Source organism: Talpa europaea (genome assembly GCF_964194135.1).
Source record: "Talpa europaea genome assembly, chromosome: 16".
Lineage (NCBI taxonomy): Eukaryota > Metazoa > Chordata > Mammalia > Eulipotyphla > Talpidae > Talpa > Talpa europaea.
The window spans coordinates 20,118,701-20,187,222 of NC_140084.1; the positions used below are offsets into that span (position 1 = coordinate 20,118,701).

Sequence of the window (68,522 nt, forward strand, 5' to 3'; positions counted from 1 at the left end):
TGCAGGGTCTAGCTGTGTAAACATTGAAAACAGACCTGTGAACCCTCCAGTCCAGGGAGAGCAGGCTGCCCCTCACCTCCCAGATCACAATAGAATTCCCTGATTTTTAGGGAGATAGATAACTAGGCCAAAAAGGCCTCATTCTTGGATCTTCTGTCTCTTAAGTTCTTCCAGTTCAACGTGATCAGCCTACCACTTCGGCATATCCCAGGACAGCCTGGCTTTGGCCCCAAGTTACTCACCACAGGACCCTTGAATCCTATGCCAAAATGAATGGAGAGCTTCTGAGAGGGGCCTGAGGTCCTTCCTTGTCCTCATTGGCGCCTTACCTGGTGGTCCAAGCAGGTTTGTGAATAAATGGATGAACGAATGAATGAATGAATGAATGAATGAATGAATGAATGAATGAGCCTAGTCTGAGGCCAGCATGATGGCCAGGTGTGCAGGTTCTAGGTCAGACTCCAGGGATGGGATCTGACTTTCCCTTTTTCTTAACCATGTGGCTGCGGTCAAGTCACTCAGCAGCTCTGCACCTCTGATTCGGACCCAGATCGTGTTTCCCAGAAGCAGATCCTGAGATGAGACTCAAGGGCAAGTGATTTGTCAGGGAGGAGGCAGAGTCTGGTGAGGGGGTAAGCGGGTGATTTCAGCCCAAGTCCCAGGCTCAGCCTGGCTGCAGGGAGCTTAGGGAAGTAGATCTGAATTGTCTGTGGGGGAGAGCCCCAAAGCTGCGTTTTCTGCTTTCAGCTCCCCAATCCTGGTCAGGGACGCCCCAGGATCAAGAACATGTCCAAGTACTTTGTACTCCAGCCTCTTTCCTCCAGAGACTCACAGGTGCTAGAGAGTAGAACGGAGAACCCCTAAATAGGGAAAAGGAGGTAGGAGGGGAGATCTGGGTGGAGACCTCATCATCTGCTGTAGCTTCCTCTTCTAGAAAACAGATGCTGAGAGCAAATAAGCTGATATTACAAGGATCATTGAGTATGGAGCCTGGCCCTAAGTCAGCAGAGCTGTTGACTGGTAGTTATCACCCTGTGCAAGCATCCTCTCTCCTCTCTGTAGTCTCTTGATAAATATTTGTTTAATGAATGAACCAACTTTCCTACTAGTTAAACCGGTGCATGGCGACGCCCCAGCTGGTTTTCAGAGGTTCCTTTGTGTCCAGGTGGCAGGAGCCCCACTGAGGGAGGAAGCAGGCTTCTGTGGGTGCAACCACAGCTTCTCCCCCCCGCCCCCGCCACCCTGGAAGCAGGCCCTGGGGACCCATCTCCTCCTCTGGAGGGCCTGCTGGTGCCTGGGTATAGCTACCATTTTCGGGGTGTCGCCTCCCTTCAGTTTCACTCCGGTCAAAACACTCAGGAGCCCTTATTAGACCATCAACTCAGCAAAATGTTTAGCACCTGCAGCGTGCCAGGCACTCTTCTGGGTACTGGAGAAAAAGCAGGAAGGATACAGACACAGGCCCTGCCTACTGTCATGGAGCTCATGGCTCATGGCAGGTGGAGGGGCTTCTAAGGATGAACCTGAACAAATCCATAAAGTCAGTGAATAGAACAGAAGTTATATTCTTATTTTTTAAGCTTTTTACTGAAAATTTCAGATGCATGGGAAGCTGTACAGATTGCACAGAGGAGCCCCCCGGTACCCTCATAAATTTATCCTATGTAACTCTAGGGCCACGTGAACGCCAGGACACAGTTGGGGCTGCATGTGAGTGTGTGGGTTCCTGTCATCTGATCTCACATGTAGATTCGTGGTAGCGCCAGTTCCATCGGGACCCAGAACTGCTCCATCAGCAACTGGCTGGTTGCCTCCACCCAGCTCTGCCAGCCACTGCTCTGTTCTCTGTCTTGGTGCCTTTGTCAGGTCAAGATGACTTTAGAAATGGGGTCATACCACATGGGGCCTTGGAGATTTGCAGTCTTCACCAATTTCCCCAGTCTGCATGCCCCAAGCCATCTGCCCCATCATGGGTCATGGCTGATCCCTCAGTTGGGGTGCCTCTGCCGGTCTCCTGGCTGTAAAGTGACTGTTTTTCCCTTGGTGATGAGTCTGTATTCCTTGGGGACATACCTGAAGACTGTAAATACCTTTTCTTATCCAACATTGAACTGATATTTCTCTTTTAAACAAAAATTTTTTTATTGAAGCAAAATTTACCCACAGAAGCATACACGTAGTGCCAGCTTTGACAGGTAGACAGGACATAGTGGCAGGATGCTGTCACTGGGGTGCACAGGAAAACACCCATGGGAGGAACATGGAAGTCCAGGCCTGAAGGGGGCAGGCAGGCCCTGTGAATCTGGGGGTGGGGGGGAGCATGTCTGGCTAGGGACCTGTGGAGTTCAAAGGCTGGAGGCTGAACTGAGCTCAGGTGGTTTTGCAAACAGTCAGGAGGTGGGGTTGCCAGGGCAGGAGGAGTGGGGTGGCAGATGGGGCCAGATAATGCAGGGCTGATCTTGCTATCGCGCTCCCCACCCTAGGGTGAGATGCTGGCTTCCTGGAGGTGATCCCAGGAAAGAGTAGGAGAAAGTGGGGAAGTGAAATGGGGAAGGGGTGCTGTCACTGTGCTTACCCCTGGGAGCTGGGTCCCGACTTGGGAGCTCCCTGGGAAACAGGGAGGAGCAGGTCTCAGAGCTTGCACCCCCCTCTCTCCCCGCCCACACTGGGTGTTAGGGAAGTTGATCCATGACTGTGGGGTGGGTGCACGAACTCCTTACAACCCCTCCTTGTCCAATGGAGGTACCTCCAAAGACCCCCAGTGGATCCTGAAGTGTGGCTACTACCCAACCCTAGTGAGACCTTGTTGCAAGAGATTAGCAATAACTAGTAACCAAATAGAACAATAGTAACAATAGACTGTAAGAGAAGCTATGTGACTGTGGTCTCTCAAAGCTGATTGTAGGTAATATTTTCAGACCATGGTACATCTTGGAAAGCCAGCCCTCTGTAAGGCTGTGTCTGTGGCCCAGGGTATGGAGCGCAGCCAGCCACCTCCACTCAAAGGTGCGCACACTCCACCTGTGGTGGGGCCTCGAGGGCTTCTGGCAGGGCAGAGACTTGCTCTGATGTCCGTTTTTCAGGAGCAGGAATTGGTGACCTTGTGGATGGATGTCTCGGGGACTCTGCTTTGGGCTGGAATTCCCTTGACTCTGGATGATGAGTCTGGGTGCTTCTGAATTTTTAAAATGAAAGTAGATTTTAAGAGGGAGTTGAATTTCCAACACGAGGACATCTTGGAGAAGGCAAAACTCTAGAGAAGCAAACAGATTTGTGGTTGATGGGGGCGGGGTGGGGGGCGGAGGGTGGCACATAGGGGCTATGTAGCCAGCCAACCTGTTCTGTGTGATAATGTGATGGTGGAGACACAACATTGTGCTTGTGTTAAGACCCATGGGATGTGCACACCAAGAGCGAGCCCTCCTGCAAATACAGAAATCTTCTCGTTCAGCCATATCACCCCTCCTACAAGGCTTCTGTCACTCTCCCATCCAAGAGCTCTCCTTCCTCTTCTGATCATTTTGTTAACTGAGTTATTCATGGGCTGGACCTAAGCAATAGGTTATTCATGGGCAGAATATTCATGGGCTGGACCTAAGCAATAGTTATTCATGGGCTGGACCTAAGCAATTGTTGGTAGCTGTATAAGGTGTGACGACGATTGCCAGGCCTGCCCTGGCCCATGAGAAAATGCCCCCAAAGGATTGAATGTGGTATCTGCCACGGTGTTGGAGGAGGCACCCCTGTCTGCTGTGCCATCTGTTCACCTTTGGGCATTGAGTAAGTCCCAAGATGCACCCATTTAGCACCTGGTGTCATGCTCCTGGGGGCAGAGCCTTGTCCTCCTGATAGAATGAAGTCCCTTGGAAGCCAAATATGTCCGGAGCTGTATGAAGGGCTCAGCCCCCTTCCTCCAGGTGACAAGAGGATGACATGCATTGCAGTGAGCCTGGAAGCAGGCTGTGTGTGTGAGTGTGTATGGGTGTGTGAGTGTGTGTGCATGGCCACAGCTCTGGTACAGACTTGTGGATTGATGCACAGAGCAGGTCTTGTGTTACTATGGTGACACCCACTAAGCAAGTTTTCACCCAAGGCTTTGCCTCTGTGTCCCCGTCACGGAGCTACCAGGGTCATGTCTCACCTCATTCAGGCTCCTGCTCAAATATCATCTCTCCTGACAGCTCTAGCCATGCACTCCAGTCCCTGTCTGGTCTACTGTCTTCTTGGCATTGCTCAGACTATGGGTGCCTGGGACTGGGCTGCCCCAGCAAATTGCTACACCCTGGGCAGTCTTGAAACCACAATAATGTCTTCTCTCACTGTTCTGGAGGCCAGAAGTCAGAAATCAATGTTCAGTGGAGCCAGGCTCCCTTCAGAGGCTCCAGGGGACTGTCCTATATATCTGGTCACCCAGGTGTCCTTGGCTCATAGCTTCACCTCTCCAGCCTCTGCCTCCATCTACACAAGCCTTCTCTGCCATGTCTGTCTCCTTTTCTGTCTCTTATAAAGACACCAGCCATTGGATTTAGGCTCACCCAATTCATCCAGAAGGATCTCATCTTGAGATTCTTAACTTAATGGTGTCTTCAAGGACTCTTTTTGCAAATAAAATTGCATTCAGTTTCTGGGGGTTGGGATGTGTCAGGTGTTTGGAGGGGCCATTACTCAGCCCACTGCGTCCATTGCCTGACTTTGCACATGTGCATTACATAAGATTTGTTTGCCACCTTCACACCCACTAGGAGATAAGATATGAGATTACAGGATACAATCTGTTGTGTTCAGGGCCTTATCATTAGTGCCACATAGCAGGTGCTTTAAAATATTTGCAAGATGAATGACAGTGGCCTCACCTCCCTAAACTCCAATTTCTTCATCTCTAAAATGGTTCTGTCATTGCTTGTGTGCATAGCTATTTTTAAAAAATAGGATTGAGGATTTATGTAAAGAGCCAAAACTTCAAATTAAGAGTCAAACTTCGAACCAAAAAAAAAAGGCAACTGCGATACCCTTCCTGAAAAGAATGCCTTCAAATGCCAGTTTTATAATTTGCAAGTGAGGTTACCAAATAAACTTCAGGTGCCTTGGGATTGCATCAAAACTTCCTGACAGAGTGCATTGTTGGGAGATCATTTAAGAGTAATGAAGTGACACCACTTTCCTACCGAGAGTGAATGGGAGTTGAAGAGTGTGACCTCATTGTTCAAGGTATACATGCAGAGCAGATATTTCAAGAAAGGCTGGATGCTTTTGGCCAAGTCCCGCCCTTGACTCTCTATGCTCTATGACCAAAACATCAGGCTCCCTTTATGCAAACGTCAGAGAGTTTCCAGCAATCTATCTTGTCTGAATTGGTTCTTAAGAATGGACTCTAGATAATTCAGCAGGCTGAAGGTAGGGGAAAAAATCTTGAAGGAAAAAATATCGAAGTTGGTGATGACCATGTAATCCAAATAAAGTGGCAGAACTCGGGAAGGATAGTGAAAACAAGTATCAATCGCAAGCATGCTTTCTGGGAGAAAATGGAGAATACACAAAAACAACAAAACATGACAACATAAAAACATTAAAAAAAGAATTTGGGTAATTAGTTTAATAAGAATATTGAAAGGAGCAAAAGTTAGAAAAATGAACATCACAAACAAAATTCCTTTACATCTGCAAAAGAGAATCAAAGAGATAGTATATGATGGTTCATGGGTGATATGGTGGCGGGAGAACTGTGAGGACTACAGCGATGTAAGAAAAAAAATTTTTTTAAAGATTTATTTATTTATGCATACAAGAGCTGGGGTGCAGGCCAGAGGTGCAGGGGGTGAGAGGATTCACCAGAGACAGAGCGGGGAACAGAACAGGCAGACTGACCGAAAGACACTGCTGAAGGGAGCAGCGGGCGAGACAGGAGAGTTCTGCTTCACCATGTGGGTTGCTCCCTGGCTGGCCGGGGAGCGAACTCATGCTGCAGAGGCTGCAGATTGCTTCATAGTGCAGTGCTCAACCCCTTGCGCCACCAGGGAGGCCCAAGAAAAAAAATTAATTAATAAAAAAGTATATAGAAAAAAGAGATAGTATAAATATTTGTATTTCTGAAATGCTTTCAGATATTTCCTGACAGAATTTTCAGTGGAATGTTTTTTCTGATATCAAAGTTAAAGATGACAGCAAATAGAGTGTTTGCCTCAAAGTGCATGGAAACAGCCTGAACGAGGGCGAGAGAAGTCAGATGAGTGGTGACATCCGTAACAATAAAGACATGGTACATCCCCTATGAAACAGCAGATGAGCTCAGGTTAGAAACAAATGTCAATGATCTGCTTTTTATGAGATATATCCAGTAACTACCTTTGGGCATTTACCAAGTTTTAGGAATATTACTTACCACGACAGACACTGGACAGATGCACAGTGAGGAAGATGGAAGAGTGTCCCCCGCGCACACTGCGTGATCTGGGGGAGAATGAGACACAGCAACGACAAAGGAGACATCAAGAGCAGAGCACATTGCTTTACGCCATGGGGAAGAAATAGTAACTCTGCAAAGTAGAATTAAAACATTTTAACAAGCTAGAGATGGCATTCAACAATTACAAATGTTATAATGAAAAGGTAAATCACGTGCACTAACAACAGGGCTGCGTAATATGGAAAGCAAAAAATGCCGACATAAAAGGAATAAATGGACAGGAAAGTCACTAGACTGGGGAATTTTAGACTCTTCATTATCTTCCTCTGTCAGATCAAGTAGTCAAAAATAAATAATGACTTGAACAATGTATTATAACTAGAAACCTTGAATAAACACAGAACTAACTTGCAAGCAAGAGTTCAGCTCATTGATATGCTTCAGAAGAATGTATTAACTTTTCTAGAGCCATTAAAATACAGAATTTGCACACAAAGCAGGTACTAAGTCTTGATAAATTAAACAAAATTTAGTAGACGCGTGCAAGCTATATTTTCTGATCACAACACAAAAAAAAAAAAACAAAAAACAAAGCTGTTTAAGCCTAAGAGTGCCCATTCAGCTGCTCCCACTCACAAAGCTGGTGCTTTAACTGTTTTCTCTGTGGTCCACTTCATTTTTGTTTTCATCCCAGTCTGTTGTTTCACAACATCCACTTCTCTCCTGGGTGACCTGGACATTCTCAAGCTGATCCCTGAATTCCAGCCTTGACTTCTCTGAACTGGAGCAGGGGTCACAGTGATGGGGTCTAGGAGGCTGGGGTTGACGGGAGAGGCATTTGACCACTACATCACACTCTGCTCAGGGCAGCTCCAGCACCCTCTGCAGAAACAAGGCCTGGTGAACGCCTTGGCAAAGCATGAGGTTCGTTGCCAACGAGGCGTTCTTCCTGGACCGAGTACTATTTTACATTCCCAGCATGCCAGTGGGGAAGGGCCTAGGACATATCTGAGCCTAGTTCCCACCTATCCTTTGTATTAATAATAGGACTTCCTGAGGACCTACTACATCACTAGACACTGTCTACACCAGTGTTATCTCAGGCCTGCACGGCAGGACTGTCATCGGTTCTGCGTATCACCCCTCCACTGCCAAGCCCACTCCCTTCTTGGGATTCTCATTTTGGGGTCTGCACCTGTGGCTTCCCCTCCATTCCTCTCCACTGAAGTTCTCGGCTCCATGCAACTTCCCTCTCCTGGTGACTGCTCTCTCCCCTTCCTCCAGGCTTTGTCCTTGCTGTTGCTGACCTTGGCTAACTGCACAAACACCATCTGGTTTCTCTGCACCCTGCCCCATGCCTTTGTAAACAATCTATTTATCAAACACTCCCAAATCACTGGGTTTGAGTTGACGTCTGTTGTCTGCTGGGCCCCTAACCCACACCGGTAGGTAGCGTCAACCCCATTTTATAGATGAATAAACTGAGGTAGAGGGAGGGGAAGAAAGGTGCCCAAGGTCACACATTTGGAAGGAGCAGGCCTGGGATTCCAATCCACAGTGACTCACCGGAGTCTGGCTTTCTCTGTTGTCCCTGGGACTTTGGTGAAGTTGGTGGGTGGTGCCACTTATTTAGGGAAAGGGAAGAGAGGCAGGAGAAACTGACATTGCCTGTCAGGTTGGAGTTGCCACCTTTGGAGGGACAGCTGAGACTGGGGGCAAATAATTGCTCAAAATGTTGTAGAGCAACCCCGATACAAAACGGGGTGCCTGTCTGTGGGTCCTCACCTGCGCACTTAAAAGGACTTATCAATGCTCTACTGCAGGCACACATGAAAGGTTAATAAAAGGTTTATTTACAAGGGAAGGGGAAATGAGGAAATGTACAGCTCAGGGAGAAAAGTGGGAGACAAAGTTTTAAATGAGTCCTACCCGATCCGCCGATCAGGAATTTCAAAATGGCGCTCTGAGAGCTGGCCGTGAGCCAGGAGCCGTGAAGCCAGGAGGTGAGCATAGCGAGAGCCCCAAGGCCCACGTGCTTGGTTTTTATATTCAACCTGGCTGCCCAACTCCACCCTCAGGTCCCAGCCACCTTCCCTTTGGTGGTGACGGGATTTGTCTTTCCCAATGTCTTGATGGCTTTAGTCTGGAGTGGGGGTGGGGTCCACAAAGCCTGTATGGGATTATCTCAGGACCTCCTTTCCCCCTAACAATTCTCCCCTTTCACTTTTTGCCACCATTTCCATGGTGATGAAGATCAAACATATGGATGCTGGGATACAGTCTCAGATGAAAATTTTCCAGGGTTCCAGTCTAGTGTGGGGGTGGAGTCCACAAAGCCTGTATGGAATTATCTCAGGACATCCTTTCCCCCTAACAAAAAGGGGGTGGCACCATGAAGTGGACACACTCAAATAGCCTGCTCGATAGCCCTGAGGTTGATTCAACCTTCCTCAAAGCCACCTCTATGAAGCGATGGGTCTTGTTACGAAGGCCAGGCCCCCTGAAGCCCAAGCCCTTACCCTTTGAACATGGGCACCCGGATGTTCAGAACCAGCCACACTGCACACTCACCCGCATACTAGAGAGCTATTGGGGCAACACCCCTGAGAAGAGATGTTGATGATGATGATAATGCCGATGCCATCCAGCTCTGCTCCAACTGTTCCTATCAGCACAGTTCATGGAATCTTCTGGATTTCACTGTGAAGGAGGTGCTACATGGTCAAGTCACTTGATAGGATAGTAAACTTAGGCCCTGTGCCCACACTGGCAAGTGCAGGCGCCCTCACTGCAGAGGACAGTGCACAAGAGCATGTAGACTGCACAGCCTGCAGGCAGGGTTTGGGGTGTGGGGTTTGGAGGGGTGAGTTTTAGCCCTCTTCAATCTCAGAGACCCTGGCCCACAGAGCCCAGGTGGCTAGTCCAGAGCTGTGCGGCAGCACTTAGGAGTCTGATTCAGTTCCAGGTCCCGTGCTCCCAGCGCCTCAAGTTGGCCACACTCACCTGGGTGTTGTTAAAAACTCAGCTTCCTGCCTGCCCCAGAGCAGTGACTCAGGGTAGGGAGCGGTCTGAGAATACGCCAGCGTTTGCTCATTCACATCGCCCCTCCCCCTCCCGCCTCCAGGTGATTCTCATGATCTGCAAGTTTGGGAAAGGGCCGGCGTCTGAGGATCCCTGGGCCGCCCGCGGCCCGCAGGGCTCGGGAGTCCCTGGCGAGCTCGCGGGGCGGGGAGGCGCCAGGTGCGTGCGGCGCCGCCCGGTGCGCAGCCCCGCCCTGGAGGCGGGCTCACCTGCGGCGGGCAGGTAGGCGGCTACCTGGTAACCTGGGCCAGGCCCAGGAGATTTGGGCGCGCGCTTCTAGCCACGGCCTCGCCAGCAACTGAGGGCCGCAGGCAGAGGCGGCTGCCGACTGGACGCGAGGCTGGGCGAGGGGCCTCCGTCCGGTCACCATGGTCGAGCGACGCTTCTCCAAGTTCCTGCAAAAATTCTCCTTCTCGCGCGCGGGCCACAAGTACGAGTCTCTGGAGAGGGGCGAGTTGGAAACCTTGGTGAGTCTGGACGATTGGCGCCGGGCTTTGTGAACTGACCCCCATCCCCCATCCCGCCGCCAAAACGTGTGCACTCAATGGGCTGTCCCGGCCAGCCAGCCTCAGCCCCCTGGCTCTGGAAAGAAGCCGCCTTCATAGCAACCGCCAGCTGCTGTTGTCTCTTTGGGCTGAGGTGTCCCCATTAAACCCGAATAAGATAGCCCATTTTGCAGATGTGAAACAGGTCCAGCGAAGATAACTGTGTCTCTTAAGAGGCACACAACTAGCAAAGGACGGAACTGGGAACTTAACCTAGGCTTCTTCGACTCCAGGGAATTAAAATTTCTGGTTCTCCAGACCCAGACTGCTGTATGAACTTTAAAAAGCTCCTTGAAAAGGGCCGGGGTGGGGGTAGGGGGAGAGATGAAAACTATGTAAAAAGAAAAAAGCAAAAACTGTTGCGCAAAGTTTTTTGCAATAACAGTAGCAATAATGGTGAAAAGCAAGCCAAAGTCACCACGCCTCCCAGCTTTACTTTCCACAGCTGCAGTGTGGCTTTTAAAGCCTCCCAAATTTGTGTTTGCAGCCTCCAGGGAACCATCTAGGATAAAAGCAACAGGATTCTGGGACAGGGGATATTTACTGGCAGAAAAACAGTTGTCAAATAAAGCCCTTCTGACTAGGAAAGGCAGGAGGGACAGCAGAGGTGACAGGTGACAGAGAGCCAACCACTGAAACCTCAACTTGCTAGGTAGAACTTGCGTGAAGGAGCAAAGAGCATGGAATTTCTGCTAAAGCCTCTTCCCATTGCATTTGCTTTTACTTTTAAGCTTAATCAGAGGCTCAAAAGTAAAATCCAGAAGTAATCCCCTGGAGATGCTCATGAGAACACAGCCCTGCCATGTGGCCTCAGCAGGGAAACCTCAAACTTACGTTTACTTTAATATCATTTTAATTGACATAACATTGGTTTATAATGTACTGGTTTCAGTTGTGGGGACTTTAATATCAACATCTGTATATAATACTTTATGCTTGTCACAAGTCTAGTTTCCATTAAATTTACTTCTAGATGAAAAAGATCAGCTGAAAAAACTTGACTAAAGGTATTTAATTTTTCTCCCAAAGCCTGACGACAGTCAAAACAGCTTGGTTATATGATTGTTAAATATGTGCATATTTAAATAATAATAGTCTTTTATACCTGGATGTTGATGTGAGATTTCTGGCATTACAGTGGATGGACTGTGCAACTGGCAGTTCTCAAATAATCTCGTTTTCTGAGTGACCTGTGTGTTAAACGGGTCGGGGGATAGAGTTTGATTATTTTGCTGAGATCCAGTTCTCTCACTCAATGTGGTGCGTCGTGGGCATTTGGAGGTGGTTTGCCAACATGGTTGCCCTTCTATATTACATTTCCTATCTTTCGTTCTATCTTTTGATTTTTACAAGTTGGGTGCTTTTCAAATACTTCTGGTGTGTGTGGGTTACAGTCACTTCTGTAGGATATCCAGGTGTGCCAGGTATGGGGATGATGTAACATGAATAGTGAAGTGACCTAGGGTGAATTTAATCTCTGCATCCAGGTGGGCATCACTCCCCCAAGTTTTTCCAAGCAGCCTTCACCGGGCCCAGGTCTTCACTGGTCTGTAAAGTGTGTGGGCTTTTCCGCCTGGTTGTGCACTTTGGAGCTCTCAGTGACACCCCACAGGGGTGTGCGATCATTTGGCAGTGTGGAGTGATGGCGTGACTGGTGACCCAGGCTGCCAGCAGCGAAGGCAAGCTGAGAAACAAAGTGTCCTGTCTCTCTAGGCAACCTTGAGCAAGTCCAGGAAGTGGCCGTCAAGGTGAATGGGAAGTGTGATGAGGGAGGCCCCCCAGGACAGCCTGCCTGCTTCCTGCCAGCGCAGCTCTCAGCCCAGCCTCCTCTGTCTCCTCTTTTCATCTTAAGATTTGAACTCCCGCTCTCCAGAAAATTTTAGCAGAAGCCGTGTTCACTCACAGCACGCGAGACCACGGAGTTGTAATTGTCCTTTGTGAGCGCTAGTGGTTTTCGATATCCTCGGTACCTCAAAAGCTCCCAGCCCCTCTGCGGAGTCGCCCAGTTATAGTACCGGTCATGGCTGGGGCTTCTGAGTCTTTTCACTGGAGCAGACCTTTCTCACTGTGATCACGGGGTAGAGGGGGGCGGTGGCTGGAGTGGGACCCGGCACTGAGGTGCAGCTGTACACCTGGGTGGAGGGAGGAGAGCAGAGTGGGCAGGGGACAGGTGGTTGAGACGACGCTAGGGAGGTCCCTGCGTGAGAAGCGTCTCACAGCTGGAAGACTGGATCTCGCTGTGTTGCCAATATAATAAGACAGGTGTTGGGGAGACCCTTTAATTACTGGGGAAAGGCTGCTCTCTGCTGACCTGGAGTTGGGTAAGGAGAGTGTCGGACCAGAAATTCCTGCCGCCTGGATGACTTGGTGCCAGCTCCAGGCAAGTTGTCTTTGACCGGCAGGCTCCCATCTCTGGGCTGAGACGGCCACGCCTCCACCTCAAACCGCCTTCCCGGTTGGTGACTGATTCACCTTCCTGGGACTGCAGGATGAGCCAGAGTTCCAGCGGACGCGCACCCCTGCACAAGCCACTGCTGTGTGTGGAGCGAGGCTGCATGCCAAGGGTGGGGGAGAGAAGATGCCCCGTCCCGGGGCCAGAGACAGGCCCCGGAGATCCCAGCCAGCTGTTTGGTGACTTGCATGTCCCAGCGGCCAGGGAGAAGGGATGCTGAGGGCTCGTAGGAGGATGGGGGCCGTTGCTGGGTGAAGTGCAGAGCTTATGGAAAGTTCTGGGGGCCAGGTGAAGGATGTGCTGGTGAATGATGAGGCTGCAGAGGTGAGCTGCTCAGAGTCTGTGGCCTCCAGGCAGAAGTGGGGCTTTATCCTGAGAGCGTTGGTCAGAGTACAACACTCCTCCACTGTGCCAGGTGTGCCAGATGCTAGGAGCGCTGCCCTCAGAGTGACATGGGCGGTGCACTGGCGCTTGTAAGAGACCACGCCCAGGATGCAGCGGAAGGTGCAGGAGGGAGTTTTGAGACTTAGGTACACACATACACTTCCTTAACCTGGGCGCGTGCACACACACACACACACATCCTTAACCTGGGGTGCTGTCTCTCATACCCACATTCTTAACAGAGGCTTACACATACATACTTTTCAATGGATGACTTGCACTCACACACACAAAACATTACTATTTCTCAAAATTTAGTAAAATATGATGTCTGGAAAGTAACCCAATGCCCAGTGTTAATTTATCAGTATCAAAATGTGACTTAAATAAGTAGGAGCATAAAACTTGCAGTAAGCATGGCTTGTGTGTCTAACCCCACTCAATAAAATCAAGCCCGGTTTATAATAAAATTATGAAGTGCAAGTGGAGCATCTCAACGTGACTGGCAATGTTCTATTGAAGCTCCACCAGTGATGGTGAATGGTTGTACCTGTGGTCTATTGCTGTATAATCACTTCAAAATTTGGTGGCTTAGAACACTTATTATCTCATGGTTTCTGTGGATCAGGGTCTGGTTGTGGCTCAGGGTCTGGTGATGGACACTCCTGGGGCAAGGCCTATCACAAGGAGACTGAACTGCTGTGCCTGGGCTGTGGTCTCATCAGAAGGCTCGCTGGGCAGGAGGGGGTGGATCCACTCGCAACCTCATTCTCGTGCTGCAGGCCTCTGATGCTGGCTATAGGGGCCTCTGCACCGGGCAGCCTCAGGGCTCCCCAAGGGTGAACAATTCAGAGAGAGTGAGGGAACACTCATAAAGGCCTGGCAGCCACAGGTGTTTGCTAAACGAGTCTTGGGAGAGAGAGCTCCTGGGCTCCTGCTGTGATCTGGCTACTGGAAGCAAGTGTGGCTGTGCTGACGTGGATGGGCTGGCACAAGATGGGGACTGGTTTGGAGGCTGTGCATCACATGGTAGAAGAAATAGTTCCTTAAAAAAGATCATTCAGGGCCTCTGTGGTGGCGCAGGAGGTTGAGCGCTGCACTGTGAAGCTGTCCCGCAGCCTTTGCAGCGTGGGTTCGATCCCGGTCTGCCGGCAAGAATCCCACATGGCACAGCAGACCTCTCCTGTCTCACCCGCTGCTCCCCTCAGCGGTGTATTTCGTCAGTCTGCCTGTTCTGTTCCCCGCTCTGTCTCTGGTGAATCCTCTCACTTCCCGCGCGTATGGCCTGTACCCCAGTTCTTGTATAAATAAATAAATCTTTTTTAAAAAAAAAGATCATTCACAGAAAAACCAGAACCACACATGCACACTGTCTGCTCCCCTGTTTTTGTTAGCATTGCTAGTCTGGAGTTCTAGTCTAGACTCAGAATTTTGATTCCGCTCTTGTTCATGGGGATGATGTCTGATGACATGTATATGGGCCAGAGAGGCATTTCAACATGTTCAGAATTGGGGTGGGACTCCAGGTGCCAGTCAGCACTGTGGGTGCTGGTTTTCAAGACCCCACTGGGTAACTATCCAACCGGCCCAGGCTGTTGAGCACAGCTGAGCAGTGGGTGCTGTGAGGGCCTGTCTCCACGTGGTGTTGATTCCCACACAGTTCACCAGTAGCACCAGGAGCTCTGCTGCATGTCAGGGACTGTTGTCCCAGATGCAGGTGTGGGCACTGGTGTCTCATCACTGTACATTGTTGGGAATCAACCACCCAGAAGAACCTCAGGTTCAAGATGAAGAGGGTCAACGTGGTGACCACCAAGCATCAAACCCCATGCAAGACCCCTGCTGGGTATGGACGGACCCTTTTCAACCACACTGGTCTCCTGCCCAGTGGGAAAGAGAAAGAGCAGTGAGGTTTTCTTCTGGAGTGCTAGCGGTTCTTTGGCCTGTCCCCTGGTCAGCCTGGGCCTGTGGACACTTCAGAGGCCTGGGCTCCTACGGCCCATTTCCAAGTCACTGTGAGTGACCATGATGAGAACATGAGCAAGTAAGAGAATGCTGGCTGCCAGGGCAGATGTCCAGGGCGGGAAGGTGTGGGGCTGTGGGCGAGATCGCCTGCCTTCTCGTGGCTGGAGGATGCAGTCTGTGCTATAGTAGGCAGCCTGGCCTTGCGGGCGATTGGTGTTTATTAGAGGTCTAAGATGTCACCACATTAACTCCTGTCTGCCTCACAACTCCGGGAGTAGCTCCTCTTATCCCCATTTTTCAGGGGATGACATGCAGGCTCTGAGAGGGCACGTGACTTCTTCAGGGCCACCCCCCAAAAGAGGTCAGAAGACTACTTCTACTTTGAGTCTGCAAGCCATCCATCCCATTGGTAGCTATGAGCGTCTCTGTCCTGTTCATCATGTTTTTGCTGTCCAGGTCTTGTGTCACCTTTAAATAGCATGTCTTTATTACACTTAAACATTACAAAGCAATAGGGCTGCCTGGTCACAGAAATGTCTTTGCTCACAGTGGTGGAGGCTGGAAGTCCAAGATCAAGATCAAGGGGTGGGCAGGGTTGGCCTCTCTCAGCCCCTCCTCCGGGCCTGTGCTGGTTGTCCGCTGCCTGTGGGCTCTCGTGGTCTTCCCTCATGTTACCCGTGGCTCTGTGGTCTCTGCTTGCTGGACACCAGTTGTGGTGTTCAGGGCCATTCTTGGAACCTTATTTTAATCAAATCACCCCTCTAAAGGGCCTATCTCTAAATTTTGGATCTTCTATATATGAATTTGGAGGGGGACACAATTCAGCCCCTAACCCTTGCTCCCTATAGATAATATCTTGAAGGGTTTCTGGGTGGGGGGACTGTAGGCCACATGGGGAAGTCATGTTTATTAACCCCAAGTCCCCAGGTAGGAAGTAGAGGGATGTGTCCTCCCAGTGTGGCCATCTCCCCAGGGGCACCCCCATCCCCACTGATAGAAAACAGAGCACAGAGAACATATGTTGGGCCCAACTTGAAGCTCAAGTGCATGACATGGAGGAGGTACTCAAGTGAAAGGTTCTGCCGGCCCCGCGGCAGAAGGGAGCCTTGAAACATCTAGGACAGACTAGCATCATTCTTTACATTTCAAACTGTTCAAAGCAAACTGCCATATTAAGTACATCTGATTATTCTTGAGCTGGGCCCCAGATACCTCTCAAGATCCCATGCCTTTGCCTCTCCAGCTAGACTGAATTTGGGGCCGCTGGTGGGGGTAGGGGAAATACTGTCCTGGAGACCACTGCTAAGCAGGAGGTGTTGGTATGGGGCCAACATTGGAGCCGGGGGGCATCACTTGCTATGTGAGTTTAAGCAAATACACAAAATCTCCCCATATCCCTACACCCACGTCTGAAAGTGGAGCTTTGTTGTAAGAATCAGTGAAATTCCCATCTGACCTTGCAATTCCTCCCCCATGTCTGGCTTTTTGCACATTAGATAATGTGTGTGAATATTCAGTGCAGTTCTTTGTGTGTGAGTCTCCCATGAATGTAGTAATGAAAAAAAATACATAAGCCAATGTGTTGAAACTGTTTGGACAATGCCTCATTTACAATGTGATCATCTTTGTTAAGAATCCACCGCTGCCCTTCCTTTCTGACCTTGACTCAGTTCTTGACCTTGTGCGGAGAGAGGCACTCAGTGGTGGAAGCAGGTTACATCATTTGCAGGGTCTGGTGTGAAACGGAAATGCAGGTCCCCGCTTCTCGAGAATGACCGCGAATCGGAGGCTGGACCTCCAAGGCAGGTCATGGTCACGGTCAGTCATGGAGAGGCTGGCAGCTTCTTGCTCTTTGGTTTCCTGTTGTTCAGTCTGCACACAGACCATTCTGCTGAGCCTCCCAGACTCTGTCGATGGCTTCTTTAGGTCAGTTTTTCTCCTAAAGTGGTCTTTTCTCCCAAGGGCCCGGCTGTAAGAATTTTAACAAGCCCACTGAGTCCGAGAGCCTCTGCTCTATACAGTCAGATGCTCCCAGTTCCTCTGACATGCACCCTCCTGTTTGCCAGACCCTTCAGAGGCAAAATAGAGCAGAACATTAATCCTCCCCAGTGGAGCTTATCTGGTGGGGAAGACAGTTATCAAATAATTATGCTTGTGAGTATACAATTACAAGTCAAGATAAGCCCCATGCAGGAAAGCAATACAGGTAAGAAAGGAGTTGAGCACAGCCTGTGTGTCAGGAAAGCAGGAGGGAGGAGGGGAGCAGGGGGTGGAAGGGGAAGGGGAGCAGTAGAGACACTGTGGCTGCAAACTGGTTGCAATCTGGGAGGATTTCCTGGGCGAGGTAGCTAGCCTTGGCAAACTGAGACTTGCACTCAAGCTGCACATGCTCCTGTATTTGTCATTTTTTATCCTTTCCATCAGCCGCTTTTCAATCACAGCCTGAAGCATAAATTGCTCCAAGCCAAGCTGGTCTCCTTCCTGTGGTCTGGGAAGCGCCTGTTGGCAAGGCAACGTCACAGAGCTGGCTAGTCTCACTCAGCAGTCCATTGTCTCCAGTTTCAGAAATCACCTCCCTGGGCTGCCTTTCTCTGGGTACCTTCCTCCCCCAAATACCAGCATATTAACATCGAGTGAGTTTTGCCTTCCATTTAACCTTTGAATTATGCTCATAATAGTTGTTTTTGCGTCTGCTCTTTTATGGGCCAGGGCCTATTTTTCATTCCTTGCCTCCCTCTTTTTCCTTTCTTAAAGAAGGGAAGTTGGTTTTTCTTTAATTTTGAATTTTTTTCATAAACCACAGTAAAAATTCTCACTCAAACTCCTTCACTCCCCCAAGGTTTTGCTTGCAGGGCCTCAGGGGAGGTGCCGTTTGCTCCCAGTTTGCAGTCATCAGATGGAGCTTCCCTTGGGCATTCCTGACCCCCTTTCTGTGCTATTCTAGAGAGACTCAGGGTGGAGCACCAGCGTCTATGGTCCCTGCCACCGATGCAAATTCTAGTTCTGCCTCTTCCCAGCCATGAGTCTCTTCTTTCTCCATGTCTGTGTTTTCTGTGGACGCACATTGGTGTGCGGTGAGTCACTATGTGTGTGGTGTGTGGAGCAGCACCCCATCACAGCAGCTGTTAATGGGGTACAATAGCGGGGACATCCTCTTTCACCTCCACAGCTCATCCATGGGCAGCTCCTTTGCCCTCCCCACCCTCCTTCCAGAACATGCTGGAGCCCCTGCTCATGGTTCCCTTTCTCACAACATTTTGGAACAACGTTCCAGTGAACATTTATGCGCATGACAGTGAATCCAGTCCTCACCAAAAGTCCTGCAGAAACACGAGACTTTAAAAGTGAAGTGACTGAGCTCTCCAGACACCCAGGCCCATGTCCGCCTGGCCGGGTTTTGCTTCCGTAGTCACTATTTTCTGAGAATGTCTCACGGACACTAGATCAGCAGCCTGTTTCTCAAACCATTTCCGCTCTTGAGTTTTGTGTCCGTCGATGGCTCTTGCCCTAATCTGTTTCTCTGTCAATATTTGCCAAACTGGGATTTTCTACATCTATCATTCCTCCTCGTTGATTACTTTTTCTGGCATCCAAGAGAGGTGCCCCTGCCCTCTTCATAGATGCCTCTGATTTTGCCAAGTGCGTTATCTGTTGCCATTATCATTCACGTTGATGCTCAGCATGCTCCAGATCAGGCCAGTGGCAGCCCCTCGAAGTAACTTCCGTGTCCCCTTGACATTTTTCCGAGGGAACAGTGGAACCTGTTCCTACTTTCTCACTTAACAAGAAATTTCAGGTTCCCTTGGTGCCTCCCTGCCCCAGCCTGGACTCTGCCCTGCCTCCCAGGGTTCCCAGCTCTTTATGGGAATCAAGACAGGATGCCCAGTGCGTTCACACACCCGGGACTATGGCTCCACGCCTCAGTGGGGAGGGGAAGGGCAGGGTGTTCACAAAGGTGTGCACCTGTGTGTATGTGTATTTGTGTGTACATAATATGTGTAGGTGTGTTTATACACTTAGATCCAAATTTAGCCTTATTGGGGCCTCCCTGGTGGCGCAAGGGGTTGAGATGCAACCTATGAAGCTGTCCGCAGCCACTGCAGCACGAGTTTGATCCCCGGCCAGGGAGCTCCCCACATGGCACAGCAGACCTCTCATGACTCACCCCCTGCTCCCCTCAGCAGTGTATTTCAGTCAATCTGCCTATTCTGTTCCCCACTTTGTCTGCTGAATCCTCTCACCCCCTGCCACGCCTCAGTTCTGTGCCCCAGTTCTTGTATGCGTAAATGAATAAATCTTTTTTTAAAAAAATTTAGTTTTATCTGTGTGTGTGTGTGTGTGCATGCATGCGCGTAACCACAGGTGAGTGCCAGCTCTTCCTATAGTTATGACCCCTTCCCCTGAGTGAGAAGGAAGCCCTTTATCCTCAGTGTATTTACTTGTTGCACAATCTCCCTGAATGAAACCATTCTCTTCACCTTGCCAACCTCCTATTGGCCCCTGATCACAGTGGCACCCCCAAACATGATATGTGCTTGGTACGCTTGTTTCGTAGGTGGGTAGTTCTTTGCTCCCTGGCACTACACTGCCATCTCCTTCCCATCTCTCTCTTTCTGTGTCTGTCTGTCTCTCAACACTTCCTAGATATCATTTTGGGGACTGGCAAACACCTCTGACACACATCTGGACCTGAGGCTGGAACTGAAGCTGCCTCAGCAGTCCGAGGAGAGTGGTATCGTTATTCCCATTTTACAGAGGAGACACTGAGACTCAGAGAAGTCAAGGTACTTGCTGAGGGTTGCACAGCTGATAGCCGGGGACTAGAATTGGAGCAGGGATCGATGAGCTGTGGGTCTGGCCATGCCCACCTACCCAGTCTTCCACCTTTAGGGTATTCCCCCATCATTAAAGGAGGCCTAGCAGGTCCCCCTGAGTTCATCAGCGATGCTCTTAGCTCCTGTGGCTCTGTGCCCGCCCTGCTGGCCTCATCTCTGGTCACAACCTCGCACACCCAGCCCTTCTTCTGCCCCTTTCCCCAGCTCACATCTACCAGGCTTTTGCTTCTCCCAAGTCCCTTTTTTCTCTTTTTTTTTTTAAGATTTATTTATTTATACAAGAACCAGGATACAGGCCAGATGCGCGGGAGGGTGAGAGGATTCACCAGAGACAGAGCTGGGAGCAGAACAGGCAGACAAAATACACTGACAAAATACACTGCTAAGGGGAGCAGCAGGTGAGACAGGAGAGATCTGCTCACCATGTGGGTTCCTCCCTGGCCAGTGGGGATCTAACCCATGCTGCAGAGGCTGCGGACAGCCTCACAGTGCAGTGCTCAACCACCTGTGCCACCAACGAGGCTCTCCCAAGTCCCTTTCTCCAGGAATTCCCTTTCTGCCCTGCACTGGCTCTGCCACTAGGCTCAGTAAAGACTGGGTTTCCCCCCTTTGAATCAGCAGATTATACTTGTGGGTCTAGAAGGTACAAAGGCATGTGCACCAGAAGTCTCTCATGGAACTGTCTGCCAGCCACTGGCCCACCCCAGTGTCTGTGGGCCCTGCCCGAGGTGTGGTTGCAGACACAAGAAAACACACCCCCTTTTCTCATTTTGCACCGGCTCGCTCACTGCCGACAAATGCCGTGCCCTTTTTGCTTCCTTCTCAATCTATTGTTAATGGTGCCACCACTTGGGAAAACTGTTTGCACAGTCTCCTATACCCAAAGGCGTGTACACCCAGGACCTGGCTGTCCCGCTTCTGGGTGTGCACCCAGGAGAGGAGAGCAGTTGGTTCTGTTAAAAGACCAGCTTGTGGATCTCCCTACGGGTGCTTTGTATAATTGTCCAAACTGGATGTGACCCATGCCCAGCACCTGGGTGGTCACGTGAGCTGGGTGGTATGCATGTGGTGGGGTCCTTGGAAACACACATCAGCACCCTAGGGGGATCTGTAGTCAAAAGTCCACGTTCATGGAACCAGCAGGGAATCTCGCTGAGATGACACTGAGAGGGGGAGCCAGAAGAAAGAGAACGGATGTGTGATTTCACATTTGTGGGGCTCGGACACAGCAACACAAATCCATGCACACAGAATCCAAATGTTTGTCGTCTTCCAAGGCTCAAAGACCCTGGAAAGATGATCAACATTTGGACTTTGAGCCTTGAGAGGATGCGAGGGAGCTCCTGCCAGGGGTGAGATTTTAGGTTGTGGCAGGGTGGGGCAGGGGGTACTCAGATGTATGCAGGTGTGAAAGTGCATCCCAGGACACAGATCCATGCATATCACTGTGTGTAGCTCATGCTTCATTACACAGCGAACTTTTCCCATAAGGTAAATAAAAACCTTCCATGCCTTATTTTAGTGGCAGCATGGTTTTCGACGTCACAGCAGTACCATAAGCAATTTAACGAGTTCTTTATTTGTGGAGGTGTGTGTGGTTTCCTGTAGACAGCTTTTATGACTAACACTGCAATGGATGACTTGTTAGTCTTCAGCAAGAATACCTGAAAAAAAATTACCATCAAAGTAAAGTCCCTTTCAACTTTGATGCTGCCAAATTAGCCCCATTAGGGCTTGTCCTGATACACCATCCCCCAACATTCGCTCTCCCCAGCACTGCGTGTTATAGACTTTTTGAACTTTGCCTCTCAGATAGGTGAAGAGTGTCTACTGGCATCATTTCCATGTTCATCTCTGATTTTAAGTGAGTTTATCCTCCTGTGTTTCAAAGCTATTCATTTGCTTCCTGTGAATGCTTAGTCCATATCATCTGCCCAGTTTTAAAACCTGAGCTTTTCTCTTTTTCAGAGGGAAGAAATCTTCATTTACTTGGGAAATTCTTCATTAGTGTTAAGAGCTGTAGATATCCTCCCCAGGCCCCACCATTACCTCCCAGTGGTTTTTGTCTTCAGATTTGTCCATGGTGCTTTTTGCAGAAGACAGCCAAGGTCATCTCTATGTCATGAAAGTATCAGTCTTTCCCTAGTGGTGTCTGGTTTTGTACTCCATGTGGAAAGTTCTTTCTCTGAGGTTAAAATTAACATTGGTCACAGTTTCTTCTAGTATATCTGGGCTTTCTTTTCTTTCCTACCAGGCCCGTTTCTCTCCTTTAAGTCAACTTGCTGTGTCTTCTCTCCATTTAGGGGAGGGATCATGTCTGCAGGATGAATGAGCCAATAAGAATCATTTGATGAGAGAATGCTGTGCTTCGCAGCACTGTCCCCCACCACCACCATGGGGCTTTTGTTCAGCACCCCCACACCACAGAGAAAGGCAGTGTGTTGTTAGGAAATCCTGTTCCTGTAACCCACAACTGCACTGTCTGGTCTACACATGGCAGTGATCCTTGGCAACCTGTCAGCCATTCAGCCCCCCATTCCTGCATCCTGTTGTGGCTCCCAGCACCCCAGGACAGGGAGACCTTCCAGGAAGCTTAGTAAAACACCTAGGTACTCCCCTCCTGGAGCTTGACCTGTTGGCCATGGCCTTTGCTGTCTTCCAAGATGGTGCCCCCTAAAGAACAGAAGCCCATGGGGTCCCTCTTTGGCTGCACTTGGCAGCTCAGCTCAGCTCCTGCTGCATATTAGCATCACTGGGGCTTTTAGGACTTATGGTGGCTGGTCCTCACTCCTCAGCTAGGGCAGGTATGATTTTACAAGACCAGAGTGGTTCCCCAACTTGGGAATGCATCAGAATCCTCTGAAGAACCTGTTAGAACACAGACTATAGAACCCAACCTCAACTAGAGTTTCTCCATTAGGTCCAAGGGAGCTGAGAACCTACATTTCTAGCAAGTTCCACATGCTATTGAACTGAGGACCACACCTTGAGAGCCTCTAGACTAAGATGTCACTAGGTGACTGCTAGATACAAGCCTAGGGATGACTGCTTTGGAAGTCTTGGAAAAAAGGTAGCATTTGCACTAAGTGGGGCTTGTTTACCTCACATGTCATCTCCCTAACCAGATCCATCTGATGGTTCCTGGGTAACTGTGACCCTTACTTTCTTCTTCTCCAGCCGAGTTGACCCCACTAACTGTGGCCATCATTGTGATGAAGTCCTCGTGGGATTAGGGTTGGGTACCTTCCCTAATCTGGTCTGGGGAGACATTGAGATACAATAATCATTGTATCCCTTTGCTCTTTGTCGCAGGGGGTGGGGGATGGAGAGGGTTGGTCTATACATGGCAGGGGGCTTGGCAGCATCTCTGACCTCTCTCCACTCACCATACCCCAGCCTGACAACCATAGGAGTTCCCAGATATTGCTGAAGTCTCCTGGGGGCAAGATGGCCCCTGCTTTAAAGTGTGGTGTGGGTTTTTTATCCTAAAAGCAACTGCAATCAGTCCAATTATTTCAAGCATAGGCCACAGGTGTGGGGGGCAGGGCAGAGAGACATGACTGGATTTGTGTTTCACGGTTCCTCCTGACGCTGTGTAAAATATGAGTTAGGTGGATCATTGGCCAGAAAGCAGTGGCAAATTAGAGAACAGCCAGGGGCAGGTCCTTAGGCCCAGGGCTGCCTCCATTTGTGGGGTGAGCAGGAATTAAGCACTTTTATTTGGTCCAACTTTATGTGGACAGCTGTGGAAAAAGGAAATACATCCGTTTCATGCAGTGACTCACATCTCCCTTAAAAGTGAGTCTCGTCTATACGGTACAAAAATGAATAATGATGTAAAATATATAGAGAGAAAGAAAAAAAAAAGAAAAGTGAGTCTCTTGCAGCAAAGAAGGGGTCGCTGACTTAAGAAGTTGTCTTAGGGGGCTGCGTACCCCAAGAACAGGTGCATGGTGAATGATAGGCGTAATCTCTACATCTCTGCCAGCTTCCTGGCCAGAGCACATGTGGGAAGCAGCCCCAGGAGGTGGTGTGGCCTACAGAGAATTTTTAGGCAAACCCAGCCTTTGGGAGAACATGTGATGGGGAGGAGCTGGGAAGAAGGAAAAGAGGAATTTGCCATCTCTCTTCCAGCTGAAGGAAGAGCTTAGTCACTACCCTGCTTCCCAGTGCCAAACCACCTGGTGAAAAAGGAAAAGATCATTATCAGGTCCTGGGTATCTGAATACTAGGAACAAACTTGCATATTTACCTAGTGCCTTCCTAATTCTGAGATCTCAGTGTGTGTCCTTGTTACACTAGACATGAAGAATACAGCTGGCTTCCCCCCATTTGGGTTATTTCCAACATCTCATAGAACAGGCTGTCATGCTATCTGTCATCCTCAGGGGCACTTGCTATGGTACAGTGTTCACTTGATTGAGAATTGGGGAATTCAAGTCACAAGGTTCTAAATGTGTCAAGTGTTAACTGGCTCTGTCAGGTTCCAGTTGTGAGTCCCCGTTGTATTAAATGTTTGCTTTAAAAACAAATATATTAGCAACAGTGAATGACTAGAAACAACCCCAATATCCATCAGCAGTAAAATGGATAAGTAAATCGTGATATGCTCATTCAGTGGAATATTACGCAGTCATGAAAATTAGCAAATCACTGCTACCCACATCATCACATGTGGATCTCACTAACAACATCGAATGAAAGAAACAACACACAAATGAGTGTGTATTGCTTGTTACCATTTATACGAGGTTGAAACCCTGACAAAACTAATCTATGGTGACACGAAAATGGCCATTACCTTCAGGCAGGTGGGAAGCGTGAGGAGGCCTTGGGAAGCTGGTTGTGTCTATTTCTTGTCTTGGAGGTTGGTTATATGCATCAGTTTGCAAAAATTCAAGCTGGGCATATCAGATATATGCTATTTCTCCGTGCTTAAAAAGATGGTGTCGGTATAAGACTTCAGTTTGCTTAACAGCAACTGTGCTTCTCCCCCCAGATTGATGAACAATGTGAGGTGAAGAATATCGAAAAAGAGAAGGCGGTGGTAGCCCTGCCACCCAAAGAGGCCAGCAAATGCCACAGAGAGGACTTGGCCAAAGCATTTTGCGTAAGAATTGAATTTGCATTTGGTGCTAACTGTGGTGAGGGTTTTAGATGGAAAAGAAGGTCACACACAAATGAGTGTATAAAGCTGAAAACTGCTTTAGACCTCAGGATTAAAATGCATTTATATCATCGCCATTAGTTATGCTGTTGATGTGAGCATCTGAAGCACTGTCGTCCGTGGCACAGTGTCCTGATTGGGGCAGCAGGGGGGGATCCTTCCCAACACAGTCTATGGCATTTCTCTGCACTGGTGACAGGAAACAAGGTAACTCACACAGGGACAAAGTTTACAGCTAGAAAGCAGCACTGCAGGGTTGAATCTAGGGGTTTTGACATTAGAGCTCAAAGTGAATCCCCCTCCGCCCCTCACATCCCCACTCTACTTACATATAATCCATGGTGTTGCCAACTATCCAAACCCCATCCTCACAGGTGTCTCCAGTGAATTTGAATTCTTGGCCAGTGTAAGAGAAAACAACGACACCCTTCTCTCCCCATGACACTGTCCCTGAGGCTGCAGATCGTTGGCCTTGGTTTTGATGTCTTTAGACAACCGAGCAGATGGAATGAGGTGTATGTTCACTCTTAACCCACCACACTTGGGGAAAGCAAATAAAACTCAAATGAAAGGGAGCGGGCTACAGTTTCAAGCTGGAAATCAGGGTTTCAGGCTGTTCTTTCCTTGAGAATAGTCCAGAAGCTTCTTTCAATTCAAGTCCTGCTTGTGAGCTTCTGCAGAGGGGAAGGACATATATTTAGTCGCCCATATATTTTCCCTATCTAGAAAGTGAGTGTTATTCTACTCAAAAGAAATCTGGACCTTTGGCTTTACCTCCTCTATTAGCAGGGTTTCCTGGGTGTCAGCTTGGCCACTGGCCTATTCTGTGAGCTGGACTTAGTGTTATTTTATGTAAAGAGCTTGAATCGCATCTGGCACCCTGGAGTGGTTTGAGCTATTGCTTTGAAGGGCTGGCCTTTTTTTTTTTTTTTTTTTTTTCGTTTCTTTCATTGTAAAGAACACAACGAACAATTCCCCTCTTAACTGTTTTTAAGTGCGCACTTGAGTAGTGCCGAGTGCACTCTGGGGATTGTGCAACCGTCTCCAGAACTGTTTTCATCTTGCAAAACAGAAACTCCATCCCCATTAAACCAGAACCCCCCTCTCCACTCCCCCACCCCCTCCCCTGGTGTCTTTGACCACTCTGGACACCTCACATAGGCAGAACAGTACAGTGCTTGTCTTTTTGGGCCAACTTCTCCATCCATCCATGGGCATGTGGGTTGCTTCCACCTCCCAGTGACTGAGATGAGGCTGACTTGGGTTTCTTCCATCCCTACCCCTGTGTGCTCGGGGTCTTTGAACAAGGCCTCTCTCTATTGGTGGACAGCCCACTTTCCTTGCCTACCGTGGAAGTGGCAGACTTCGGGAGGCCAAGCTCTGTGACATGGCTCCTGGGCCCATCACAACCTTTGCTTCCCTATCTCGGTCCAGGTGGACTTAGAGAACGGGCTGTCAGAGTTCTCAGTGACGCAGCGCAGGCTGGTGCACGGCTGGAACGAGTTTGTCGCTGACAACACTGAACCTGTGTGGAGGAAATACCTGGATCAGGTAGAACTGCCCCTCCCTGCATTAGATGGGGTGAGCGGGGGAGGGGAGGGTAGTCCCTTTCCCTATTGATTGAGGGTGTCCTTGGACCAGTCCCCAGGAGTGTGGTTAAACTGAAGACATAAAAGCAACTCTCCCTGTTCCCAGATTCAGGCTGTGGGGGTGGGGGGAGGTGTGTGTGTGTGTGTGTGTGTGTGTGTGTGTGTGTGTGAGAGACTCTGCCCCCAGGAGCCGGGGTCATGAATAATTCCTGCTGCATTCACAGAGGGCTTACCACGGGCCAGGTGCCATGCTAACTGAGTAAGTAGATAAGTAAGCATGAATTTACTTAATCTTCCTCCTAATCTCCATTTTGAGATGAGGAAGGTTAAATTCAGAGAAGCTGAAACATCTCCCCAGGCGGTGTAGTGCTGCCAGATAGAAAGCTAGATAGAAAGCTAGAGGATGACTGTTAGATTTGAATCTCAGACCGATAAACAGGAGCAATTGTCTAATAGAAGGCTATCCAGTTGTTGCACGGACATCCTTAAGTAGAATGTTCCTCTTGTGTGGGAAATTCAAATTTAACCCAGTGACCCAGTGTAGTTCATGGGCCCCTGAAGCCCAAAGTCACCCAGCAGCAAGTGGCATCTCTGGGAGGTCAGGCCAGGCTGCTGGCCCCAGAACCCCTGCCCTTCTGGGCCGCTGTCATACGTGCACATGCCAGATGCCTGGAAGCCACTGGGGAGAGGGAAGAAAAGTTTGAAAAAAATGTGACTGCAAGTTCAGGTCTGGATGTCAACACCACCTCCACCTACCCAGCCCCAGGCCAGAAAGCCCTAGGGTTTCCCACATCCTGAAGCCTCTCAGATGGCTGCAGTTCCCCTACCCTGCTGTACCCCCTCTGTCCCCCTTGGCCCCCCTCTCTCTCCTGTCTGGGGCTCCTGCTGCCCCAGGCTCAGGGGCACAGCTAGTGGGCTTTCCTGATTGGTCAGTTCAGGGGCCAATCACAGTGCTCCGGCAGCATCCTCGGCCTCCTGGTGTCCCTGCACTGGGGAAGTAACTCACTGACACATTTGGGGACCAAAATAAGCTTCTGGGTGTGCAGGTGACTCTGCCAACCCAGAAGCTTCCTGGAACCCGGGTGCTGGAAGGAGGCAGCAGGGGCTCCTGGAAGTAGGAATTCAGAGAAGGAGAGTGTGAGGGCCCATGTCCCTTCTGGTGAGGGGCCTGGGCTTGTTCTGCTCTGGCCACCCGGTCCCCTCCACTGAGACCCCCTCCCCACCCCTCCTGCCCCCATCCTTCACTCTGCCTGGTCAGAACCTCACCCCAACGGCTCTCCTCTGGTCAGGGTCTTTCCAGAAATGAAATTTTGTCAATCACACATGATAAGCCTCCCTAACTCAGAGTTAGGGGGTGCCAGCAGAGTGCTTGGAGGGGAGTGTATGACTGGGACCCCAGGGAGGTAATGTTTGAGCAGAGACCTGACTGATGGAGGGAAGGAGCTGCTAAGGACCTGCATGAAGGATGCTGTGTGTGTATGAGGGGGTGTGTGCAAAGGCCCTGAGGCAGAAGCTCCACTGGACTGAGGGGTGCTTCCTCCCTCTGCCAGGATGAGTAGTGTCCTCCAAATTCATGTCCACTTGGAACCTCCGATTATGACCTTATTTGCAGATGTGCTTTGTTAGGATGAGGGCCTACCGGATTAGGGTGGCCCCAAATCCCATGACTAGTGTCCTTAAAAGAAGGGAAGAGACTGAGACACGGGGGAAAGGCCATGTGAGGACAGAGGCAAGACTGAAGGGAAGTGGCCTCAGGCCAAGGATGGCTGGCTGCCCCACTGGCAGCTGGAAGAGGCCAGAAGTCTCCCCCCTTGGAGCCTCTGGGGAGAGCACGGCCCTGCTCACACCTTCACTTCAGCCTCTGTCCTCGGTCTCTGTTGCTTGAAGGCCCCCAGGCAGTGGTGACTTGTACATCAGCCTGAGGACCTGATTACTCTCGTGGGGCTTCCCTTGCCTGAATGTCCCTCTGCTCACCACTCCATCTCCCCCCACACCATCCCCTGGTGCTGGTGCCGAGGTCTCCCGTTGCTGCTCCCCAAGGTCTGCCCCCAGTGCACCCAGCTCCATTGTCACAACCAACAGTGGGACTTCTCTGCCCTTGGCCCTTTGAAACCTGTCATTAGGAAAACGTTTCCAAACTATAAGAGAAACTATAATGCCCCCAGCCCCTCCTGCCCCCCGCCTCAAAGACACCTCTTGCAGTTAATTTCATGCCCCATCAGGAGGCTGGGTACTGCCGGGAGCATCTTGGAGACATGATGAGGTGAGGCCAGAAATTCCAGTGCAGGACTGGCCTGCGTGTCTTGACAGCGATGGTGTTGTGGTGACCCCAAGATGCGGGTGTCCCTGAAATCGCAGCGGTGGGCTTGCTGGGGGGCTTGGAGCATGGCGCGGAGGCGGCCTTCCTCCCCCAGCCCTGTCACTGTGGCGCCCACCTAGGAGTGACTGCAGCAGGAAGCGCAGCCCTCTCGGGGTGACACCAAGGAGAACCTCCCTCCTCTCTTGCCTTTTTCAGTTTAAGAACCCGCTGATCCTGCTGCTGCTGGCCTCGGCCTTGGTGAGCGTGCTCACCCGGGAGTACGAGGACGCTGTGAGCATTGCCCTGGTGAGTGTGCCGCGCGGGGGCTCCTGGACCAGCGCGGGGGCCTGCGGGCTGAGCTTATTTCCATCAGGCAGGGGGAAAGAGTTTGGCTATAGAGGGGGGAAAAAAGAAGGAAAATACAGCAGTAAGGAAGGAAAGAAGTCCACGCCCGGCTGTACCCCCGCAGACAGTGGTCCTGCTTGCTGCTCTCTCTGGCCAGCCACCCCCTCCCCCACCCCCTGTGCCTTCCAGTTCTTTGCTATTTGGGAACACTGCACCGAAAACTGCTTTCCTGTGACCCCTGGAGGGCATGCTCAATCCTGGCAACACAAGAGGCTCAGAGAGTAACTGCCCGTCATCTGTCACCCCAGATAACCGCTGAGCACCTCCCTATACAAAGAATTTGTTTTTAATTTCAGTGAAAGAAAATCACATAATAAAAAATTAACCATTTAAAGGAAACTCTGCAGTGGTGTTTAGTGTCTTCACAGAACTGTGCAACCACTACCTCCAACCAGTTCTGAAATATTTTCTTTGCCCTAAAAGGAAATCCCATCCCCTGTTAAAATTGGTCACTTTGCACCCCCACAATCTCCCACCACCCCAGCCACCCCACTCTCCTTTAAAAAAAAAAAAGATTTATTTATTTATGCGCACAAGAACTGGGCTACAGGCCAGAGGTGCAGGGGGTGAGAAGATCCACCAGAGACAGAGTGGGGAGCAGAACAGGCAGACTGACTGAAAATACACTGCTGAGGGGAGCAGTGGGGGAGACAGGAGAGGTCTGCTGCACCATGTGGGTAGCTCCCTGGCTGGGGATGGAACTCCTGTTGCAGAGGCTGTGGACAGCTTTACAGTGCTGTGCTTAACCCATTGCGCAACTAGGGAGGCCCCCCAATCTCCTTTCTGTCTCTCTGGCTCTGTCTCATCTGAATAGTCCACGTCGATGGCATCTTGCACTGTGTGGCCTTCTAGAGCTGGCTGCTGCTGAACACCTGGCTCACCTTCCTGCTGCTTTTTATCTGCTATGCACTGTACAGACAAAGGCAGGCTCATTCCACACCATGGAATTCGATGCCCAGGGCCCAGGGTTGAGCTGCATTTCCTGATGTGCAAGAATGTTCACAATATGGTGTTGAGTGAAAAGGCAGTTTATAAAAGAATGTGTCTGCGCTACATCACCCTGGGTTGCAAGTGTGTCTGTGCAGAAAGGAGCTGGGCACTCTACAATGTGACCCTCTGGGTGGGGTGGTGGACTTGGGGGTAATGTCTCTGCTCTTTTTTATTTGGGCTGACTTCATTCCTAAATCTCTGCATGGTGCACTTACTTGGGAAGAAGAAAGGAAATCCATTGAGAAAGATGCTGGGTGTTAACGCCCCCTCCTGTTTGCTCCCCAGGCCGTGCTGATCGTGGTCACCGTGGCCTTCATCCAGGTGTGTATATTTATTTCCCGACATCCCTCCCAATGGGTCAGGTTGCCCTGGCATGACGGCAGCTTTATGAGGTACCCACATTTGAGCATGACGTTTGCTCTTTTTCTTGCCAGGAGTACAGGTCAGAGAAATCTCTGGAAGAGCTGACCAAGCTGGTTCCTCCTGAATGCAACTGGTGAGTCAGAGACCTCCCTGGGGCTTTGTGATTATGGAGGAACCAGTGGATTGGTGACTTTGGTGACACTGTATCCTGTGCAGGCTGATCTAGGAGAACCGTGTCTTGCTGGTGGTCAGGAGACTTGGTCTCTGCTCTGCCAGTGCAGTGCTGTGTGTCCTTGGGCCTGTCACGGGAGTTCTCTGTGCCTCATTAGTGTCTAGCCAGGGTTTCTAATCGGATCAGTGTCCAATCATCCTGGCCTGGGAGCCACGGTTGGTGGGAAAGGAAGAGATGGTTTGTGAAATGACCGATCCAGATACAAAACTCTGCCTTTGCCTCAGGAGCAGCCTCTATGGGTTCTTATGGGTGAACTCAGAAGAGGGTAAGACTGAGGACTGGAACAAGGCTGGGCAAGGGAGGGTTGGTTAAAGGTGGGACAACATGAGAAGGAACCAGGGTAATTACTCAGCAACCACCCCCCTCTTTCCTGCCCCAATGTTTCACTGTTTGGTATCACACAGTCCCAACCAAAGATGTTTAAAGAGAAAAAAGAAAAGACAGGAACATCTGCCAGTACCTCATGGCATTTCTGGTTATTTAGTGCAGAGCTATGCAATAGAACTTTCTAGAATTTTCTATCTGTGCTGCCCATTATGGATATACTATCAGGACAAGATATGGCTAGGGAGACTGAGGAATTGAATTCTTAATTTTCTTTACTCTAAAGTTAATTTTAATCTAAAGAAAATTAAGAATTCAAATACTGACTTCTGTATTAGAGAACTAAAGCCTAGCACATCTGGAAGGGCCTCTGTCATTGGGAGAGGAAGCCAGCACACTCAGAGGGAAGATGGTTTTGCCCTGGATTTTTCTTGATTTAATTATTAAACTACTTGTAACCCATTAGTTTATTCTCTTTGTAAAAATAAAATAATTTCAGAAAAGGTCAAAATCTTCCCGCTGAACCCCACTGCATGGATTGAGGTCATTTGAGGGTCACGGGTCTTTCCCGTGTCTACATGCTACTCAAAAGAAAGTGATGGAAACTTCCCAGGAACTGAGGTACTTTGGAAGGACTTCAACATGGGACAAGTCTTTGTTTTCTGCAGCACAATATTTGGGACAAGTCTTATCATCTATTTGGAGAGATATGGCACAGTCGAGCCACAGAACTGGGGACAGAAAGATCTAGCAAGATAGTCGTGCCTTTCTATGAATCAACAACAGGGTGTGTGTGTGTTTGTGTGTGTGTGTGTGTGCATGCGCGTGTGAGAGAGAGAGAGATACAAAGTAGAAAATAATAACACAGACAAAAAGAGAACATGATGAAAGCGTTAGAGAGTTCTGGAAGGGCTAATGGGCAGAGAAGATCTGGGCTGAACAGGTGGATGTGCAAGGCTGTCAGAAATCCAGATGTATGACGTAATAAGAGGTGCAGCCGAAAGCATACATGATTTATGTGGCTTGATGATTGGATCTTAAGTTTAAATATCAAGTCTTGGCCTTTCAGGTGAGCCATATACATTATTGATGTCCCCAGAAGTCTCTTCTAAAAGACCATTTTATTTTCAAGAGTACTGTTGACTGGCATCCTGGTGGAGATGAAAGAGCATTGGAACAGAAAACCCTGCTCTCTGTGTCTCCAAAACCCATCTTAACCCTTTTGAGAAATACCCCCCATGTGGATCCTCCCAAGTCACCTCCATTCTTTGCACAGCCATTAAATATTTACTGAGTCCTACTTCATGTCAGGAGAAAGAGTTCAAGGTTACACAGGTGAGGAGGATGGGAAGGCAATAGTTTTTAGGGTGCACACATTTCTCCCCAGGGAGGCAGATAATAAAGCAAAGAAGTGAGGGGATTTTGAGATGTGCCGGGTACATGGAAGCCAAAAAGACCCCCCCTGAAATCCAAAGCCACATAAAAACCAAAGCAAACAAAAAATCTCAGAGATACAATTGCAGCTGGTGGAGAAATAGGGACAACTTTAAATAGCTGACAATCAGAACAGCCTGATCTGACATTTAAGAAGGAACTAACATTTAAGTTGAGGCCCGAGAAAGAGAATGAGCCAGCCCTGGGAAGAGCTGAAGGAACAGTAAGGTGTATATCTGATCAACACTCCTCTTTATAAAGATCAGAAAAAGCTGCACAAACCACAAGGAACTGTCTTATCTCCTGACAAAGGATGTGAGTTTGGGGGACAGTGGGGTGAGTTCATCAAGAGGGCACCAGAGACTTGGCCCTTTTATTTCTTTATGTTGCCATCCTCAACTTGTTGACTTTGTTCTCAGCCTGGTTCCCCTCATGGTCCCAAGAAGGGTGCCACAGCACCAGACATCGCAGCAAGACATGAAAACATAATAGAAGAGGCTGGCTCTCTCTCTCTCTCTCTCTCTCTCTCTCTCTCTCTCTCTCTCTCTCTGTGTGTGTGTGTGTGTGTAGTAAGGAACTCTCTCAGGAGCCCCTAGCAGATCTCCACTCATGTCTCCAAGGCTAGGGTGACAGAAGGTGCTTGTGCCCAAACCAGCCACAGGCAGGGGTTGGGGTCACCCTGGTCTCACTCAGGACCACGCCCTACAGCAGATGACTGGAGAGAAGGGTGGCTATTGGAACAAGATCGAATTCTGCTAACAGGAGGAGGGACATGTCTCTACTCCAGCTTTCAAGGTCAGCAAGGTCCTTGAGACTAGAAAAAGCTGGGTGTGTTCAAGGGCCGATGAGGTGAGAGGCAGGAGCTGCAGGTGTGGGAGGAGGCAGGCCCGGTTCCAGGGGACCCTTAACAGGGCCTCTGGGTTTGACTCCAAGGTCATTGGAGAGCCTGCAGTTGGTTTGGAGTTGGGGGAGGTGATTTGGGGTTTGAGGAGCTGCCAGAGGGGAGGCTGTGGCAGCATACAGGTGGTAGGGCGGTGGGATTCCAGCTGGACCCTGTGTGCTGAAGGAACCCTGCCCCTTGTCTGAGGGTTATAACCATGAAGAACAGTTGTGGGCCTGTTGGAAGGTGAGCCGGACTTCTGGGGCCCTTGAGATGTTCCTCCTGGCTCTGACAGGGTTCTGCAGGCCAGAGTGGTATGCATTTTCTGAGGAGGGCTGCTAGCTGCCAGCTTCATTAAAGAAGTTTCAGAACCACTGACCTAGACCCGCAAGAACTTCTAGAGGCAGCCTGTGGCAGCCTGGCCTTGTTTCTAGGCAGCGTAAACAGTCATAGCCCCATTTTTCAGTTGTGGCCCAGGGCTTCTAGAAGTCATGTATTTCCCCTTTTTACTTAGGATACTTGACTTTAGAAGGTAGTGAAACCATAAAGGCACAAGAGCTCATCCATTACTGAAAGATAAAGTGGGTTTCTGTCACCTTTGCTCAAATTCTTCCAAGTGTGTGAAGACATGATGCCAACATGGGCACTTTTGCTTTTGTACCATTTCGAACGCAGCATACGAGATGGAAAACTCCAGCATCTGCTTGCCCGAGACCTGGTTCCCGGCGACATTGTGAGTCTCTCGATTGGAGACCGGATCCCTGCAGACATCCGGCTCACCGAGGTGAGCAGCGTCCTGACCCTGCGGGCAGGGAAATGCACCCCCTCCCTGCTGAAGGCAGGGCCTCCTGGCTCCCGTGCACTCACATTCAGGCACACAGACAAATCAGGAAGATTAATTTCTAGCCCAAAGCTCCGCAATCTGTTTTATGAATGAGTTCTTCTCATTTAAGTCCAAGCCTGCCACGGGTCAAGTTTGGGGACCCACTTGTTGCCAGGCCTGTGTAGCAAACTAACAAGGCAGGGTGGGGAACGAGAGTGGCTGTGAGAGACCGCCACACGGATGTCAGCAAGAAGTGATAGGAGATGGCTTAATGGCCAGGAGGGAAACAGCCAACACACAGAGAAACTGGGGCTCCCGCTCATACAGCAGGGGTGTTTGGAGCAAGCTCTTCCTGACATTCATGGCTCTCGGGTGTCCCTGCTTCACAGGACAGTCCCTGAGGCTCTCTCCTGCCACGATCCTGGAGTCTTGAGAAAAGGTTGAATCAAGTTCACAGAGCTCTGCTGATGGAGCTGATCTATTTCATGATCCTGTCCAAGACTGCTTAAGAGTCCTTCAAAGCATTCAGTGATAAGGGATTAAGCACACCTGCTGACTGATTTCCGCATTCTCAGGAATTGTGGGATCAGTAAAAGGGGGAATTACAGGGGGGATGGAGAGAGGTGCCCAGCCCCTGGACCTGTGTTCGTGACATGTCTTTGAACTAGAGGCAGGGCCAGAGGGTGTCTTCCGTGTGGCACTTAGGGCTTCAGGCCCCTCTGCCCTTGACTGTAAATCTCAAGGCCAGGCTGGGGCTAGGTGAGTAGAAGGGCATTCACTCCCAGGCTCCTGTGGGGGCCCCCTTCCTGTGCCAGAATGGATTCTGCCCTGTCCACTTCTCCCAGAGGCAGCACTGAGTTCTCACCCCAAGTCCAGGTACACAGATCCTCTCAGAGGGCCCCTTGTGCAGTGGTCCACAAGGAAAGAGGGGAAGTCAGCCTGACATGGTCTGCTTCCCAACACAGCATTCCCAGGTACAGTGTGGGGGTTCAGATGCTGGGCGGCCAGTAAGGAGGACACGATCCCCCTACAGGTGCTGTGCAGAGGCAGTGTGTAAGATGGTTAGTGCCCTGGGTCTGGGAATTAGCCTGGGCCTATTGTTGACAAGCTGTGTGATCTGAGCAAATTACTTAACCTCTCTGTGCCTACACTGCCTCATCTGTAACATGCAGGATGATGGTGCCCACAGGGTGGTTGTAAGGGTGAAATGATTTCATTGGTGCAAGAACTCAGACAGCCTGGCAGTGAGGAGTGGGCATGTATTGGAAGTCAGAGGCCAAGGCCTGGGTTTCAAATATTCACCTGCAGCTCCCATGTTTGGCTCTGAGGAAGAGGTCTGCCTCTCTGAACCTTGGTGGCCTCTTCTGTCAGAGGGGTGATGTTCATTTCCATTTCACTGGTTCTTAGGCAGATTAAGCAGGCTAAGACCCATAGCCCGCTTGGCACCATATATTGCCATTAATTGAATTATCCTTCCAGCCTCGACCACAGCTCTTTGAGATAATTTTTTTAAGCCCCAAATAACTCCCTTGCTCCTTGAGCTCATTTTCTTCCTGCTTATGTGAAGTTCAAGTGTCCCTGGTCATGAACACCACCACAGCTTCCAGCTGCAAACCTGCTGGGTAGTATTTTGCAACTCCGTGGAACAATCAAATAGCTTTGTTTATTCACAGTGGAATATTTTATCAGGTCTTAAGCCCTGAGATCAGGAGATCTTTCTATACATCTGAAAAGCCATTTATGTCCAGGAAACAGATTCAAGAAAGCCCTTGAAATAAGTAACCCTTCTTGCCTCAGGGCTCTCCCTCTGCCCTGCTCCACTCCCCATAACCTCATCATTGTTTCAAGAAGTATTTCTTGAGTACCTACTGTGTGCCAGGATCTGTGCTTAGGTGCTTAGGATACAATGGCGGAAACAGGCCCTGTGGTCCTGGGTTTATAGCCTAGAGTAAGAGACAAATCATGGGGGAGGAGCATGAGCAAAAGGGACAGATTTCCCACACAGGAAAAACTTGCCTAGCTCAATGCAGTCACAGAGGGCTTCCTGGAAACAGCAGCTTTTGAGCTGACCAGAGTGGAAATGCAACAGGAACATTCAAATTGTCTTGTAGAAGTGTAAAGACTGAAATGAAAAACAGAACAAGAAAGTTTGAGGAAGTGTTAAGACTCATGTCTTGGCTTGGAAGGGTGGGGTCTTCATGCAGGCTTGACCTCTTAGATTCTTGCAAGCCCAAATAGACCTTAATGAAAAAAATCAGGATCAAATCTGACTCTTTTTACTTCCACGTGCCCAGTTAGCTCCATTTGCTGCCAGCTCTTTTCTTGTATGCCAGGCTACTCCCTCCATGCTCTGCCACTGCTGGTCCCCCACATTGAGAGTCTCACTGCACCTCGCTAGGGCTGTATTTCTCCAACTGTAGGCTTACCCCTTAATGCAGATGGCCCACCTCTTATCTCACCCACATCCCTTCTATCTCTGCTCAAGACTTTTAATGTCTCCTTGTTACTCTCAACCAGTGCCACCCACACCTTGCACAAGTGCTCTGCGCCAGTCCAGCTGGTCCTGCCTGTGTGTCCACAGATGGCTATGCCCTCTCGTCCTAATTAAGTCCCGTCTTCCATTCAGTACTCCCTGAGGACAGGGGCAGCGCTCCTTCCATTCTGACTTCAGCACCCAGGACAGCACCCGCACATGCCCACTCCCTCCCCCGAGAGGGTGACTGACCCGTGCCATTGCTCCACATGGAGGGCTTTGTCCATCTCCCACTCTTCTGGCACATCGTGCCAATGCCAGCCTTCCGTCTCCCATGCCCCACCCCTCTGCTGGGGATGAGATTTGATTAGAACATACGATTGCTCTGATTGTGTCTCTCACTCTCAGTCAACCGTGGGCTCCTTCCCAGGGTTCACTTGTCATGTTTATTGCAACATTACTGAAATGTAAACAGACATAGAGTCAGGTCCAACTCCATGTGCTTCCAGTATACACAACTGTAAACCTAAGCACAGCTCGTTGAAATCACTGTCACACCCCATTAGATGGTGCTCTTTGCTTGCCAGGGGCAAGTGGGTGCTGATTTCTGCTGCCTGGGGCTGTGGGTGAATGGGAGTCTCTATCATCCTTGGGGACGGGGATCCCCTGGCGGTGTACAGATTCTAAAAAGATCGTTGCTGAATTTTAAATATTCGAAATTATAGAGAGCACACAGGCTCCATTTGAGAAACACAGATCTAGTATGAGTTAGTTAGAAAGAAGCTTCTCTCTCCAAACTCATCACATAGGCTTACGTGACAAGGACCTGAGGGTGGACCCCACCCATAATGTCCTTGACAGTATCTGGCACAGCACTGGCCACAGGAGACTCACCCCTTGAGTGATATCTACAAATCTGGTCAGTTTTGCAAAATGGTTAAGAGTGCAGAACCTCTGTTCAAACCTCAGCTTTGCATCTAACTAGCTTGTTACCTTGAGCAAGTTACTTAATCACTCTGCGCCTCAGTTTCACCATATGTGCAAGGGGGAAAATAACACCGCCCTCAGGGGGAGTGTGAAGATTAAGAAATCAGCCCTGCAAAGCACTCAGCGCCAAGCCTGCCGCATGGCAGACACTCTAGAACTGGTAGCACCTCCCTGCTCCTTTCCTAGAGAATGAGAATCAATCAACCTGTGTCTGCATATGGTTCTGGTGTGTGTTTCTGGCGTGTGTTTGAGTGTGCCTGGGTGTGGCTGTCACTGAATGTCCAGGCTCCCTGATGTTCCAAGCACACATTGTATAGGATTTCCAGGTCGGGAGCGGGACATATGGAAAGTTAGGTCAAAGCCACGAGTGCTTTGAAAGGCTTTTGTAAATTCACCATTGCCTACATTTTTTCTTAACATTACCTACAATTTACAAACATGTTAAGAGAAGGTCTGAGCCTTCTATGTTTTTCAAGAGGGTCCACAAGTTCGAAGCTTTCCCAATTCCTGGCGGCACCTCAGGCCATATTCTGACACTTGACCCCTGATTTCCACATCTTCCTTCTTTGCTTTCATGGGCAAGTGACTTTAAGGTGCTGGAGACCATTCTGTGTTTCCACCACACTTCCCAGGGCTGGAGGACAGTCCCGCCGTCTCTCCCTTTGCTCTCCTAGGTCACGGACCTCTTGGTGGATGAGTCCAGCTTCACCGGAGAAGCTGAGCCCTGTAGCAAGACGGATACCCCACTGACAGGTGGGGGGGACCTCACTGCTCTGAGCAACATTGTCTTCATGGGGACCCTGGTGCAGTATGGGAAGGGGCAGGTGAGCCTGGGCACCCTGAGGCCTTATCTCTGTGCCCCCACAGGCTCCCGCCCCCTCTCACACGTCTCTCTCCGAACACAGGGGGTCGTGATTGGAACAGGGGAAAGGTCTCAGTTCGGAGAAGTGTTTAAGATGATGCAGGCTGAAGAGGTAAGACGAGTGGGGGGTTTGGTTCTCTTGCAGGCTGGTGTTTGAGATCATCCTAGGCTAGTGGTATCTCTTAGCCTGCTCAGCTCTGTCTCAGAAATGAGAATCATGTGGTTAATGTGAATACACTTCCAAAAATCTTTACTTTGAGGGAAAAAAAAAACAAAATTAACAGGCAACTGTAAGTCAGAGACATTTTGCAGGGGAGGGGGAGGGAGAAGAGGGAGGAGCACAGGGGGCTGTGGTGATGGTGCAGGGCTGAATGGGAGGTGGGAATTCTGTGGGGACTACACCTGAGAGGAGAAAGCAAACACTGTACGAAAAAGAACAATGATATGAAATATATATAAATAAATAAATTATATAAAAAATTTTAAAATTAAAAACTTTCCTTTTGGAACATTAGAATTTTATCTGGGTATAACCTACAGGCAGTAACATGTACAGGTCTTAAGTATAGAGGTCTATGCATTATTAAACATGTGAGGCTGTGAGTCATCATTCAGCTGGTACATAAAAACCAAATAGAAGCTGAGGACACTGCTGGGGTCTTATCTCACAAATCCATTTTCTTATCCTCTCAGACTCCTAAGACTCCTCTGCAAAAGAGCATGGACAAGCTGGGGAAACAACTGACACTTTTCTCGTTTGGCATAATTGGTGAGTGAGGCGGTTTCTGCACCGGTCCTGAGTTATGTTTTTCATCTGTCTTGCTGCTAGTCTGGGAGAGGATTGGGGGTTGGGATCTGAGATTCTCTGACAGCAACACGAGGTTTCTGGATTAGTCAGAGCAGGCTCACTGCTGTAACAAGCAGCCCCTACATTTTAATGGCTTAATATGTTTAAGGCTATATCTTGCTCACACCTCAGCCCATGAGCATGTGCCTGGTTGAGTCACTTTCCCAAATAGCTCACTTCCAAACACAGACTCGGGGACCCAGGCTCCTACAGTATTGTTGAGTCTCTGTGGAGGGGGGCATAATTCTATTTGACCAGCAATTAGGGAAGAGAGAACAGGAGGGTTTGTGTAGGAAAATTTTAAGGCATAACCAGGAAGTGAAGTCATCTCTTACCCACACTCTGTTGGCCAGAATGGAGTCACATGGCCTACCTGGCTACAAGGGAGACTGGGAAATGTAGTTCAGTGGTGTGCCCAGCCCTATTTCTATGCTACTCAATAGCATAGAAATGCAGCCCATGCCCCCTGCCCTTTGGCAGTACATCCAGAAGCATCAACATGATATTGCAGACCTTACTTGAGGTCTTAGCCTGAACATACTGGGCCCTCACCCTTCCCCTTTCTGCTGTCTCCAGCTTTGGTTTTGATTCTGTGTTCTTCAGTTCCAGCCATCAGGGTCAACCATTGCCTAACCCATGGTAGATTTATCAATAAACACTTATTGAGCGAATGAGTTAATACAGGAACATTTAGTTAGTGTCTTATGATACACTTGAACCTATGCTAGGCTCTAGGGTCACCAAGATAAGTCAAATACAACTTCTGCTTTTGGAAGGGCCCTCAGCAGATATGGGAGAAAACAAATGTGAAATGTGAAGCTTTCTTGCTAGAGATTGGAAGGTTCCAAGAAGAAGGTGATATTATACTGGGTCTTGCAGGATGCAGAGGAGTTTACCAAGTTGAAAAAAAGAGAGAGAGGGATTTGAAATTCTAGACAGAGGAATTGTTAATGGTGCCTGCTAATGGTTGATGAAGGAGAAGCTGGCACAGGGACCATATTGAGTCGTGACTCTGCAGGGTGAAATCTTTTCAGAAACAATGGCCCATCTGCTCATCCTGGGAGCAGCTGTCATGGACACCTCAGACGCTGTGAGGGACGTCATGGGTGCACACTCTTTTGTCATCATCCCTAAGCCTCAGTTAATAGCCTGGAATTTGCTGGCTGCTTGTTTCTTTGACCTGAATGGACTAGCTCCTTTCCGGAACCAGTCAAGTCAGTCAGTCTTGTGGTATGGAAGTATCTTCCTCAGAGAGACCACGGAGTGCAGTGGCACGTCCTTGAGTTACTCCTTCCCCCGTGTGTGTGCGTGCATGCTCCTGCGAGCTCTTTTTTATTTTTTTAATTTAAAAGAATTATTTTTTTGGTAGAAGATTTTTTTTTCTTCCTTGCGAGCTCTTTAAGGAAGTGAGTTCGCAACAAGTTTGGACATGGACGCGTGTGGGTGCATGTTGATACGTGTGTCTCTTCCCAGGTGTGATCATGCTCACCGGCTGGCTGCAGGGGAAGCCGCTGCGCAGCATGTTCACCATCGGGGTCAGGTAAGGCACTGGCGCCCCTCGTCAGGGCGTGAGAGAAGCTGGGGCAATTGGGGAGCAGGAACGGTGTGGGAGCATGCACCCTGCACCTCCAGGCCACAGCCGGCCTGTAGCACATCGTCTGACAGCCGGAGGCACTGGCTAGTGCTAACAAGGTGAAGAAAGCACACGCTGCTAGTCCCCATCGCTCTCTGCCAGCCTGGGGCTTTGGGTCTTTCTGTAAGTGTGGGCCCCAGGGCCGGCCTGTGTTGCCTTAAATGCTGTTGTATACATTTGCCGTGTAGTCCTGGGTGAGCTTGTTAGCCTTCTGTGCCTCAGTTTCTCCTTGGTGGGATGCGAGTGGGAGACAGCCCCTCCTGGAGTCACGTCCACGGGCCCTGCCAGGAGTCATCCCTCACCTGCACTGAGTACCTGCATCACTCGGCACTCATGGAGCCAGAGGCTGGAGTTTGCAGGCTGGCGGGGGAAATGGAGCAATTGAAGTGAACATTAATAATGATGACATATGATCAATGCTGCAAAGGAAGGCATGGCTGAGAGGCCCAAAAGGAGGTCCGTGGTCTCGCCCCACGGAGGTGGCCCGGGCAGGGTTCTCTGCGGAGCTGAGCAGGAGAGATGAGGAGGCAGCTGCTAAGAGACGAACAGGCAGGGCCAAGGCATGACGATGGGGATGATGGTGGCGCCAGGAGTGACCAGCCCGTGAGCAGTTAGGGGCAGGTCACGGGGCCTAGGAACCCTTTTTGCTCCTGATTCTAATCAGGTCACCAGAATCCTTGCTGGTCCAGGCTGGCACCTCTGTTCTCTGGGAGCAGAGAAAGGAAAGCATGAGCAGTTCTTGGCAGAGACTGCAGGCCATGGGCCATGTGCTAGGCTTGTATCAGAGGTGAGAAGGAGGAAGCAGTCCGAGAGGGCAGCTGGCTGCACCGAGGACTATGGGGCGGGTGGGCGTCCTGGGAGAGGAAACCCCTAGGGCAGGGGTCCCCGACTTCGACCTGAGACAGAAGTGTCCTGGAAGAGCTTGTTGGACACAGCTGGCCAGTGCCCTGCCTCGGCCAGGCTGGGTGGGCCTGAGACTCTGCATCCTCCTATAGCCGGGGTGCTGATGGAGAGGGCCAGGAAGCAGGCAAGGAGCCAGATGCTGTGGCTACTCCACCTGTGGGCTCCAGCAGGAGGCAGGGCGAGGGACGAGGCTAAGTCCCTCTCCAAGAGTGCTCAGTCGGCCAGGCCTTCACAGGCTGGTGGGTGCAGTAAAGGAGACCCCTGAACCTTGGGGACCCCAGAAAAAGCAGAGCACTCTAGCCACATGCTCAGGACCCTGTCCCAAATAATGATGACTTCCACTCTCATAAAGCATGGAAAGTTCCATGAGCTAAAACTACTAGATGTTTCCAGGTAAACAATGAAAAAGGCCCTTTGCCCGCTCTGACCCCACCTCCCCAAGATCATTCTGATTCCTTGCCTTTCTTCTCCTCCAGCCACCGCACCCCCCCATACCAGGGAAAATGTGTGGTTGAGGAAAAAGGCTACAGTTTCACCTTGTGACTTCAAAAGGTTTTTCGGTTTTTAACAGAATTGAAGTCCCTCAAAACTCCCAAATCAAGGTAGAAATGACAGCAGAGCCCTGGAGAAGAGTCTCCAGAACAAATGAGGATTGTTCTTATCAAAAACTGGAGCTTGCTGCCTTGAGCGAGGGTCAGGATAACACATTTCCTGGTACAGGCTAGTCTCTGTTCATTTGCGGATTAATCTTTTATTATTAGAGAAACGCAGGCACACACAGACACACCCTGTCCTCCCCTGTGGGGTAGGTCCCCATCAGAGCCCTCTGCAAATGTTTGTCTAGTGAGGCTTGTCTCCCGAGCCATAAAACCAAAGATGCCGGCCTCCCCGGTGGTGCAGCGGTTGAGCGCTGGGTTGTGAAGCTGCCCGCAGCCTCTGCAGTGCCGGTTTGATCCCCAGCTGCTCCCGGCCACCGGAGGAGGGTCCCACATGGCGCGCAGACCTCTCCTGCCGCCCGCTGCTCCCCTCAGCAGTGTGCTTCGGTCCTTCTGCCTGTTCTGCTCCCCGCTCTGGCTCTGGTGAATTCTCTCACTCTCCCGCACTTCTGACTGTACCCAGTGCTTGTATGAATAAATAAATAAATCTCTAAAAAAAAAAAAAAAATACAAAAAACAAAACAAAGATGCCATCTTGCTGTCACCATAACCAGCTCAGTCCTTGCCCAAACTGTGACCTTGGCTTGTATAACTTGTCCCTGAATATCCCTTTGTCTCTGGGTGAAAGGCTACCACTTATATAATATGTATATATAATTTTTTTTTTGCATGACTTTCATTTCTCTTTATTGTCTTAAGTTAATAACCCAGGTAAGCAAGTTAGTTGCTTGTATCTGGCTGGTAGTGAGTGGTTGATGTGCTAAAAAGTGGTAGGTTTCTGGATATAGTTATTGAAAAATATTTTTTGATAATGTTTTTTTCTCCCACTACCATCCCTTATATCCCCTTGTCCCTTTCTTTTTAAAAGATTTATGCATACAAGAGCTGGGGTGCAGGCCAGAAATGCAGGGGGTGTGTGTGAGAGGATTCACCAGAGACAGAGTGGGGAGCAGAACAGGTGGATCTACTGAAATACACTGCTGAGGGGAGCAGCGGGGAGACAGGAGAGGTCTGCTGCGCCATGTGGGTAGCTCCCTGGCCAGGGATCGAACTCAGGCCACAGTGCTGCTGATAGTTTCATAGGCTGTGCCTTAACCCCCTGCGCCACCAGGGAGGCCCCTCCCCTTGTCCCTTTCTTTACCCCACTCCTCTTAACCTCAGAGCCCTCACTATGTTTGTTAATGTCCACTAGTTTTTGTAAGTATTTTATTGGTCAAATTGTCTGCTCTGTGAATGTCCCGCATTGTCATTCATTCTGACCTGCTTTACTGCACGTCATTCCCTCCAGCTCCTTCCATGTGGCTGTACCTGGCAGCATTTTTTCTTCCCTTATAGTGAATAGCACCCCATGGTGTAGGCAGACCACATCTTCTTGATCTAGTCATCTGTGGGTGGACATTTAAGCTGCTTCCCTGGCCCAGCTATAGCAAATAGTGCTGCAATAAACATTGTATTTTGACAGTTTCACGTTCTTTGGATAGAAGCCCAAGAGCCCTTGCTGGCTGTTCATACACCATATTTATTTTGATTCTAAGACATACATTCCTTTTTACAATTTAACTCTGAAGGGGCTGGAGTGGAGGGATGGGAGTGGGGGAAAAAAATCAATTTAAGTGATGTGATAAGAAAGCCCCGTGTCATTAATTGGCTTTGTACACAGTCACCTTGCATCTTCAATATGCTCACATATGGCCAAAGGCTTTCCTCTCTAATAAATGAGAACACTTTGTATGCAAAAGGACTAATTCACACTAAAGTGTGGGGGTCTGATAGAGAGGTTCCTTCCCAGCATTTTACAGGGGAAGACCTCAGAGCAATGGTTGCTGAAGGAGACAGGTACATCATGGGATTAGGAGTGGAGAACAGTATGGGGACACCACAGAATAACTTCCCCAAGTAAAAGTGTTGCCAGACCCTGTTGAGATTCATGTCACCCTTAAGTGCGTGTTAAAAGTGACCTATCTGACTTCTCAAAACAGCCTGGCTGTGGCTGCCATCCCAGAAGGGCTTCCCATCGTTGTCATGGTTACACTGGTCCTGGGAGTGCTGCGGATGGCCAAGAAGAGGGTCATTGTGAAGAAGCTGCCCATCGTGGAAACTCTAGGTGAGGGACACCAGCTGGTTGAGTCCTTATTAATGGGCATGAATAGGTGTCTGAGCCATGTTTGTTGAGCCTGAGAGTCAGTGGGGATGATCTCTTTTCCCTACAAATGCTGATGCTTCCTTGGGCCAGGGTGCTGCAATGTCGTCTGTTCTGATAAGACGGGAACTCTGACTGCCAATGAAATGACTGTCACCCAGCTTGTCACATCTGATGGACTCCATGCTGAGGTGAGTCCATGCAAATTTACAAGGTTCTGGACAGAGAGGCATGCCCCGGAGACCCTTCCTTCCTAGAGAGCATGTGGCATGGTCTCAGTTAGCAATTAGAAAGCCACCAACATAAGGTTCTTGCATAATCTCTTCACTACAAATAGGAAGATGATGGATGTAAGGTCACTACCTTTATTTTTTATCTTTTAATGCTAATCATGAACAAAATTTAGAAGCTAGAAAACAGCGACCCATAACCTTCCAGAATAAACCAACCCCAATTCTCCATCTCTGCTTTCAGTCCCTCTCCTGTGCATTTGGCTCAGTTGTAAGCTCCCAGAACGAGTGATTTTGTAACCTGATGCATTTTATACAAAACTCTGCAGGCCCAGGGTCAGCAGCAAGTAGCCCATGGGCTGCACCCGCCTTCGTGAAGAGTTTTGTTGCCCCCAGAGACACCCTTCCTGTTGCACATGGTCCATCATTTCAGACTTGAAAAGCCACCGATTGTGTGGCCTATACTGAAATATTTGCAAGGAAAACTTTGTCTACTCCTGTTCCAGAAGATTCCATGCTGTGGCTTAACTTGCCTAACTATAAATGCTACTGGCTGCAGAATACCCCACTGAGGTTTATGAAATCAACAGTGTTCAGATAAATCGCTAACCCCACCGGGACCACCTTCACGCTTGAAGCTGGGTCTTTGGGTGGGATTATGTCCTGGGGATGGATCCCCAGTAAAGACATAATGGGGCAGCACGTTTCTGACTCCTGGTGAACATCACTGTGCTGCTTTTCCCGCAGGTCAGCGGCGTTGGATATAATGGTAAAGGGACAGTGTGTCTTTTGCCAGCAAAGGAGGTTATTAAGGAGTTTGCCAACGTCTCAGTGGGAAAATTAGTGGAGGTGAGTGTCAAGCACTATGGTGGAAATCATGTTTAAAAGTTGCTGATGGGGAGGCTCCTGACAAGAGAAGGGCCAGCTGTGTCAAATGGTTCTTGCTGACAACTGGGCCACGCCTCAGGGGTCAGGTGGTCCTGGTGGCCTGGATGAAGGTGGTGACTCAGGAGGTAAGAGGTGGTGCCTTGTGCTCCCCCTGCTGCTGGAAGTCACTCCGTGTCGGGGCGTGAGTGTGCAACCAGTGCTTTGGACACGCATGATACGGCTATGTACATCCTGTCCTCACGGGAAACGTGCCCTCTATGAATATGAGGTCACCGCCTCCCCCTGCAAGGGCACCCACTCTGCTAGGCTCCCTCCCACCCTGATGGTGCCACTTAATTCCACAGTAACCCTGGCGGCCAGCCCTGTCAGCTCAGTCATGCAGATTAGGAGAGGTAACATGAGTGCCCAGGATCACCGGCCATGAGGAAGGAAGCTGGGAGCTTCCCCCTGCCTCCCAATTTGTGTGCATGTCTGTTTCTATCTTTATTTTTGATCAAAAAGTATCATTTACCATAGAATTCACCCTTTCAAGTGTACATTTCAGTTGGTCTAGATTCACACAGTCACACAGCCATCACCACTGTTTAATCCCCATCACCCCCAACAGAAACACAAACCCCTTGGGGGGGTCACTCAAGTCACCCTACACTCAGCCACCAGTTATCCTCTACCTGCTTCCCACCGTCATCTTACAGCACTGTTGGAACAACCAGCACCTGCAGAGTCAATAAATGTGTCCAGGGTTTATTATGAAGAGGGGGTTTGTCTTAAAGAGTGAATCTTGTCCCGACTGGCCCCCTAGCTCCAGTCTCTGAAGCCCAGGGTCCCTGGGGGGGGCTGAGGGGGGACAGCCCCTTGTATTAACTGGACACCTGGAATTTCCCCATTTCAGGCAGGCTGTGTTGCCAATAATGCTATCATCAAGAAAAACTCGGTGATGGGGCAGCCCACAGAAGGGGCGCTGATGGCCCTGGCTATGAAGGTGAGTGCCTGCGTCCAGGGAGCAGGAGAATTTGACTCCCATCTAAGTGACAGAGGGATGGGGAAGCTTTGTAATCCTGAATGATCCCAGACACCCCCACCCCTGGGGCCATCTGCTGATTGGTAGGGAAGAGATGTGGTTTTGAAAGTTCTGCAGGTATCTGACCCCTTTCTGGCCATTCTCTAAGAAGCCTCATGGCGCAGACCCCAAGGGAGAGTTGGGAAGACAGAAGAACAAGCCTCACCTCTGCACCCCAACACAGTTCCTGCTGTCCTTCACCACAGCCCCACAGGAGGGTTCCCTTTTAATACACTAGTCGATTCTGGGAGCATGTGCTAGCACTTCTAAGCATCCCCTCCTGCCCCCTGAGATTGGGGGTTGTGTGGCAGAGCAATGGGTGTGTATGCTGCACAGAAGAGGGCCCATAAGGTTGTCCCCATCTAGCGGAAGCCCCACGCTGGGTGCTCCACTTGGGAACCCCCAGCTCCTGTCATTCCATCCTGCCCAGCACCCTCTACTGCCTCCAGGGCTAGGTCCCTCCCGTCTGTTCTTCCTTCACAGCTGTCTCGGACAAGTTCACGTCTGTTTCCACTTCTGCTCACCTTTGGCTTCACTCATCACTGTCCTGTGTCCATCTGTCCCTCCCTCCCCTGGCAGGGAACCCAGGCCCCTCCTCCCTGCCTGGGCCTGGGTGAAGTTCCAGACCAGTGGTGGGTGAGCCATGAGTGGCCAGAAGGATGACCCTTTTATTCAACTCCTGTAAGCAGCTGCCTTAAGACTGTTCCACATATTCTTTTCCTTTCACAGATGAAAATACTGTCCAGGTTGTCAGTGACACAGAATTGAACACACTGCCCCTTTAAAACCAACCCACCAACCACTCCCATGCCCAGCGGGGAAGGGGAAGCTTACTGGCTTCTAGCAGGAGCAAAACCCTGGTGTCTCAACCCACCCTGTACCCACCACTGCCTGTGCAGCCAAGAGCAGAGGTTCCAGAACCTCCTGTCCTCTGCAACTTATGAGTTTACTCTGGCAGGTGTTCACCGCAGCCTGGGAAGCAGACACGGAACTGAGAGCTTTGTGTTTCTTCTCACTCATCCTCCTGTCCAGGGCGGGGATTTTGCACCTTTTGTCCATTATAAGACTCTGCTGTTAATTTCCTGGAGCAGCCGATCAAAAGTACCCGCAATGGGTAGTTAAAATAATAGGCACTTACTGAGTCTGGACGCCAGAAGTCGAAAAGGCCGGTGCAGGCGGGCTGGCTCCTCTCCAGCTTCTGTTGTCTGTCCTCCACCGTGTCCTTGGCTGGTGGCCTCATCGCTCTCCTCTCTGCTTCCTTTTCCTCTTCGTATTAGGGTCACCCTAATAACCTCATGTTGACTTGACTACATCCCAAAGACCCTGTTCGCAAATGAGATCGCCCTTGCAGGTATCATCAAGTTAGGGCTCAGCTCTCTTTTGTAGAGGTCGCAGCTCATCCTGTACATTCTCCTCCGGGGCCTAATAATCTCCTCAGATTTTAATACCTCAGCTACACTGAAAATACGTGTGGCTGTGTATCTATGCTCTGTACCTAAAAGGAGTCTTGCCCTCAAGAATGCACTTTCAACACCTGGGGCAATGAGATGCACAGGCTAGGACTGGTTTACAGTTGGGGAAACTGAGGCTCAGAGATACCAAGTAACTGGACTGGAAGCCATCAAAAAACAAACGAATGTCAGACCCCAGGAGTTCTGTTTTTTAGAAACTGCTATATCCTCACTGGGCATGTTCCACTTATGGGAAACCCGGGGAGGGGGGAGAGAAAGGGGTATTATGTTTATGTAACTGGGACAAGAAAAAGAGGGACCATTTTCCCAAGCTGAACATTTGGAAGCAAAGGTCCTTTCTCTCTGAGCTACAGGCCTGAGTTTCTTGTCTTCCGAGGATGGTTTGAAGAATGAATATCTTAAATGGACTGAGCTATACACAGACATTGGTTTGGGACAACTCACTGAAGCGCCCCATTTTATTATCCTAGATGGACATGAGTAATGTTAAAGATTCATACGTGAGAAAGAAAGAGATTCCCTTCAGTTCAGAGCAGAAGTGGATGGCGGTCAAATGCAGCCCCAAAGCTGAGGTGAGTTTGCTGTCCTGCCTCTTCCCACCCCACCCCCATCGCCAATAAAGCTGACTACAGATATCCAGGAGGAGAGTTTCAAGTCACCAGCTAGTTCCACGAAAATGCAGTTGATAGCAAGTAAGCACCTGATCTCTCTCGGGTCCTCTGTGGAGAATTCATCTGGAACAGCAGCTCTCAAAGGGAAAGCCCTGGACCCGCAGCATCAGTGTCACCTGGAATTGGTTACAAATACAGATTCTCAGACACCGCGGGTGGGAGCCAGACCCTATGTCTGCTGGGGACTCTGGTGCTCGGGATGAGACTCGCTTGCCCATAACATCACGACGTAGGAATTGCAGCTGGAGCCGCTGCACACTCCTGCTGCCCCCATGGCTAACTTGGGGGTCCTTCCTTGGCATCTGTGTGCTGAGTTCCCTTGTGAGCTCATTTAACCAGCAGGATGGGGAAAAGCCCTTCATTACTGAGGGGGCCCAGGAGGCACATCCCTATGTCCACCACAAAATGTGTCAACAGTGAGCTCACCTGTCCCTCACTGCACACACACGCGTGGACACATCATGGTGGCCAGAGCAGCGTGTGCCAAGCTAGCCAAGGCTGTCCCAGATAGGAGCTCAGCAGACTTCCTCCTTTTTAAAATTTTCTGCAGTTTTTCAAAAAAGTTTTGTTTTAACAGGGGATTTTACTGCCTTTCTAGCTTTTTCTCCTACCCTTTGCTTCAAGTCTCCCTCTCTCGAATCTATCATGTCAGGCCAGGCTGAGATTTCTCCTCTCATGCAGGCAGCTTGGCCAGCTCATTCCAGCCCCTTGCTATGAGAGGGTGCTTATAAGGAGCTGTGGATTTTTTAATGTTTTAATACCTTCAAATATTTCCTGCCTGGAGGTAATGGTAATATATACTGATGGGAGAAAAACTTTAGAAATGTGACTTAAAAATGGAAGCTTTTTATAATTCTGCCTCCTTCTCACCCTGCCCATCCCAGCCTGAGGTGGGGGCAGCTGGGGCCGTGTTTGAGGTTACAAATGCTCAAACCCAACACAGGGCAACACCTTCAAAGCCAGGTCACGCTTGTTTTGTATGTGTGTTAAGTGTGCTTGTAACTGGCTTTTTACCCCTCTAAATACTGCCTTAGACATCCTCCCATGCTCCCCCGCTCCCCGTCCCCGGGAGCCAGCAGGGGCTGTGCTGATGCAGGGGGTGCCGTTCCCCACTGACTCCACACTCTCCTGGCACCTGTTCCTTGGGGCTCCAGGCCTCTGGGAGACAGTATAGTAAAAACACAGGGAGATGGTCAGCTGCGCACTTGGTGCTGGGGCAAGCAGAATAGCAGTTGTGCCCGCACACAGGAGACCGGAGTCTGACTGAAGTAGTCACTAGCTGCCAGTCATGCCCCTAAAGGCATAGCACTGGCTGGGAGACAGGTCATTAACAAAATGCACAGCTGCCCTGATATTAACAAGGGGACCTGATGGGGAGCTGAGTAGTGGGGGGAGGTCACACACCAGCCTCATTCCCTTTATGGGCTGCTCCTCTATGACTTACCTGACTAGGAATGAAGACCGTCCCTGTGGGTAACCCTGCCCCCAACATCGTTGTGCAGGTGAGGCTGCACCGCCGAGAGCATCCAGTAACAACAGATTGTCTTCCTTTTTTCTATTCCAAGGAGCAGGAAGACATTTACTTCATGAAGGGGGCCTTTGAAGAAGTGATCTGTTACTGCACCACGTACAACAACGGGGGCATCCCCCTGCCTCTGACGCCCCAACAGAGGTCCTTCTGCCTGCAGGAGGAGAAGAGGATGGGGTCGCTGGGTCTGCGGGGTCAGTGCCTGTGTCCCCAGCCCCCAGCTTAAGTCTGCATGTGACAGCGAATCTAACAGGCTCATGCTTACTTACCTAGTCAGTAAGGTGGCCGGCCAGCCAGAGTTCCAGCCCAGCCTCCACATGGTGCCACCAAGGCAGCTGTGGCTCACAGAGAAGGGGTAGCAGCCTCCCGCCTGCATTTGCTGACCACATGCAGTGTGGCGTGGGCAGCACCCGTGTGTGTAGACACAACCCCGGAGTGAGGGTCTTCAAGAATCTGTGGACCACAGGGGCAAGGCAGGCAGGGGAGCCCCGAGGACTGCCCACTGAATGGCCTGTGCACTCTGAGCTGTGTTCTGACCGTGCAGGAAGGAGGCGCAGCTGGAGGCTCCGTGGCCACAGCCCCTTCCATGGTGACACAGTGAGGTCCGATCTCTCATCCCACCTCCCAGGCGCTCGTCCCTAGCAGCCAGGCCAGGCTTCTGGGCCACTGAAGCAGTCAGGGCCAAGACTAGCCACACAGCCCTCTCACCACTGTGCCTGTCACACGTTTTCTTAAACTTTGGTGGTGGCTGCAGGTGACAAAAGTGTGCAGTGCAAACCAAGGACATATAGATCAAATCGGGCCATGCTTGGGAGCGGGCGTCCAGGCCACCAGTGGACTACAGATTTTGGCAAGGCAGGCCACCCCTAGTGTTTCTCTCTACTTGGTGCACCCTCAACAGCTGCAGCCCACGAGCAGGGTTTTTAGTCCCTGCTCCCACGCAGGCACTGGGCTTCCACACGGGGCTGGGGCTGATGGGCCTGTGGACCTCTCTCCTAGTGCTGGCCCTGGCTGCTGGGCCCGAGCTCGGGCAGCTGACCTTCCTGGGTCTCGTTGGAATCATCGATCCCCCACGGGCTGGTGTGAAGGAAGCCGTCCAGGTCCTCTCCGAGTCGGGCGTGTCGGTGAAAATGATAACGGGAGATGCTCTAGAGACAGCCTTGGCCATAGGTAATGGGGAAAGGGGTGGAAACCTGCCCATCCCTTTATGATGGCAATGCCTGCAGCGGGGCATTACCAGGGGCCATCCTGCAGCTTAGAAAAGAGGAAGAGATTCGCGGGCCAGATCTCTGACTTTGGTGACATTTGTTTTTAAAGTATCAGCAGGTTCTCCAAGGGAAAGCAACCTCAGTCCACTGAGAACCTACTGTCTGCCCAGGGACTAGTCCCCATCACCTCGCCTTGTCCTCAAAGCAACAGCTGTCTGGTTCCTGCCACCAGCTGTGTGGACTGGGCAGAGCATGGTCCACGCTGATCCTTGGTCCCTTGATGCACTGCTGCTATGAGGGTGGTCTGTCACCCCTTGGTCCTCCCCCCACAACCTCAAGGCAGCTGGGCACCAAGGAAAGAGAACAGACTCTAGTCTTAGGCAGAACCACATCAGGGTTGAGGTGGCCACTTGCAGCTCCATGACCCAGGGGCAGTCTCATCCTTCCAGTGGGGAGAGTATGGCCTTGGTCACAAGGCGATTCTGTGGGTGGGAATGAAATCAGGTAGCATAACAGGTCCTCAGTACAGGTATGCATCCTGGTTTTATATGAGCTCTCTGAGGCAGGGGTAGGTGTCAGGGTGCAGTGGGGGATGGGGGCCCCCATCTTGGGCCCAGAACAGGCATTCAGAGGGGTCCTCCTACCACAGGCAGGCACATTGGCCTGTGCAACAGGAAGCTGACAGCGCTGTCGGGGGATGAGGTGGAAAGCATGGACAAGGGCCAACTGGCCAAGCACATCACAGAGGTGGGTCCCCCCTCATCTTCCTCCTCCCAGGGCCAACAGATTGTAGGGGACAGGAAGGTGGGGCGTCCCAGGGCCAGGTGGAAGGACAGCCCAGCCCCTCATGCACTGACTGCTCTCGTGCCTCTGTGCTCAGGTGTCTGTCTTCTTCAGGACCAGCCCAAAGCACAAGCTCACCATCATAAAGGTAGGCCATGCGCCGTGTGTCCACCTAGGGGCCGTGCAGGGCCTGAGCTGGTGCAGCCGTGGCTGCTCCTCCCGGCTGCTGTGCCAGGACTGCCTGTCCGGGCTTGGAGAGGGCAGGGCAGTCAGGGGTGGCAGGAAGCTCCCTTGGTGAAGGTTAACTGTGCCCACGCCATGCTCCGTGGTGCGCTAGGTGGCAGGGCTGCTGGCAAGCATCAGCTCTGCAGGGTGGACACATGCGCAACTAAAGCTGCCATACACACCAAAAGCAGAGCAAGAATAGGGGGTGCAGAGGGAAAACAGGCCAGCCTGTGCCAGCCTGTGCCAACCCTGGGCTTCCTGCTATCTGTACACAGGATAACAGGCTGGCGAGAGGAGCAAAGGAAGTCCCTGTGGGGCTCATGGCACACCACCAGGCACATAGCAGATGCCCAGGAAAGAGCTGCTGTGGTTTCCCCATTATGCAGCCCCAGGGAGGAAATCTCTGGAATGCAGGATCCTGGTCTCTCCATACATGCAGATGTTGAAAATGTGTTCTTTATCTTTACTCATGGTTGCTTTTTGTGTTATCTAGGGGCTTTTATTTAGGGGCTTTTTTTCATTCCACAGAGTAAACCTCTGTGCAGTTATTCTGCAAAGAAAATATTAACACTCGGGGACCTTGTGGTTTCAGGGGACAAAATGCTGATTATCACTAATAATGGCAATGAGGCCTTTACCAGTTGCCCAACTCCATCTCCTCCAGAGTCCTGCGGGGCCGTCACCTCACTTTACATATGGAGAGGCCGAGGTTGAGGGCTACGGATGGGTCTTGCCCAGTCCCCACAGCCAGCACGGGCAGAGATGGGTTTCACTGGGCCCACCAACGCTGGTGTCTCAGGGCACGGTCTGCCCTCTGCCCACAGTGTGAGAGGCACCTCTGAGGCAGGAAGGAGGATCTAGAAGGAAGGTCCTCTGACAGCAGCTCTGCACTCACCTCCTCTTTCCATAGGCTTTGCAGGAGTCGGGGGCGATTGTGGCCATGACGGGGGATGGAGTGAACGATGCAGTTGCCCTCAAGTCAGCGGACATTGGGATCGCCATGGGGCAGATGGGCACCGACGTCAGCAAGGAGGCCGCCAACATGATCCTGGTGGATGACGACTTCTCAGCCATCATGTAAGTTCCTCTTTAGGTATTTTTTTTAGTGCAAAAACAACCAGGAGTAACCACCTTCCTGCTGGGTCAGCTGTTGTGGAGAAATGGGGGATCGTGCTGAGAAAGGTTTCCAGGTGTTTCATGACCCACGCATGCCCTAAAGCAGGGTCATGGGGGCCAATTAACCCCCAGACAGTATGTGGGGGCCTGGGAGGGATAGGCACTGCAGAGCCCTCACCTGCAGCCTGAGGGGGCAGTTCAGGCACTGACGGACAAGCCTGGGCCGCCTGTGAGGAAGGGCATCCTGGCCTTGCAAGCGTGGCTGCTAAAAATCATGTCATAAAAAGTTTCATGACACAGAAATGCTTGCCTGTGAGATGGCCAGTTAAAGGTGAGTGTACTCAGCCTCAGAGGTCACCACTGGTGCCTGAGTGCTGGATGGGGCAGCCCATCTCACGCTGACGAGACTTCTAGATTCTGAGGTCACTGAAAGCTATGTGTTCCTCTTAAGCTGACCTCTCTAAATCTAATTCTCGAATTCATTCTAATTAACTTAGAATTTACTCAAGGGAATAGCAGTAAAGTGGGAGGGAAGAAATAGCAAAAACCTGACGAATGGCTTTAGAAAGGAATCTTTACAGATAAATTTGTGATAAGGCTTCCTCTGTTAAAAAAATAAAAGGTAGTTAATATATAGCTCTGTGGTTTTAATTCTTTTGCAAATGTAGTTTAAAAAAACTGGGGGATTTGGGCCTCCCCTGGTGGCACAGGCAATTGAGCACTGCGCTGTGAAGCTGTCCACAGTCTCTGCAGCGCTGGTTCGATTCCCGGCCAGCCGCTGCTCCCTTCAGCAGTGTATTTCATCAGTCTACCTGTTCTGTTCCCCGCTCTGGCTCTGGTGAATCCTCTCACCCTCCTGTGCATCTGGCCTGTACCCCGGTTCTTGTATAAATTAAAAAAAAAAAAACTGGGGGATTAGACCGTTCCCTACTATATATTAGTGACATGAGATCAAATTCAAAGGACTTTTCCAGAGCACCATCAGAGAGCGGTCAAGGTGTCTCCACTTCTGGATTCTGTCCCTTCTTACCCTGGCCCCAGAGCTGACCTTCCATCCTGTTGGGCTGGGGGTGACTCACCAAGAGCTTCAGACACTTTAGGGGCCCTGGCAAGGATGAGGCTCCCTAGAGTGACCCACAGTCTGTGCTTGTGTGCTCAGAGACTGTCCCCTGGTGGCTGCTGGTGTGTCCCTGACAGCTGTGGGGTGGGAAAGGGGTCCAAGCAGCATGTCACCTTTGGGTGATGGCACTGGCCAAATCTCTCACTGGTGGGCCTCTTTGAGAATATACATTTTTCTCCACTCCTACAGGAATGCGGTGGAGGAAGGCAAGGGGATTTTCCATAACATCAAAAACTTTGTCCGATTTCAGCTGAGCACGTAAGTAGAGGCCAGCACCCTGAATGCCATCGAGGGCTGCACCCACCAACTCTGTTGACAGCACCCTGTGTCCGACACATGTCCCACAGGAGCATCTCTGCCCTGAGCCTTATCACACTGTCCACTGTGTGCAACCTGCCCAGTCCCCTCAACGCCATGCAGATCCTGTGGATCAACATCATCATGGATGGGCCGCCAGCACAGAGGTGAGGCTGGGAGACCTGCAGCAGAGCCAGTACCTGCTCCACTGACTGTGCCCCTACAGTGTGCAGGGTGCCAGGGCTACAAGGTGGGCAAGCACAGGCACTGGGCACCAGAAGAAATGAGAAGGCAGGTGACACCTTCCTGCTGACTCCTGCATGGCTTATTGCCATTCCCACTGTTCATTCGGGTCACTGCCTCTGAGAAGTCCACCCTGATTACTCTAACAGCCACCTCCTCACTCTTGGTCCCTTTATCATTGCTTATTTGATTAAACTCCATCTCCATGCTAAAATATCACCTTCAAGGAGACAAGGAACTGGTGATGGTCCCAGTGGGCTCCTACAAGGGTGCTAGGCAAACTACTGGCTGAAAGAATAAGAAGGGAGCATAAGGCTAGCTGAATGAAAGAGAATCAGGCAGTGAGGCTGCGAGGCCCAGCAGCCACTTCACCATGTTGGAGCACACAGTGGGTGTTGTTCCACATGTGGCTGATTTTCACTAGTCATGGCCAGTGACAGTAGACAAGGGAATGAGGACCCCACTTAGCCCCCCGTGTGCATTGAAGGCTATCTCCTCATGCAGCCCCTGGCTGTACCTCAGTTGACCTGCACGGAGTGGGTGCTCACTGTCCTGCCCTCCTCTGTGCTTCCACATTAACTCCTGCTGTTTCCAAGGTTATCAAAGGCGGTGTCCCCTCGGACAACAGTGGGTTTGGGGGTGAACAGGGTTTGGATCCTGTTTTTCTCCACCAGCTGGGATGAACATTGCCCAACATGTGGGGTTCCCCATGGTGATGGAAACTGCCTGGGCATGAAGAGTGATGGGGGGTGGCTCCAGGACGACCGGGGGCGTCAACCTTGGGAGTGGTTTGCCCTCCTGTGTTCATGTCAAGGGCATGTGAAGGTGACATAAGAGGGTGGGGGAGATGTGCCCCTGCCCAAGGGGTCCAACAGTAGGGATCTTCCAGGAGGCACCAAGGGGCTGAGTAAGGGGTATCCCCATGAGCCAGGGACAACCTGTAGGCTGCTGGCCAACACCCCATCCTCATTGAGCCTTCCATGGTGACTTCAGTGGCCCTCTGCTCTAGGTTGTCCCCTCTATGATTCTTTTTGAAATAACCCCTTTTGGTGGCTTATTTCAGCATCTCTCGTCTTGTTTTGAGCAGCCTGGGGGTGGAGCCAGTTGACAAAGACACATTGCGGCAGCCTCCTCGGAGCATCAAGGACACGATCCTCAGCAGAGCCCTGATCCTGCGCACCCTTTTGTCAGCTGCCGTCATCATCAGTGGGACTCTCTTTATCTTCTGGAAAGAGGCGAGTTGTTCAGTCAGCTTCCTGGAAGACAGAAGGACAACTGAAGTCATTGGCTATTCAGTCAGTAGCACTGAGCGCCCTAGAGTGGCAGGTGCTGGAGTGGGGCTTGTGTGAAGCGCAGCAGGCCTGCCTCCTCTCAGATTGATGGGGGAGACAAGTAACACAAAGATCAAAGTTGGGCAGAGAAAAGTTCCAACTTTTTTCCCAAATGGGACCAGAGACTCCTACTTCTTCCTGCTCTCACTAGGAAACAATCTGAAATCTAAAAGAACTCCCATCTTCCCTCTAAGGGCTGTGTGCAGTTCCAGGGAGCCCCTGGTTCAGAAACAGCCAAGCCCCTGCTCTCCAGTATTTCTCGGGTGCCCCATGACCTCTGCAACCTCACCTGCCCAGGAAGGTGGTGAAGGACCCCAGCAGTTCAGCCATGTGCTCAGCCTGGTGTTAGGGGTAAACACAGACCAGGGAGCCTGAGAAATGCAGGTTCTCGGGCCCTGCCTAGGAGCTCCTGTGTGAAGACCCCCAGGGTCTGCCGATAACCTCGGGTCCAGTGAGTATGCTCAGGCAGGAGACGTACTGGTGCTCCGCAGGCCAGAGAAAGGATTCATCACCTGCTCTCACCAAAGGAGGAAGCACTTCCTGAGAAGTGCCCAGAACCTTCTCACCTCTGTTAGGACAAGACCTCGGGTCCCCAGGGCCATGGCAGAGCCAGGTCGGGGTCTACAGCCTCATTCTCCATGGGGTCCACCTCCTCCTGCCTGCCTGTGCAAAGTGACATCTACTAGAGGGTCTGGCTGTAGAAGTATACACCCCCATCATTCTGGTGTCCTCTGCCAGGTCCCACCAAGAGGGTCAGAGACACCTGCTGGGCTCCATGTGTGACTCCCACATGGGGGACTTGACCAAATCCTAGCAGTAACTTCTACCCCACTGTGGCCCAGCCAGGGGCCTGCTTAGCTGAGTCCTCTCCTCTCATGCATGGGGTTAAGGATGAGAAGAACAGGGATCCCCTCAGTCTCTGCTCACCCTGTGCACTGTATTCCAGATCCCTGCAGACAAAGCAAGCACCCCTCGCACCACGACCATGACCTTCACCTGCTTCGTGCTCTTCGATCTCTTTAACGCCCTGACCTGCCGCTCCCAGGTGAGGCCCGTCACATCCCAGAGGCCCTGCGGTCGCTGCCCAGCCAGTCAGTGGTCCCTGGAAGCGTGTTTATCGGAGACCTGGGCTGGGTCCTGGCCAACACACCCTTCTCCTCCCACAGACCAAACTGATCGTTGAGATCGGCTTTCTCAGGAATCGTATGTTCCTTTACTCCGTGCTGGGGTCGGTGCTGGGGCAGCTGGCCGTGATCTATATTCCGCTCCTACAGAAGGTCTTCCAGACGGAGAGCCTGGGTGCACTGGGTAAGTGAAGGGGGCACTAGGACCCTCTCCTGGAATGAGTCCTATATGAGGTCTTTCTGTCCTTAAAGGAGGGGATGTGATGGAGAACATGGAGGAAGGGACGCCTCGAAACAGGACAGGAGGCCCACAGCACACATGCAGGGACCAGGAGGCCCGGGGGCTACACCAGGAGTGGACGACCTGGGCCTGGCCATAACCTGCTGTGTGCGCCCAGCTGAGCAGCAAATTCATCCAAGGGTGGCAGGACTGGGACACTGCTTACCTGCAGACAGGGCTCCAGCCCTCCACGGTTCTTGCTGGAAGAAGCAATTCCATGAGCTGGGCTGTGTGCCCCCAGTTTTCATGCCCTAAGCAGGACCTCAGGGGTTCTGGTCCACACCTATCCAGGCTCCTGCAGACCCACATTTGTTTTTGGAAAGCTGCCAAGTTGGCTAGGCTGTTTGCCTGATGCTGCATGACCATGAGCAGATGGGGAGTGGGGACAGAGAGTCAGCGAGGCAGTACCCCTCCAAAACAGATCACATCCTTGAGGGTCTTGGAATGAGCAGTCAGGACTGAGGAGGTGGACACAGGCTCGCTGCAAACTTCTGGGCACATCTGAGCCAGTGAACTCTCTTCCTGTTATCAAAAATCAGCAACCATGTCCTGCGGTCACAGGGAGAAGATAGAAGCAAAAACAGTTCTTAAAATGTATTTCCATCCCCTGGCAATTATATCAGCTGAGCAGATATAAGGTCTGTGCCACCCATGCTACACATCTCACTTGTAAGAGGCAGGGACAAAGAGGCCAGGGAAGGGAGCCAGGACACTAAGATGCAGCGGTGGCCATGGGCCGACTTCAGGAATTAATCCACTGGAGTGGAAGCCACAGTGACAGATGGGGCACCTGCCCCACCTCCGAGCTGCCTGGCTCTGAAGCATTTTGGACATGAAGCTTGAGGAGGCACCCCCTCATCAGGGGATGGAAAGAGCAGGTGCTCAGCCCCCCCATCCTGGCCTCCATGCCTCTAAGGACAAAAGAAACTCAAAGAATGCCACGGCCACTCTGCACTGCCACCCCCTTCTCTCTGACCTTTTCTCTTTCGCCTTTGACAGATTTGCTGCTGTTAACTGGATTGGCCTCATCTGTGTTTATTTTATCTGAGCTCCTCAAACTCTGTGAAAGATTCTGCTCCCGAGTCAGGAGCACCAAGAGGCACCAAGAAGGTGTATAGTGTAGCCAGACCTGGCTCAGAGCCGCCAATCTCTACTTTTATGTGACTGTGGTCCCTCCCCAGGGGGATGGGTTTCTGACACGGAAGCAGTGGGTCACTCACTGTGCTCTCCGTCTTGGGAAACCAGCAGGAAGCTCAGATGTGCTCCGTCCACTCCTCTCCGTGGGCTCTAGGCAGCAAAGGGCCTGTTCAGAAGCATCTCCTATTTATTAAATCACAGGTTTTTATTGTAACTATGTCTGACTGTGTTGTGCATTACTGGTCCCGCCACTCACAAAGAATGCAGGGGCTTCTGGGATGGGGGGGGGGGAGACTAGGCACCAGTTTGGGGTTTCTGCTCACTCTGCCTGGCGCCTCTCCTTCCCCCTATTTTCCTCCTCCATAAAACAGGGTGTTTGGTTACATGCTATTCCAGGGCAGGGGCCTGACGATTATTTCGATGGACGGAGTTCATGTTTTTCCTCTAGGAGACTGGGTTGCCGGCCTACTGCCTGCATTCCAGCCCATGTATGTGACCATGTGGTGAAATGTGCTCACACCCTGCACCGCCCAGAGGCCTCAGCTCTTGAGGGTGGACACTCAGATAGCCTTTCCCTCAGAGCCAGGAGCTAGGTTATCTCCCCACCGCTCCTGAGGGTTCTTAGAGCAGCCCTCTGGTTGGAGATGGTGGTCCAATCCCATCCTCCTGTCTGCCATAAAACCCACCAAGCAGGACTGGAAGTGGAGTCCAAATGCCCAAGATGAGGCCACATCTATAAACCTGCCACCCCTGTTAGTAGCCCAGGCTTTCCAGTGAAACTGCACCAACAGGAGGGAGAGGCTTGTTCTGAGGCATTGACTCACACCATAGTGGGGTCCAACATCTGGGGAGTCAGGAGACAGGTGACACAGTGGTTCAAGCTGGAGGTGGAATCCTTCCTTCTGGGGGAACACCACCTTTTCTCTTAAAGCCTCCGTTGGACTTCCCTGGTGGCACAAGGGGTTAAGCACAGCACTGTGAAGCTGTCTGCATCCTCTGCAGCATGAGTTTGATTCCCAGCTGGCCAGGGAGCTACCCACATGGTGCAGCAGACATCTCCTGTCTTGCCCACTGCTCCCCTCAGCACTGTATTTCAGTAGATCTGCCTGTTCTGCTCCCTACTCTGTTTCTGGTGTATCCTCTCACTCCCTGCACCTCTGACCTGTACCCCAGTTCTTGTATGCATAAATGAATCTTTTAAAAGAAAAAAAAGCCTCCAGCTGATTAGGTAAAGGTGACCTGTTTTACTCCATCTACTGATTTAAATGTTAGTGACATCTAAAAAAAAAAAAAAAATCACAAAAGCATCTAATCTGGGGTTTGACCAGACAACATGGTATCAGGGCCTAGCCACAGTGACCCTGAAAGTCACCACCACTGCCCAGGTTGGTGACACCTGGGCCAGCTCAGGGTGAGGAACGTCAGACTGGACCCCTGCGGTGTCCAGGGTTCTACTGAAAAAAAAAAAAAAAAAAAAACACAGCCTGAGGGGAGGTCATGATGTGCCTCTGTCCCTAAGGCCCCCCACCATGTGACATCGGCCCTCAATGAGAGATGCCTAGTGCCACACTTGTAAGATGACTCAGGAGTCTCAGCGGCTGGGAAAGGAAACTTTTGGGCCCAGGTGATATCCACCCGCAGTTACCAACCTTTACCAGCTGCTGAGAGGTGAAGCCCACATCATGTCTCTCAGTGCCTGCTCCTACTTCCCTCAGAGCATGGCACTTCCTGCCTTTCAGGGGCCTTCAGCAAAATGCATGCCCAAGAAATATGCTTCTCATTGCAGAATGATAAAAACAATCAGAATTGAGTGATACTTGTGATAACAACAAAAAAGTCCTCTTAATCCTTCCTTACACCATACAGAACAATCCGAAAAAATAGGGATAGGGGGCCTCCCCTGTGGCGCAGCGGTTGAGCGCTGGGTTGTGAAGCTGCCCGCAGCCTCTGCAGCACCAGTTCGATCCCCGGCTGCTCCCCAGCCACCGGGTGAGGGTCCCACATGGCGTGCAGACCTCTCCTGCTGCCCGCTGCTGCCCTCAGCAGTGTACTTCGGTCCTTCTGCCTGCTCTGCTCCACGCTCTGGCTCTGGTGAATTCTCTCACCTTCCCGCGTTTCTGACTGTACCCAGTGCTTGTATAAATAAATAAATAAATCTTTAAAAAAAAAAAAAAAAAGAAAAAATAGGGATAGGTAAAATTTTATTCAACAAGACAAAATGGAGAAGCTGGACTCCACTCAAGTGAGGATCCTCTTTGCACCACCGTTACAGTAGTCTTGAACCCCACATTAAGCAATGAGCTTGATTTACGTTTACAGAACACTGTACCCATCAACAGCAGAGGAACATTCACCAGAATTAAAATGATAAAGTGCATAAGTCAATGAAGTTGAAAACATAAAGAGAATTCAGTCAAATCAAAAGTTAGTTCTTTGAAAAGAGAAATGAAATCATCAGTGTTACTAGGAGCTTATCATGGAAAGAGAGGGCATTATCTGTATCAGCGACAGGAGACAGGACATAAGAACCATGTGTTCTCAGCACATAACTTCCACATGTTACAGGAAATAAACCAAATTCCAAACCAAAACCACAGACCACTAAAACTCACTGAGGATGAAACAGATGGTCTGGATATAAGTAGGAAGGACAATGAAGTCATAGGTTTTAAAATCCAGAAGAGGGAATCTCCAAAGCCAGATGGTTTCTCCAATAAATTTACCTAAACATTTAAAGAAGTAACAATCTCTTCTAGAAAATGAGGAAGAAATACTTCAACTTATTCTGAGGCAAACCTTGCCTTGATGCCAAAACTATAGATCAACATCCTCATGAACAGACCCAAGGACACCCAAATAGTGGACGCAGTCATTATAAAGAAGGGGCACAAGACATCAGACCAAAAAAGGAAGGCGAGTTCAGTATTTTACCCTCAATGTTAACATGCCACATTAGTAATCTAGGAGAACTTCGCAGTCAGAGTAATTGGAGAAAAATATTTGATAAATTTCAAGTGGCATGTGAGGTGCCAGGAGGGGGGGGCGGGGGAAGGGGCTCAGCAAACTAGAACTAAAGGAAACTTCAACCTGATAAGAAACAACTACAAAAAACCCACAACGAATGTCAGCCTTCATAATAAGAGGCTGAATGCTTTTCTCATCAGATTAGGAACAAAGCACAAATGTCCAGTGCTCTGTTCAATATGTTATGGGAATTCCCAGCAGAGCATCGGGGCATGAAAAGGCACTGGAAAAGAGTGAAAAGAAGATAAAACAGACCCTTTCTAGAAGTAATAAATGAGGCTAGTAAAGTCACAAGAAACATGATTAACATACAAAAATCAACTCTACATCTGAGCTTTAGCAATGAGCAATCGCAAACAAATTAAAAATGTAATGCCACTCACAATAAAAAGAAATACTTAGGCGTATACAAAATGTGTCAGACCCGTGCGATAAAGTGAGAAAATGCAAGAGGCCACTGAAGAAGGCCACCTGAATAAATGCAGAGACATGCTGTGCTGTGGGTGTGAGTCAATAAAATGGAATATTACTAGGAAATAAACTCATCCAAACGGACCCCTGCAGAGGCTGACACCCACCTAGACGGCTTTTATACAAATGGAGAAAGTTAATCCTGGGTGAGGCCCTCCCCAGCAACCCAGGCGAAAATCACCGGGCAATTTCCATCGCAGCTTCGAAGGAAGGCCTTTCACTTTGCATTTTCTGGAACCTGGAAAAGGAAGAGATTCTAAGTTATTTTTTGTATGGCCAGAAGGTTAACGCATGACTTGAATCCAATCATAACCAAACAACCCCCCCAGACACCTCCTGCACAGCCCGCGGGGAGCAGCAGGCCCGGGTCGCGACGCTGCGGGAGGCAGGCCCACTGCTCTCTCGGCAGCCCCCAAACAAAAACGTGCACCCCCTCATCCCACAGCTCGTCCTCCACGCCCGCACCCTACAGACGAAAACCACAGCGCGGCACTTGGAGGCTCCCCTGCACAACCGGCCTCCCCTGGCCACGACAACAAGGCTTCCTCGGCGTGCGTGCGTGCGTGCGAGCGTGCGTGCGTGCGTGCGTGCCGCGCTGCGAGCGCCAGGCCCTACGCAGTGACGTCAAGCGTACGCCTGCCCCTGAGGAAGGTAAGCAGCAGGATGCAGGGCAGGGGGAAGACTCACCTTTCCAATCATGAGCGTCCTTTTGCGTTCAGACCTTACTCACCGTGGACACACCGGGCCTTTTTTTAATGAAGAGAAGATGGTGGGAAATAAGTAACGGCCATGTTGGCCCCAGAGAGGCATTTCTCCACCTCTTCCTTCTGGCACTCCTGGGCCCTGGCGGTCTTCACTTGCAGGGGTACCGCGCAGGCCCCAACAGCCCAAGTCCTTGTTCCCCCGTCACTGAAGGGCAAAACTTTCGTGTATTACAACTGGCACCTCAGGGTCTCAGCCCCACTACTGCCTGTTGCTCCTGTGACCTGCACCGCAGAGGACACCCGAGACAGATGTGTACGTCCACAGCCACACTTTGTGGGGAGACCCAGCACCCTGGCCAAGAGAAGTCGCAGGGCCATCCTACACCCCTCCATCCTACACCCCTCAGGCTGTACGCTGAGGTTGCCAAATGCCTGGGCTGAGCACTCCAGGCCTTGTGGGCATGTGCTGGTCCCCATCTGTGACCCGATCTTGTTAGCACAGGGACATGGTAGGAATCAAGCAGGCAGGCAAAATCTGCCTCCGCCAGAGGCGATGATAAATGGCACAGACACCCACAGACCTGTGTGAGAGAGGTATTTAATGGTGCTTTTAGAAAAGAGCGTTCATAACACACTGAGGATTTGGAACCAAGTTCTTTGTATTCAGGGTCAGAATGCCTGAGGCTCCTGATATCCTGTAGCTGCCACATCAGTCAAGAAGAGCAGCTCTGAAACACTGGCTTTTCATGAGGAGCTCAGTCACAGCTGAGGCTGTGTCTGGATGTTGGGCACCACGCTTGTTGGCGTGTATGCCCCATGCTTCTGAAGGCAGTTAGCAGCTGTGCAAGGAGGCAGGGCCGCCTGGCCCTGAAGCCCTGCCCACCTACCAACATCTTGGAGATGGCATTAGGAAGGGCAACCCTGAGGGAGTGGGGTGGTCAAGGCGCTCACCACTTGTTTATATGACAGGCCGCACAGGTCATATGTGCATCACACGTATGTCTCACCGCTATCTCAGCAGAGCACTCAGTCTCAGGCTCCAACACACCCCACATTTTAATAAGTGTCAGAACCACAGTTTTGCGTCTCTGTGCGTCTCCTGGCTCTTCTGTCTGCTCCTGGCATAGACACATTTAAAAACAGTTGAGAAAGGCAGAGGCGGACCTCATCGCCACCACCCATAAAGGACCCAGGTCACAGGAAACGTGTCATCCCCAAAATCCTTGGCTATATTCCCCATCAATATATGGTCAGTGCTTTCTCAAAAACACAGAAATTCCATGCCATTGGAAGTAATCCCCCAAGTGTGTCGAGAGTCACGTATACATGTCCAGCTCCTTCCACCAGTGACATGGACTGTCAAGGCCCACTTTTAACTGGAATGGCCTGAGAGAGGCCAAGTGCCCCTCACAGGTGAGAACTCCCAATCCCAGTAAGCACTGATTCTAGTAGAGATGGCAGAAGACTTCAATTTCATCGATATGAAATGAACTAAGAGTTAAGTTGCTAATTTGACACTTAGGATTTCTGGAAGATACATCCACCAATCAATCTCTGGCAGGAGGAATTTTACTCTGTGTTCCCACGGACATGCTCAGGACCAGCTGGGAGTGACCCGTGTGGCCCCAGGTTCAAGTTAAGCACACAAGGGATCAGGAGAGGCGCTGCAGCTGCACCCTGGGGTGCCCATTCTCCACTCCAGGAAAGATGCACTGGGGGCGCCTCCTCACTCAGCTGGGGCTTCCCGGAGCCCGTGGCTGTGGCGTGTCCGCCCACTGATTTCCAGCAGTGCCTGGGCCTCAGGGTCCGCATCCAGAATACTCTTTCCGGTCTTGGCCTTGGGAAGAAGAGAGGGTGGGCTGTTCAGCAACATGTGGGGGGAAGAATGCCTGTCTCCCTAACAGCCAAGAAAAGCAGAGATGTGCTGCTGGTGTTAAACTTACTGGAGTGGGTCACAGCAAACCCAGTGGGGACCTGCTTCCCTAAGTCCCCCCACTCTGGGATGCCAGCATTGGGTGAAGACAAAGGTGGTTGGGGAGGGCTCCATAGCAACTCTTCACACAAGCACGAACTAGAAGGAACCTAGGCCCCCTTACCTTACAGGTCAGGTGCCTGCTGCCCGGGGCAGTTCCTTCTACTTAGATCCCTGGGTCTCTGACAGGGTACCTGGCTCTGTGATTCACCCACTGCCCCCCGCCACCCACCCAGCAAGTGACAGCCTCTGGAGACAGTGTGGAATGAACTGCTTCCAGGTGGAGGGGGAATGGGCTAAAGCCCATGGAGTGGGGAAACGCCCTGCACTCACCAGCTGGGACTCCTCAGTGTCACCGACGGCCCACACCTCCATCTTCTCAAACTGGAAGTCCTCCTTGGCCGACAGCTGTGGGCTGCTGTATGTGGTGCACATGGGCTTGGCCTTACTGTGTCCTTTTCCAAAATCGACATCGATCCACAGCCCAAAATAGTTGTGCTGCCCACCCATGCCCTGCAGAGGGAGCCGAGTCAGCACACCCCAGCCCACACGGCACTCAGGAGACCCCAGGGCTCTGCTCTGCACTCAACCTGTGCGACTTCACCATCCCATTACCAGATACTGTAATAGAACAATCTGCAAGGTTTCTGGCTTGTCTCAGGGCCACACTGGCTAGGAGCTCAAGGACAGCAGAAGACAAAAAGCATAACACCATCAGGGCCCAGAGACTCCAGCTTCTAACATCAGCAGGGAGGCCGACACAGACCTTGAGCTCAGGAAACCTACTGTGTCCAGGCCTGGGAGGGGGTGTGGGGGGGGGTCTCACCCAGACCCCAACCCAGTGCTCAGAGCCCCAGTCACCTACTCTGTGCTGTCACCTTGAAGGAAAGCAACAGGAAGCAGACCCGGGGCGACTCCAAGGTGTTCCCTCCGCCACGTCACCCCTGGCTCTAGGCCAACAGCCTACACAACAGATCTGCCTGGACCTCCCTGATCACATTCTCTGGGTGTCGCCTCCACCGTGCTCCAGTCAGGTCCCTGGCAAGCCCTGAAACTCGTCCTGAGCAAGAGCCCAGAGTAGGAAATTGCAGTGGGCGCTGAAAGCCACTCCCCGCCTCAGGCCACTTATGGCCACTACTGGGCGCTGCTCCTGAGACTGAAGCCCTCACCCTGCTGCCACCAAGCCCCCATTCTGGGAGGGGTTGGGGGCAACCTGGGGAACTGCACAGAGAACCTGGGAAGGCCCAAAGGGCCTCTCCAACCCTGAGGTGACTGGCCTCAGTTCCACTCTGCCAGCTCAGGGCGGAATTTCTCAAAAGGAACCTTTTGTTAAGAAGCAAAGAAAAGCAATGGGCTGGGGTATGGGCAGGAGGCACATTTCTACCCGAACTCAACATCTGAGTCCTCAGCCCTGTGCCCTTGCCCACCCGGCCCCGCTGCCTGCCCTGGACTTTCAGCCTTTCTCTTCTTCAGCAGCCGGGTCACCAGGCTGGAGACAGCCTTGGGGCAGACAGGTCCAAGGTCGCTGGACAGGAGCCCCTCACCCTGTTCTGAATCATCTGTCAGCACACCCAGGTGCATGGCAGGCAGCAATGCCCAGGAGTGGGTCTAGCATGGCGGTATCTCCAGACATGAAGACCACAGACCAACCGCCTGGTAACCAGGAAGAGGGCTGCCGTCTGCCCATAACCCCCCAAAGGCACCCATCCTCCCATGAGAGCAGCTCAGTCCCCGCCCTGGCGACCACAGCCCTGAAACACGGGCAGAACAACCCGAGCACGGCGTGCTGATGGGCCTGCATGCATGCAGCTGCCCCACTGCAGGGAGGGTGGGCCAGGACGACATCACCAGGGATACTTCCACCGGCCCCTCTCAATCCTTACCAGGCCATTTGGGATGGTCTGCTGCCCGTGATTCAGGTACATGAAGTGGTTATTGTAGCCTGTGTGGGTGAACACGGCCATCCGAGGCAAGATGGAGAACAGGAAGCATCTGTTATCCCCTGAAAGTGACCAGAGCATAAACAAGCCCATCACCCACCTGAGGGAAACAGAAGTCAAACCACCACTGTCTCAGGTGTGCCCTGAGCTCACCACAGGTGCCCGGTGGTGTCAGGCTGGTGGGCAGGCCTGCAGAGGACAGGCCTGACACTTCAGGAACCTGGGCCCCTGCTCATCTGGTCCTGGGGGAGCAGAGGTGAGATTCAGGCTGCCATTCACAGGCTGAGCACATGGAAGGCAGAGGGAGCAGGCCTCCTGCAACTCAGTAGAAAGGTGGGCGGGTGGTCCTCCGCAACTGACTTAGTGCAGGCACAGGCCACTCAGGCAGCAGGAGGTGCTAGGGAGGGCTGTCCCAGGCTGAAAGGAGACACAGCTGCTGTAGGGCATGGTCCTTGGGGAGAGGAACAATGAAAGTGATGGTCGCATCGCACCACACGCACAGGGTTGTGCTGCTGGAAGGTGGCGCCAGCAGGGCTCAGGAAATGGCCAGGGTCCTGCGCCTCAGACCCCTGGGTGTAATTTATGGACTCATAGGTATATTTCCCTCACCATAGAGCAGTCAGCCCCAGGGAGGGATGGAGGACAGCCTAAGCCCTCCGGGAATTCCCAGCAGAGCTGGGGGCGAGGAGGAAGCCAGAGATGTATGTGGCCCAGAGGCTGTCCCTTCCTAGTGAAGGTCACAGCATGTCCAAAACAAGCCGTTCCAGCTACACAGGACCAACGCAGGGGCTCGGGGGAGGAGTGCTAGTCAGGGGGGAAGGACAGGCATGGGGAGCGGACCAGGAACATGAGTGTTGAGGGAAGATGTGAAAGGGCCATCAAGCCCCAGGTGGTCTGGGAGGACAGCTTGGGCCAGCGGGAGGGCCTGATCCTCGGGGTCCGATCCAGACAGATTCCTGGGGTGTCTGCACTGGGCAGTGGGGGCTGCTGGAGGCAGTGCCTCAGCCCCTCTAATGTGGGTAGGTC

At 51.0% G+C, this 68,522-nt stretch overlaps 2 protein-coding genes across 2 annotated transcripts in view; one reads left to right on the forward strand and one right to left on the reverse strand.

Annotated features, from left to right (window-relative positions):
* Positions 1 to 9,852: 9,852 nt before the first annotated feature.
* On the forward strand, positions 9,853 to 59,366 carry ATP2C2 (ATPase secretory pathway Ca2+ transporting 2; the record flags this gene model as incomplete). The annotated part of the gene is made up of 27 exons (XM_084256843.1): positions 9,853 to 9,951; positions 24,665 to 24,775; positions 26,267 to 26,383; positions 28,937 to 29,026; positions 30,401 to 30,436; positions 30,550 to 30,611; positions 34,024 to 34,132; positions 38,306 to 38,455; positions 38,537 to 38,605; positions 39,187 to 39,262; positions 40,814 to 40,880; positions 44,512 to 44,636; positions 44,766 to 44,863; positions 45,650 to 45,751; positions 46,683 to 46,772; positions 48,793 to 48,894; positions 50,559 to 50,715; positions 51,521 to 51,691; positions 52,379 to 52,476; positions 52,610 to 52,660; positions 53,648 to 53,814; positions 55,163 to 55,231; positions 55,321 to 55,437; positions 56,601 to 56,748; positions 57,791 to 57,889; positions 58,011 to 58,152; positions 59,248 to 59,366. The coding sequence occupies 27 exons, from the start codon at positions 9,853 to 9,855 to the stop codon at positions 59,364 to 59,366; spliced, it is 2,841 nt and encodes a 946-aa protein (XP_084112969.1).
* A 5,944-nt stretch (positions 59,367 to 65,310) lies between these two features.
* Positions 65,311 to 68,522, reverse strand: part of MEAK7 (MTOR associated protein, eak-7 homolog) — a gene marked incomplete at both ends in the record, with an annotated part of 10,916 nt that continues 7,704 nt past the window's right edge. Inside the window, 3 exons of the mRNA XM_084257459.1 lie at positions 65,311 to 65,421; positions 65,890 to 66,069; positions 67,440 to 67,558. Of these exons, the coding sequence (XP_084113585.1) occupies positions 65,311 to 65,421; positions 65,890 to 66,069; positions 67,440 to 67,558 (410 nt within the window). The remainder of the gene's footprint in view (positions 65,422 to 65,889; positions 66,070 to 67,439; positions 67,559 to 68,522) is intronic.